The sequence below is a fragment of the Coregonus lavaretus genome, assembly GCF_964263955.1.
Source record: "Coregonus lavaretus genome assembly, chromosome: 7".
NCBI classification, from domain to species: Eukaryota; Metazoa; Chordata; class Actinopteri; order Salmoniformes; family Salmonidae; genus Coregonus; species Coregonus lavaretus.
The window spans coordinates 2,542,539-2,596,255 of NC_139994.1; the positions used below are offsets into that span (position 1 = coordinate 2,542,539).

Consider the following 53,717-nt stretch of genomic DNA (forward strand, 5'->3'; position numbering starts at 1 on the left):
TCCCATAGGGGATTTTAGAAACACTTAAAATAAGGGCTTTGTTTTGTGTAGGGTTACTCTGGCGTGATGTTTTGATAACCATGTAAAATCTCTCTTGGACAAGGTGACTTATCAATATATTCAGCTCTATTTACTCGCAGATTCGGAAATGCTAATTAGCATCAAAGTAGACATCATGCAAGACTAAAATCCCTGCAAAGCTCCTGCACGTCATCTCTAGCTGACACCTTTGCTAACAGGTATTGTGTCAATTTAAAACTTGCACAAGACAGTTCCCAGAATTGTCCATTTTAAAGAAATGTAGCTAATTTATTCATTACTACATTTAGCTAACATTAGATTTGTTAATCCAGAGATTCTTACCTTTGCCTCAAGGTGGCAGTCTCGTTCAGATCATGGCATTTGTAGTTCTTTATGATAGCCACATTAGAAGCTAATTAGCATTTAATTTTGGGTGGGTAAGTACAGGCGTATATATTGATAAAAGTCACCTTGTCCGAGAGAGATTTTACACGGTTATCAAAACGTCACACCAGGGTAAGCCTACACGGAACACAGCCCTTATTTTAAGTCTTCCTAAAAAACCCTATGGGGGGAAAATGTATGGTGGAAAAACGATTGGAACCATTTCCCTGTTTGACCTCTAGGTTTTATGGGTATTATGACTCGTACTACGATACGTTATATAGGGAATAGAGTGGCATTTGAGTCGGAGCTTAAGACTTCTTAATCAGGTTTTTGCCCTCTTCAAGAGTGCAATTAACAGAGATGACTGGTCAACAGTTTCCTAGAACAAATCTGGGATGCAGGAATATGTGAAGTAATTTACATTTAAAAATGACAATTGAGTCCAAGTGGAACTATGTATGATTTATAATTTGGGGGGGGTGCTTTATATTTTTTCTCTTACACACGTGTGTAATGGAAATGTGTTTTTTTTGCATATCCGACTCCCCCTGAGGCAACCGCAGGGATTCGGGTCACTGCCAGGGTCGCCATTGTACAGTGGGCCCCTGGAAATATGGACATTTAGCTGAAGGAATCATCCACATTTTGTAATGACTGCTGAAATGCTTCATATGGCAATAGTAAAGGGACAGGAGTTTTTTTTTTTCCTGACCAAATGACAAGGAGAAACTGTGTGCGTCCCAAATGGCACTGAATGCCCTATATAATGCACTACTTTTGACCAGAGACCTATGGGCCCTGATCAAAAAGTTGTGCACTATATAGGGAATAGGGTGCCATTTGCTCTAGTGGTTCCCGTCAGGTCATAGATTTGAAAAATAATCAAGATGAATTTGAAATGGGACATTTTCTTGTCTTCTGTCCTAGATCCTGTAAATGTGTATATCTGAGACAAAGGTGTCTGAAAAGCCCAAGCCATGCCTTAGTGCTTGGCTTTATCAAATAAATTATGCTATCTAGGCTATAATTGTTTACAATTGCTACATGTTTATAAAGTGTTTTTCATACGTCATAACTGACCAGTCCTGATGTATTCTCTGGTTCTCTCATTTCTCTCTTTCAATGTATTTATTTCCAAAACAAATCTTGTTTATTTTTTGTTTGTTTGCTTACGATAACCCATCTTATACTGTGACTTGACTTTACCGACGGTATGAATGAGTGACGAGAAACTGATACACTTCAACTGAACATGACACACAAACAAGAACACCGAAACAAAACAACACAAATGCATTAACAAATATTAGAAATGTATAAAAATGAAAAAGTTGTCCAGTGGAAACTGTACAAAAAAAATTACTAGAAATAAAATGATGTTGCAACCCTTTGTCTCCTGTTGTTTTTCCATTGCTTGAACACGTTTTTAATGACTAAAAGATACTAAAACGTAAACGTATTTTTGCTGCCGCATGTGTAAGATGTAGAACCGGTGAATGAACGTTTTTGTAGTTCTGAGTCGAGGGTTTGAACTACATAACATTTCCCCTCAAGATTGTCAACCACGCACTTCCGTTGTTCATTACGTATTTCCTGTGTTGGTTGGCAGGAGGAAAAGCAGCAGGCAACACAGAAGTGTATTTATTGAGTTGTATCAAGAAGGTAAATGTCATTTTTATTTTCTAATAAAGTACCTAAAGCTTATTCGAAGTATGTATAATAACTGTGGGATATGTGAGGTGTTGTGTTTCTTTGGTTTGTTCCGTAGTGTAGAGGTAATATAGAACGATAAATGCTAAGTTAGGTAGCTTGCTAACTAACGTTATCTAAACGGGACTAATTTATGTTGAAAGCTACAAAGTGAAACTAGTTATGTATTTGGTTGCTAAGAGAGGTCTTGTTTCACTTGCTAGACCAAGCTAGTGAGTTGACGACTTTCCAAAAATGTCAACTATTCTATTCGCATAGTTAGCTACACGTTAGCCGCGTTGAAATGTCACTTCGTTAGCATACCACATATTTATGCGTTGCTTTGCTGGGTAGCTAGCTAACGTTAGCCTGCTGTCGTTCGCCATTTCAGATATATTTTACGTAAGCATGAGCTATATTAATTTATTTCAACACACTTTCTGGTAAGGTGTACTGTCATGATTACCGGTGACCAACTGACCGATAACTAGGTAACTTATAGCTGACTAAACTCCACTCCTTGGTGAAGGACTTACTTCACCGTAGAGCGGAGTTTAGTCCGCTAGCTAACTTAGAGGTTTAGACTGCAGTGACATCCCCCATTTAACGTTTGGCAGTTTTAAGTTCTTGCTTTTCTCAAGCGGAGGTACGTGTAAAAATCGTCAGCGAACACTTGAATATTCGGATCTGTAATTTACGCCGCAGTTGGACTTTTCCCCCTATACAAACAAAATGCTCGATGAACATTTTGAAGAATATCTGTTACAGGCATTTCATCATGAAGAAACAGGACACAGAAGAGTCGTCCGCGCATGGCAGCGATGCAGCACCTGGCGCTGGAGAGATGGAGGGAAGCAAGGCGGCAAAAGACGTTACGGAGACCAGAAGCCCAAAAGACGTTACGGAGACCAGAAGCCCAAAAGACGTTACGGAGACCAGAAGCCCAAAAGACGTTACGGAGACCAGAAGCCCAAAAGACGTTACGGAGACCAGAAGCCCAAAAGACGTTACGGAGACCAGAAGCCCAAAAGACGTTACGGAGACCAGAAGCCCAAAAGAGGTTACAGAGGCTGGCAGCCCTAAAGAGTCAGAGAAGGACACACCTTCACAAGCTGATGGGGCTGAAAGTGCAGGTAAAGTTAGCGCTATGTGTCATGGGTTGTCACTGATGTGATGGAACTAATGCCACGTTCAAGTGCTAGTCTAGTCGGAACTAGGAAACTCTTACATTTTTCTACGTTCCACCTGCAACTAGCGATGGGAGTTGAAGACGAAGGTAAGTTCCAAGTTGAGAATTAAGTGAAGTATTGCCATGTTTGTAAAAAAAAAAAAAAAAAATGCTGCTGTTGCTTTACATTAGCTAGGGTGTAACGGCTGTATGGAAGCATTCATATATCACCGTTCTGAAGTGTAGCTCCCATATCACCGTTCCGAAGTGTAGCTCCGATATCACCGTTCCGAAGTGTAGCTCCCATATCACCGTTCCGAAGTGTAGCTCCCATATCACCGTTCCGAAGTGTAGCTCCCATATCACCGTTCTGAAGTGTAGCTCCCATATCACCGTTCCGAAGTGTAGCTCCCATATCACCGTTCCGAAGTGTAGCTCCCATATCACCGTTCCGAAGTGTAGCTCCCATATCACCGTTCCGAAGTGTAGCTCCCATATCACAGTTCTGAAGTGTAGCTCCCATATCACCGTTCTGAAGTGTAGCTCCCATATCACCGTTCCGAAGTGTAGCTCCCATATCACCGTTCCGAAGTGTAGCTCCCATATCACCGTTCCGAAGTGTAGCTCCCATATCACCGTTCCGAAGTGTAGCTCCCATATCACCGTTCCGAAGTGTAGCTCCCATATCACCGTTCCGAAGTGTAGCTCCCATATCACCGTTCTGAAGTGTAGCTCCCATATCACCGTTCCGAAGTGTAGCTCCCATATCACCGTTCCGAAGTGTAGCTCCCATATCACCGTTCCGAAGTGTAGCTCCCATATCACCGTTCCGAAGTGTAGCTCCCATATCACAGTTCTGAAGTGTAGCTCCCATATCACCGTTCTGAAGTGTAGCTCCCATATCACCGTTCCGAAGTGTAGCTCCCATATCACCGTTCCGAAGTGTAGCTCCCATATCACCGTTCCGAAGTGTAGCTCCCATATCACCGTTCCGAAGTGTAGCTAGCAGTGCAGCTTTGTGTGTTCTTTCTTTGATTGTTGTTCTTTTAATGTTTTTTATTATAATTCATTTTTGTTCACCTTTGTTGTTGTTACGTACTGCAAAGTCCAATAATTGTTATTGCTGCATTTTGTTTCTCTTTCCCTTCTGTGTCTAGTGGCTGAGACGGTTGCCGTTTCCAACACAGCAGAGTCTGCAGCCCACCTCACCGTCCCAACTGTGGCAGACCCTGCCCCCCTCCCAGTCTCCACTATATTAGACCCTGCCCCCCTCCCAGTCTCCACTATAGCAGACCCTGCCCCCCTCCCAGTCTCCACTATATTAGACCCTGCCCCCCTCCCAGTCTCCACTATATTAGACCCTGCCCCCCTCCCAGTCTCCACTATATTAGACCCTGCCCCCCTCCCAGTCTCCACTATATTAGACCCTGCCCCCCTCCCAGTCTCCACTATATTAGACCCTGCCCCCCTCCCAGTCTCCACTATATTAGACCCTGCCCCCCTCCCAGTCTCCACTATATTAGACCCTGCCCCCCTCCCAGTCTCCACTATATTAGACCCTGCCCCTGTCCCAGTCGCCACCATAGCGGAGGGGGTGTCTTCTCAGTGTGACATGGTTGAGGTGCTGAGCCGCCAGCTGGAGGACATCCTCAACACCTACTGCCTGGAGGACAACGGGGAGGACGGGGTTAACCTGCCCAACGGCCAATCACACGGCCCCATGGTCAACGGCCTGGCCAATGAGAAGGAGCTGGACGTCAAGCCGGAGGAGGTCAAAGTGAATGCCGGCGGAGCGGAGAAAGTGAAGAGTCAAGAGAAGAAGAAGGTGAAGGGGCTGGGTAAGGTTCTGTTGCTCTGTCTGAAATCAACCCTAGGTGCTTGTCGTTGATCTGAAATGATTGGATGGGAGTAGGTCAGTGACCTCCAACCCTGGTCCTGAAGACCAATAGGGAGCTATTACCCATCTATATTGCACACTTAATATCGAGCTGTCATCCATCAGATTATTTTAGTCATACGGGTGGTGGCTAGGGGTTGAGGACTGGACAACTTCCCCTTGTATGTTGCTGGGTCCCTGCTATGATGAGATGGTGTTGCACTGAATGTCTTCCTCCCTGTGTTACGCTGAATATCTTCCACCTCCTGTGTGTTGCAGGTAAAGAGATCACCCTGCTGATGCAGACCCTGAACACTCTGAGTACACCAGAGGAGAAACTGTCAGGCCTCTGTAAGAAGTATGCTGAGCTGGTGAGTAGTAACTCTCATAAACGTTTTGACTCGGGTGTGTGTGTGGCTCAAAGGCTGTTTGGTTTAGTTAATAACTTTGTATTTATTTAATTTGAGCATGCTAGCAGCCCTCTTATTTCTAGCCTCCATCTGTGTATCAGCCAGTAGCAGTTTGTCTCCTCTGTCTGTCTGGTCATCATGCAGGGGAATGGACAGGGCAGATCAACATAGGGTGACCTACAGGGGAATGGACAGGGCAGATCAACATAGGGTGACCTACAGGGGAATGGACAGGGCAGATCAACACAGGGTGACCTACAGGGGAATGGACAGGGCAGATCAACACAGGGTGACCTACAGGGGAATGGACAGGGCAGATCAACATAGGGTGACCTACAGGGGAATGGACAGGGCAGATCAACACAGGGTGACCTACAGGGGAATGGACAGGGCAGATCAACACAGGGTGACCTACAGGGGAATGGACAGGGCAGATCAACACAGGGTGACCTACAGGGGAATGGACAGGGCAGATCAACACAGGGTGACCTACAGGGGAATGGACAGGGCAGATCAACACAGGGTGACCTACAGGGGAATGGACAGGGCAGATCAACACAGGGTGACCTACAGGGGAATGGACAGGGCAGATCAACACAGGGTGACCTACAGGGGAATGGACAGGGCAGATCAACACAGGGTGACCTACAGGGGAATGGACAGGGCAGATCAACACAGGGTGACCTACAGGGGAATGGACAGGGCAGATCAACACAGGGTGACCTACAGGGGAATGGACAGGGCAGATCAACATAGGGGAATGGACAGGGCAGATCAACATAGGGGAATGGACAGGGCAGATCAACATAGGGGAATGGACAGGGCAGATCAACATAGGGGAATGGACAGGGCAGATCAACATAGGGGAATGGACAGGGCAGATCAACATAGGGGAATGGACAGGGCAGATCAACATAGGGGAATGGACAGGGCAGATCAACACAGGGGAATGGACAGGGCAGATCAACACAGGGGAATGGACAGGGCAGATCAACACAGGGGAATGGACAGGGCAGATCAACACAGGGGAATGGACAGGGCAGATCAACACAGGGGAATGGACAGGGCAGATCAACACAGGGGAATGGACAGGGCAGATCAACACAGGGGAATGGACAGGGCAGATCAACACAGGGGAATGGACAGGGCAGATCAACACAGGGGAATGGACAGGGCAGATCAACACAGGGGAATGGACAGGGCAGATCAACACAGGGGAATGGACAGGGCAGATCAACACAGGGGAATGGACAGGGCAGATCAACACAGGGGAATGGACAGGGCAGATCAACACAGGGGAATGGACAGGGCAGATCAACACAGGGGAATGGACAGGGCAGATCAACACAGGGGAATGGACAGGGCAGATCAACACAGGGGAATGGACAGGGCAGATCAACATAGGGTGACCTACAGGGGAATGGACAGGGCAGCTCTGTGTGGGTGGGGGGGGGTGGGTTCCTGGCGCTCTGTCAGAGATGAGCTGTGGTCTCTATCAGCTGACTGGGCCCAGGGAGCGTGACGCTGGCTGATGGAGCGGTGCCGAGGGAGACTGCAGTGTTTGGAATGGGCTAGAGGGGAAACTGCTATACGCTGTCTTTACTGGACAAGGACATGGCTTCCCTTGGCAGCCTGACTTGTTTTCCCGCTAGCCTTCCATCAGTAGACTTATTGGAGCCATTTTAGCAATAGCTTTTCATTTAGGTGTACAGTGATCCCTCGCCACTTCGCGGTTCACTTATCGCGGATTCGCTATTTCGCGGATTTTCATAATGCATTTTTTTTTTTTTGGTGCATTGTGCTCTGCATTCTGATTCGCTAAAAACTCACTCCCGCTTCTTGTATCAAAACATGCTACGAATTGTGCTATCATTTTGTCGTCTCGTGCAGTTATGTGTACGTACATAAAACAGCTTGGCAAATTTACATTAAGTTGGCCAAATTATCTTGTAATTTCGAACATCTCCTAAACCCATAATGTCGACGAAACGGCCTGGACCGACAAAAGCACCTGCGGATGGGCCCAAACGGCGGAAGATGCTACCTATCTCAGATAAAGTTAAACTTCTGGACATGCTAAGGGAAGGTAAATGACAAAGCCACAAAGCGACGATGAAAGAGAAGAGGGAGAAGAGGACACGAGAGATGAGGAGGAAGGACTAACGCTTGGTCGCTTAGCAACCATGGTGCGAATGGCCACTGAACTTAAGCGAGTAGCTGAGGAATGGGACCCTTTGATGAGCCGTTCATTACAGTTCTCCAACGTAATCGATGGTGGCATGTCGGTGTACAAGGATCTTTTTGCAAAGAAGAAAAAAGAGCGACAACAGCTGCCTATCACTATGTTCTTCTCCCGAACAAACACACCTGCACCGCGGGCTTCAGAAGAAGAGAACACTGCAGAGCGCAGTCAGGATGCAGCGGCCCAGTCTGAAGAGCAGTGAAACGGCCTACACGTGAGTCACTGTATTTGTATACATGTAATAGTTGCTAATTGTAAAAAAAAAAAGTTTTCTATTTCGCGGATTTCACTTATCGCGGGTCATTTTCGGAACGTAACCCCCGCGATAAACGAGGGATTACTGTAATTAAACAGCTCTAATAGTATTTTCATTCATTAAAGTCTATTTTCTGTGTGCCTGCGTGCCCGTGTGTGTGTGCGCCTGCATGCCCGTGTGTGTGTGTGTGTGTGTGCGTGTGTGTGTGTGTGTGTGTGCGCCTGCATGCCCGTGTGTGTATGTGTGCGTGTCCTTATGTTTGTGGTGTGCATTCGTCCCCCCTGTGTGTGTGTGTAGCTGGAGGATCAGCGGAACAGTCAGAAGCAAATGCGTGTCCTGCAGAAGAAACAGTCTCAGCTGGTGCAGGAGACGGACCACCTGAGGAATGAACACAGCAAGGCCATCCTGGCGCGCAGCAAACTGGAGTCACTCTGTAGGGAGCTGCAGAGGCACAATCGCACACTCAAGGTAAAGGATGGTGAAGCTGGTGTTTACACTAGGTAAAGGATGGTGAAGCTGGTGTTTACACTAGGTAAAGGATGGTGAAGCTGGTGTTTACACTAGGTAATGGATGGTGAAGCTGGTGTTTACACTAGGTAATGGATGGTGAAGCTGGTGTTTACTCTAGGTAAAGGATGGTGAAGCTGGTGTTTACACTAGGTAATGGATGGTGAAGCTGGTGTTTACACTAGGTAATGGATGGTGAAGCTGGTGTTTACACTAGGTAATGGATGGTGAAGCTGGTGTTTACACTAGGTAATGGATGGTGAAGCTGGTGTTTACAGTAGGTAAAGGATGGTGAAGCTGGTGTTTACACTAGGTAAAGGATGGTGAAGCTGGTGTTTACACTAGGTAAAGGATGGTGAAGCTGGTGTTTACACTAGGTAATGGATGGTGAAGCTGGTGTTTACACTAGGTAATGGATGGTGAAGCTGGTGTTTACTCTAGGTAAAGGATGGTGAAGCTGGTGTTTACACTAGGTAATGGATGGTGAAGCTGGTGTTTACACTAGGTAATGGATGGTGAAGCTGGTGTTTACACTAGGTAATGGATGGTGAAGCTGGTGTTTACACTAGGTAATGGATGGTGAAGCTGGTGTTTACAGTAGGTAAAGGATGGTGAAGCTGGTGTTTACACTAGGTAAAGGATGGTGAAGCTGGTGTTTACACTAGGTAAAGGATGGTGAAGCTGGTGTTTACACTAGGTAAAGGATGGTGAAGCTGGTGTTTACACTAGGTAAAGGATGGTGAAGCTGGTGTTTACAGTAGGTAAAGGATGGTGAAGCTGGTGTTTACACTAGGTAAAGGATGGTGGAGCTGGTGATTACACTAGGTAAAGGATGGTGAAGCTGGTGTTTACACTAGGTAAAGGATGGTGAAGCTGGTGTTTACAGTAGGTAAAGGATGGTGAAGCTGGTGTTTACACTAGGTAAAGGATGGTGAAGCTGGTGTTTACAGTAGGTAAAGGATGGTGAAGCTGGTGTTTACACTAGGTAAAGGATGGTGAAGGTGGTGTTTACTCTAGGTAAAGGAAGGTGAAGCTGGTGTTTACACTAGGTAAAGGATGGTGAAGCTGGTGTTTACTCTAGGTAAAGGATGGTGAAGCTGGTGTTTACAGTAGGTAAAGGATGGTGAAGCTGGTATTAACACTAGGTAAAGGATGGTGAAGCTGGTGTTTACACTAGGTAAAGGATGGTGAAGCTGGTATTTACTCTAGGTAAAGGATGGTGAAGCTGGTGTTTACACTAGGTAAAGGATGGTGAAGGTGGTGTTTACTCTAGGTAAAGGAAGGTGAAGCTGGTGTTTACACTAGGTAAAGGATGGTGAAGCTGGTGTTTACTCTAGGTAAAGGATGGTGAAGCTGGTGTTTACAGTAGGTAAAGGATGGTGAAGCTGGTATTAACACTAGGTAAAGGATGGTGAAGCTGGTGTTTACACTAGGTAAAGGATGGTGAAGCTGGTATTTACTCTAGGTAAAGGATGGTGAAGCTGGTGTTTACTCTAGGTAAAGGATGGTGAAGCTGGTGTTTACAGTAGGTAAAGGATGGTGAAGCTGGTGTTTACTCTAGGTAAAGGATGGTGAAGCTGGTGATTACAGTAGGTAAAGGATGGTGAAGCTGGTGTTTACAGTAGGTAAAGGATGGTGAAGCTGGTGTTTACACTAGGTAAAGGATGGTGAAGCTGGTGTTTACACTAGGTAAAGGATGGTGAAGCTGGTGTTTACACTAGGTAAAGGATGGTGAAGCTGGTGTTTACACTAGGTAAAGGATGGTGAAGCTGGTGTTTACACTAGGTAAAGGATGGTGAAGCTGGTGTTTACTCTAGGTAAAGGATGGTGAAGCTGGTGTTTACTCTAGGTAAAGGATGGTGAAGCTGGTGTTTACTCTAGGTAAAGGATGGTGAAGCTGGTGTTTACTCTAGGTAAAGGATGGTGAAGCTGGTGTTTACTCTAGGTAAAGGATGGTGAAGCTGGTGTTTACACTAGGTAAAGGATGGTGAAGCTGGTGTTTACACTAGGTAAAGGATGGTGAAGCTGGTGTTTACACTAGGTAAAGGATGGTGAAGCTGGTGTTTACAGTAGGTAAAGGATGGTGAAGCTGGTGTTTACACTAGGTAAAGGATGGTGAAGCTGGTGTTTACACTAGGTAAAGGATGGTGAAGCTGGTGTTTACACTAGGTATAGGATGGTGAAGCTGGTGTTTACAGTAGGTAAAGGATGGTGAAGCTGGTGTTTACACTAGGTAAAGGATGGTGAAGCTGGTGTTTACACTAGGTAAAGGATGGTGAAGCTGGTGTTTACACTAGGTAAAGGATGGTGAAGCTGGTGTTTACACTAGGTAAAGGATGGTGAAGCTGGTGTTTACACTAGGTAAAGGATGGTGAAGCTGGTGTTTACACTAGGTAAAGGATGGTGAAGCTGGTGTTTACACTAGGTAAAGGATGGTGAAGCTGGTGTTTACACTAGGTAAAGGATGGTGAAGCTGGTGTTTACTCTAGGTAAAGGATGGTGAAGCTGGTGTTTACTCTAGGTAAAGGATGGTGAAGCTGGTGTTTACTCTAGGTAAAGGATGGTGAAGCTGGTGTTTACAGTAGGTAAAGGGATGGTGAAGCTGGTGTTTACTCTAGGTAAAGGATGGTGAAGCTGGTGTTTACACTAGGTAAAGGATGGTGAAGCTGGTGTTTACTCTAGGTAAAGGATGGTGAAGCTGGTGTTTACAGTAGGTAAAGGATGGTGAAGCTGGTGTTTACAGTAGGTAAAGGATGGTGAAGCTGGTGTTTACAGTAGGTAAAGGATGGTGAAGCTGGTGTTTACACTAGGTAAAGGATGGTGAAGCTGGTGTTTACACTAGGTAAAGGATGGTGAAGCTGGTGTTTACAGTAGGTAAAGGATGGTGAAGCTGGTGTTTACACTAGGTAAAGGATGGTGAAGCTGGTGTTTACACTAGGTAAAGGATGGTGAAGCTGGTGTTTACAGTAGGTAAAGGATGGTGAAGCTGGTGTTTACACTAGGTAAAGGATGGTGAAGCTGGTGTTTACACTAGGTAAAGGATGGTGAAGCTGGTGATTACAGTAGGTAAAGGATGGTGAAGCTGGTGTTTACACTAGGTAAAGGATGGTGAAGCTGGTGTTTACTCTAGGTAAAGGATGGTGAAGCTGGTGTTTACTCTAGGTAAAGGATGGTGAAGCTGGTGTTTACTCTAGGTAAAGGATGGTGAAGCTGGTGGTTACAGTAGGTAAAGGATGGTGAAGCTGGTGTTTACACTAGGTAAAGGATGGTGAAGCTGGTGTTTACAGTAGGTAAAGGATGGTGAAGCTGGTGTTTACTCTAGGTAAAGGATGGTGAAGCTGGTGTTTACACTAGGTAAAGGATGGTGAAGCTGGTGTTTACAGTAGGTAAAGGATGGTGAAGCTGGTGTTTACACTAGGTAAAGGATGGTGAAGCTGGTGTTTACACTAGGTAAAGGATGGTGAAGCTGGTGTTTACACTAGGTAAAGGATGGTGAAGATGGTGTTTACACTAGGTAAAGGATGGTGTAGCTGGTGTTTACACTAGGTAAAGGATGGTGAAGCTGGTGTTTACACTAGGTAAAGGATGGTGAAGCTGGTGTTTACACTAGGTAAAGGATGGTGAAGCTGGTGTTTACACTAGGTAAAGGATGGTGAAGCTGGTGTTTACACTAGGTAAAGGATGGTGAAGCTGGTGTTTACACTAGGTAAAGGATGGTGAAGCTGGTGTTTACACTAGGTAAAGGATGGTGAAGCTGGTTTTTACAGTAGGTAAATGATGGTGAAGCTGGTGTTTACTCTAGGTAAAGGATGGTGAAGCTGGTATTAACACTAGGTAAAGGATGGTGAAGATGGTTTTTACAGTAGGTAAAGGATGGTGAAGCTGGTGTTTACACTAGGTAAAGGATGGTGAAGCTGGTGTTTACACTAGGTAAAGGATGGTGAAGCTGGTATTTACACTAGGTAAAGGATGGTGAAGCTGGTATTTACTGTAGGTGAAGCGGTTGCTCACACTTGTACCTTTTTCACACTGGCTGGGCTAAGGCAAGCTGGGCTGGGCAGCACAGTACACTTTGTCAGCCCTATAATGTGATTCAGTCATCTCAGATTGATGAAGTGAACCGCTTTCAGGAATAAAATGGAGCCATACATTTTAAACTAACTTTAACCTGCTCTTGCAGGACGACGGGATGCAGCGTGCACGTGTGGAGGAGGAGAAGAGGAAGGAGGTGACATCACACTTCCAGGTGAGCCACTAGCGTCATGTGAAGAAGGGATAAATATTAAGTATTTCCTTGATGCCTTGATTTATTGCCTTGATGGTCTGCAGTGAGTGTTGAGAAATCTAGGAAATATTTTGGACATTCACCCAAGGACTAAACACTTCTGTCTACTTCCTGGTTGGTGTCCATTGTGCTGTTGCATCCCAGGTGACTCTGTATGACATCGAGGCCCAGATGGAACAACATAATGAGAGGAATGCCAGTCTGAGGCTGGAGAACTCTGAGCTGGCAGAGAAGCTCAAAAAACTCATCCAACAGTACGAACTACGAGAGGAGGTGTGTGTTTGGAGTGGGGAGAACGGTGTGTGTTTGGAGTGGGGAGAACGGTGTGTGTGTGTGTCTTTGGAGTGGGGAGAACGGTGTGTGTGTGTGTTTGGAGTGGGGAGAACGGTGTGTGTGTGTGTGTGTTTGGAGTGGGGAGAACGGTGTGTGTGTGTGTGTCTTTGGAGTGGGGAGAACGGTGTGTGTGTGTGTGTGTTTGGAGTGGGGAGAACGGTGTGTGTGTTTGGAGTGGGGAGAACGGTGTGTGTGTTTGGAGTGGGGAGAACGGTGTGTGTGTTTGGAGTGGGGAGAACGGTGTGTGTGTGTGTTTGGAGTGGGGAGAACGGTGTGTGTGTGTGTGTGTGTGGGGGGAGAACGGTGTGTGTGTGGAGTGGGGAGAACGGTGTGTGTTCTGTGAGGAGCAGACGGGAGTTCTGCAGCTCTGTGCCAGGACATGGACATTTACTTGCATAACTAAAGCACAGAGAAGGTGTAACTGCAGTAAAGGTCTGACAATGTTCTGGACATGTGAGCGTTAACCCCCTGTCGTCTCTCACAGCACATTGACAAGGTGTTCAAGCACAAGGACCTGCAGCAACAGTTGGTGGACGCTAAGCTTCACCAGGCTCAGGGCCTGCTCATAGAGGCAGAGGACCGCCATCACAGAGAGAAGGACTTTGTGAGTAAGAGTATAATAGTTGTTTGGTAAAACACTAGTCAACATACTCAACTCAATGAGTATATGTATTTATTTATGTAACGTTTTGCAGGATGAAATGTCTTGATGCATCTCGTTTTCACGTGTCCAAATGAAGACAAACAATATTTAGTAATAATATGGCAACTAAAAACTACTGCCACAGCTAATAGAAACTGCTGCCACAGCTAATAAAAACTACTGCCACAGCTAATAAAAACTACTGCCACGGCTAATAAAAACTACTGCCACAGCTAATAAAAACTACTGCCACGGCTAATAAAAACTACTGCCACAGCTAATAAAAACTACTGCCACAGCTAATAAAAGATACTGCCACAGCTAATAAAAGATACTGCCACGGCTAATAAAAGATACTGCCACAGCTAATAAAAGATACTGCCACGGCTAATAAAAACTACTGCCACGGCTAATAAAAACTACTGCCACAGCTAATAAAAACTACTGCCACAGCTAATAAAAACTACTGCCACAGCTAATAAAAACTGCTGCCACGGCTAATAAAAACTACTGCCACGGCTAATAAAAACTACTGCCACGGCTAATAAAAACTACTGCCACAGCTAATAAAAACTACTGCCACAGCTAATAAAAGATACTGCCACAGCTAATAAAAGATACTGCCACGGCTAATAAAAACTACTGCCACAGCTAATAAAAACTGCTGCCACAGCTAACAGAACTAAGTACCTATCTTCACGTGATGATGTTTCTATTAGTTATATGTCAGCTATATGAGAATCAAACCCACAACTCTTAATTTGTCTCATGTTGTCTCGCCAGCCACTGAAGGAAGAGGCAGAGTCTCAGGATGGGTAAGGGTTGGGCTCATTTAGGGCTGACCTCATTTAGTCAACTGGTCGATTGTTTGGTCGATAGACTGTTGGTCGACCGAGATTTCTTTAGTCCAGCACTAGCATATATATATATATATATATATATATATATATATATATATATATATATATATATATATATATATATATATATATATATATATATATATATATATACACAGCTCTGGAAAAAAAATTAAGAGACCACTGCAAATTTTTCTTAAATCAGCATCTCTACATGTATGACAGCCATTCCATTCCAGTGTCTGTTGAATTCCAACACAGGCACACCTCATTCTACTGAATTAGGTACTGATTAGGTGATCACCTGAATCAAATCTTATTTAACGAGGAAAAGTATAAAAACCACTGCTGTGGTCATCACTATCCTCTTGCAATAGGACCAGCTGGATGGCAAAAACAGTGCTAATAGTACCTCAAAAGTAATATTAATTTTTTTAAAAACTATTGATCATGCCAAAAGAGTTGAAAAGGAAAGTTTTGAGTGAGGAAAAGAAGGGTTCAATTCTGGCTTTACTGGCAGAGGGATGCAGTGAGCGTCAGGTTGCTTCCATCCTTAAAATTTCAAAGACGGCGGTTCATAAGAACAAGGTCAAGCAGCAGACATTGGGGACAACAAAGCTACAGACCGGCAGAGGGCAAAAACGACTCTCTACTGACCGGGATGACCGCCAACTCATTCGAATGTCACTCAACAACCGTAGGATGACATCAAGTGACCTACAAAAAGAATGGCAAACGGCAGCTGGGGTGAAGTGCACGGTGAGGACAGCTCGAAACAGGCTCCTAGGGGCAGGGCTGAAGTCGTGCAAAGATAGAAAAAAGCCCTTCATCAATGAGAAGCAAAGAAGAGCCAGGCTGAGGTTTGCAAAAGACCATAAGGATTGGACCGTAGAGGACTGGAGTAAGGTCATCTTCTCTGATGAGTCCAATTTTCAGCTTTGCCCAACACCTGGTCGTCTAATGGTTAGACGGAGACCTGGAGAGGCCTACAAGCCACAGTGTCTCGCACCCACTGTGAAATTTGGTGGAGGATCAGTGATGATCTGGGGGTCCTTCAGCAAGGCTGGAATCGGGCAGATTTGTCTTTGTGAAGGACGTATGAATCAAGCCACATACAAGGTTGTCCTGAAAGAAAACGTGCTTCCTTTTGTTCTGACATTGTTCCCCAAATCTGAGGATTGGTTTTTCCAGCAGGACAATGCGCCATGCCACACAGCCAGGTCAATCAAGGTGTGGATGGAGGACCACCATATCAAGACCCTGTCATGGCCAGCCCAATCTCCAGACCTGAACCCCATTGAAAACTTCTGGAATGTGATCAAGAGGAAGATGGATGGTCACAAGCCATTAAACAAAGCCGAGCTGCTTGAATTTTGCGCCAGGAGTGGCATAAAGTCACCCAACATCAATGTGAAAGACTGGTGGAGAGCATGCCAAGACACATGAAAGCTGTGATTGAAAATCAGGGTTATTCCACCAAATATTGATTTCTGAACTCTTCCTAAATTTAAAACATTAGTATTGTGTTGTTTAAAAATGAACATGAACTTATTTTCTTTGCATTATTCGAGGTCTAACAACACTACATATTTTTTGTTATTTTGACCAGTTTTAAATTACTGCAAATAAATGCTCTAAATTTTACAAAATATATTTGGAATTTGGGAAAAATGTTGTCAGTAGTTTATAGAATAAAACAAAAATGTTAATTTCACCTCACGCAACCACAATAAACAATTTAGGATAAACAATTTCACAAATGTGTCTGTTTTTAATCTTTGCTATACTTTTTTTTTTCTGTTAGACCAGCATCTGGTATTATTTATTTATTTGTTTTGTTTGTTTACAAATTGTCGGAAAATATATTTATAATAATAATAACCCTCCTTTTTCCTTGATCTCCTTATTATTATTATGATGATGATCATAAGTAATGTCATTATCATTAGTAGGTTTAGTATAGCAGCCTTGTATAACCACCATCGAGCTGTAGGCCTATGAGCTCATCCTGTTTAGTCTTAATACCGTAACTTACTTAGGCTTATAGTTCAATACTTTATATAGGCTACTGTATCAATCAATCCTTTATTTGTTCATGTCATCACACAGCATAGCATAGGAGTCGTACGTGATTTTGAAACGCGATCAAGCGTTTTAGTTTTTAAAATAAATAAGGCAACCATTTGAATAATTAGCGTAAACAATAAATAGGCCTAAACTGTTCCATTTCGGAAATTGCATTCATGAATGAATGCGACTGTTTTTAGTCTTTGCGTTTAATAAAGGCTTTACAACAAACAAACAAAAACTTTGCAACAGACTCTCTGGTGCACTTATCATTTATTTTGTGTTTACATTGTTCCAAACGGTTAGAAAATGTATATTGTAATATAACAGCACCTGTTTGGCACAAACAATATGCACGCAGCGCTTCTCCTTACCTTATTTTTCTTGATATCCAGTATTTTCCACAACTAGTCAAATTTGTTCCACACATCGTGACTTCCACCTTCACTTTCTGAGCAACCAGTAAACATTCCCCCCCGTTTTCGAGTGTGTCACTTCCTCTGCATCCGTTTCCTAAACAAATGAGGGATTTCGGTAACACGGCTTCTCAGTCAGAAATGGCTGTAATTATGGTGCAGCTTCATCAACACAGGCAGCGCGATAAACACTGCTGATGTTCATCAACACAGGCAGCGCGATACACACTGCTGATGTTCATCAACACAGGCAGCGCGATAAACACTGCTGATGTTCATCAACACAGGCAGCGCGATAAACACTGCTGATGTTCATCAACACAGGCAGCGCGATACACACTGCTGATGTTCATCAACACAGGCAGCGCGATAAACACTGCTGATGTTCATCAACACAGGCAGCGCGATAAACACTGCTGATGTTCATCAACACAGGCAGCGCGATACACACTGCTGATGTTCATCAACACAGGCAGCGCGATAAACACTGCTGATGTTCATCAACACAGGCAGCGCGATAAACACTGCTGATGTTCATCAACACAGGCAGCGCGATAAACACTGCTGATGTTCATCAACACAGGCAGCGCGATAAACACTGCTGATGTTCATCAACACAGGCAGCGCGATAAACACTGCTGATGTTCATCAACACAGGCAGCGCGATAAACACTGCTGATGTTCATCAACACAGGCAGCGCGATAAACACTGCTGATGTTCATCAACACAGGCAGCGCGATAAACACTGCTGATGTTCATCAACACAGGCAGCGCGATAAACACTGCTGATGTTCATCAACACAGGCAGCGCGATAAACACTGCTGATGTTCATCAACACAGGCAGCGCGATAAACACTGCTGATGTTCATCAACACAGGCAGCGCGATAAACACTGCTGATGTTCATCAACACAGGCAGCGCGATAAACACTGCTGATGTTCTGTTCGCTGCAGCGAGGAGAAGAGGGAGGAGCTTAGTCACTCTTTGCCTTGATGACAGCTTTGCACACTCTTGGCATTTGATTAAAACACATAGGATGTGTCTATGTATGGAAAAATACACGTAAAAAAAAATTAGACCAATCGTTTGGTCAAAGGAGGAAAAAAAATGAAGTCTGGACAGCCCTAGTCTCATGTTTCTCCAGCTGCTGAAGGAAGAGGTGGAGTTTCAGAGGGTGGGTTGGGGTTGTTCTCATGTCAGTCTCATGTTGTCTCTCCAGCTGCTGAAGGAAGAGGTGGAGTTTCAGAGGGTGGGTTGGGGTTGTTCTCATGTCAGTCTCATGTTGTCTCTCCAACTGCTGAAGGAAGAGGTGGAGTTTCAGAGGGTGGGTTGGGGTTGTTCTCATGTCAGTCTCATGTTGTCTCTCCAGCTGCTGAAGGAAGAGGTGGAGTTTCAGAGGGTGGGTTGGGGTTGTTCTCATGTCAGTCTCATGTTGTCTCTCCAGCTGCTGAAGGAAGAGGTGGAGTTTCAGAGGGTGGGTTGGGGTTGTTCTCATGTCAGTCTCATGTTGTCTCTCCAGCTGCTGAAGGAAGAGGTGGAGTTTCAGAGGGTGGGTTGGGGTTGTTCTCATGTCAGTCTCATGTTGTCTCTCCAGCTGCTGAAGGAAGAGGTGGAGTTTCAGAGGGTGGGTTGGGGTTGTTCTCATGTCAGTCTCATGTTGTCTCTCCAGCTGCTGAAGGAAGAGGTGGAGTTTCAGAGGGTGGGTTGGGGTTGTTCTCATGTCAGTCTCATGTTGTCTCTCCAGCTGCTGAAGGAAGAGGTGGAGTTTCAGAGGGTGGGTTGGGGTTGTTCTCATGTCAGTCTCATGTTGTCTCTCCAGCTGCTGAAGGAAGAGGTGGAGTTTCAGAGGGTGGGTTGGGGTTGTTCTCATGTTAGTCTCATGTTGTCTCTCCAGCTGCTGAAGGAAGAGGTGGAGTTTCAGAGGGTGGGTTGGGGTTGTTCTCATGTCAGTCTCATGTTGTCTCTCCAGCTGCTGAAGGAAGAGGTGGAGTTTCAGAGGGTGGGTTGGGGTTGTTCTCATGTCAGTCTCATGTTGTCTCTCCAGCTGCTGAAGGAAGAGGTGGAGTTTCAGAGGGTGGGTTGGGGTTGTTCTCATGTCAGTCTCATGTTGTCTCTCCAGCTGCTGAAGGAAGAGGTGGAGTTTCAGAGGGTGGGTTGGGGTTGTTCTCATGTCAGTCTCATGTTGTCTCTCCAGCTGCTGAAGGAAGAGGTGGAGTTTCAGAGGGTGGGTTGGGGTTGTTCTCATGTCAGTCTCATGTTGTCTCTCCAGCTGCTGAAGGAAGAGGTGGAGTTTCAGAGGGTGGGTTGGGGTTGTTCTCATGTCAGTCTCATGTTGTCTCTCCAGCTGCTGAAGGAAGAGGTGGAGTTTCAGAGGGTGGGTTCGGGTTGTTCTCATGTTAGTCTCATGTTGTCTCTCCAGCTGCTGAAGGAAGAGGTGGAGTTTCAGAGGGTGGGTTGGGGTTGTTCTCATGTCAGTCTCATGTTGTCTCTCCAGCTGCTGAAGGAAGAGGTGGAGTTTCAGAGGGTGGGTTGGGGTTGTTCTCATGTCAGTCTCATGTTGTCTCTCCAGCTGCTGAAGGAAGAGGTGGAGTTTCAGAGGGTGGGTTGGGGTTGTTCTCATGTCAGTCTCATGTTGTCTCTCCAGCTGCTGAAGGAAGCATTAGAGTCTCAGAGGATGAGTGAGCTGATGAAGCAGCAAGAGGTGCATCTCAAACAACAGGTAACTATCTCTCTAGAACTCTTTTAAGACAGAGTGGGTGCTCTATGATAAACCTCTGGACAGAGTGGGTGCTCTATGATAAACCTCTGGACAGAGTGGGTGCTCTATGATAAACCTCTGGACAGAGTGGGTGCTCTATGATAAACCTCTGGACAGAGTGGGTGCTCTATGATAAACCTCTGGACAGAGTGGGTGCTCTATGATAAACCTCTGGACAGAGTGGGTGCTCTATGATAAACCTCTGGACAGAGTGGGTGCTCTATGATAAACCTCAGGACAGAGTGGGTGCTCTATGATAAACCTCTGGACAGAGTGGGTGCTCTATGATAAACCTCTGGACAGAGTGGGTGCTCTATGATAAACCTCTGGACAGAGTGGATGCTCTATGATAAACCTCTGGACAGAGTGGGTGCTCTATGATAAACCTCTGGACAGAGTGGGTGCTCTATGATAAACCTCTGGACAGAGTGGGTGCTCCATGATCGACATCTAGCTATATGATAAACATCCTCACTGTTTCTGCTGAGCTGCAAAAGGTAATATGTGAATTTAATCTCCGCCCTCTTCTGCCTGTCTCCCCACCCAGCTGTCCTTATACACAGAGAAGTTTGAGGAGTTCCAGAGCACTCTTTCAAAGAGCAATGAGGTGTTCACCACCTTCAAACAGGAGATGGAGAAGGTGAGCCTGTGTGTGTGTGTGTGTGTGTTAAGATGTAGGCTGACCCATGTTTGAGTCCGAAGACCTGCCAACCGTCACACAATTTGAGGTGACAGTACGCTGGTATGAAAAACTATCCAAAAAATAGGCTTCTAGTTTGACACATTGTGTTTTTTTTTGACTCAACCGTCTGAAGTTGGAGCTGAGCCAATCAGAGGACTTGGGCGAGGATAAAAAAATCTCCAGCCTGCCGTAGTCGTAGTCGTAGCCGTAGCCGTAGTCGTAGCGTAGCCGTAGTCGTAGCCGTAGCGTAGCCGTAGCGTAGCCGTAGCGTAGCCGTAGCCGTAGCCGTAGCGTAGCCGTAGCGTAGTCGTAGCCGTAGTCGTAGCCGTAGCGTAGTCGTAGCCGTAGTCGTAGCCGTAGCCGTAGGCGTAGCCGTAGCCGTAGCGTAGCCGTAGTCGTAGCGTAGCCGTAGTCGTAGCCGTAGCGTAGTTGTAGCCGTAGCGTAGTTGTAGCCGTAGTCGTAGCCGTAGCGTAGCCGTAGTCGTAGTACTGTTTTTCTCCCTAGAGCTGGATGGCAACTCTCCACTTTCTGTTGATCCCTCTGATGTGTGAGGGGGAAAAGGGGTAGGGAAAATGGAGAACAAACTGTTTGTCAAATACATTTTCCACTATGTGTTAGTTAAGCACATAACACAGGGGTTTGCCAAACTCTGTCCTGGGGCCCCTCCTGGGTGCACATTTTAGTTGTTTTGCCCTGGCACTACACCGCTGATTTGAAATAATCAACTAATCATCAAGCTTTGATTATTTGAATCAGCTGTGTAGTGCTAGGACAAAAAACCAAAACGTGCACCCCTTGGGGTTCCGGGGGACCGAGTTTGGTAAACACTGACATAACCACTATTATTTCATAGTTAGCTCCTTAGCTAAGGCGTCAAAATACGACGGAGGTAGTTAGCTACAGCGTTTAGTCTACTAAGCGAGAACACTTTCTTGCCCGCACGTGCTTTGAGCTCCGCAAAGACGGTGGTGGGCGTGAGTGCGTTGCCGAGCGAAGGAAACGTGCGGTGTTGCGGTACTTCGGTGTGCATCGCTGCGTGGATGGAAACGGACGTGGCAGAGAGCTGTTCCGCTGATACAGACCTTCACAGAAAGTGATGGGACACTGTTAAAAGATGAGCAGGCCTGTGTTTTTTTTTTTTTATGAATCCGTTGTGGATCTGTCCTCTTCATATCGCTGGAGGTCAACAGTAGGCTGCTGATGATGTCATAATAGTCAGTTCACCGATGACAACAAGGCACGTAGAATGAATGGTAGCCTAGTAGTCAGACCTAACCTGATGGATGAGGTAAAGGATGGAGATCTGAATCAAGCTCATATAGGTTTAGTTCAGTTGTTTCATTTTCCAAATAGCCTACAAACAGGAAGCTACACTACTACATTATTACATCCAGTAATTGAATTATTCAGAATTTTATCCCCCAAACAAAATGAAGAGGCCAGTTTAGTGAAAATGTAGATTATCCACATAATGACACCTTTTGGGCTACCAAGTGGCGCAGCGGTCTAAGGCACCGCATCTCAGTGCTTGAGGCGTCACTACAGACCCCCTGGTTCGACTCCAGGCTGTATCACAACCGGCTGTGATTGGGAGTCCCATAGGGCGGCACACACAATTGGCCCAGCGTCGTCCGGGTTTGGCCGGTGTAGGCCGTCATTGTAAATAAGAATTTGTTCTTAACTGACTTGCCTGGTTAAATAAAGGTTTAAATAAATAAATAAAACAATTGCAGGGAAATATCTAAAATGCTCCACTTCATATTCATCATCTCCAGCACCACCCCAACATCCACATACTGAATGGGATAACGGCGCTTTTCTATGTTTTGTAGTAAAAAAAGATCGAGGAAGATGTGTTTCCGATGACATCATCGACCAGTTAGTAGGAAGTTAGGAGGCAATGCCGCCTCATAATTGGTTAAAATCACACGATGCACACCGATGATGTCATTGGGAAGACTTGTCTTCCTCAATCTTTTTTTACTGCAAAACATAGAAAAGCGCCGTTATCCCATTCAGTATGTGGATGTTGGGGTGGTGCTGGAGATGATGAATATGAAGTGGAACATTGTGAAATTTCCCTTTTTAATTAGAATAATCATTAACCCTAAATTTTACCTAGAATAATCTGGACGTTTTATTGAGACCACCTCAATTTCATTTATGATCAAACATAAGACTTCTGTGTTGGCTACATTGTTTGATATAATTTAAGACTCTAGGTTTAAATATATATATCTAATTGTTCCAACTTCCTTAGGGGGAAGTTGACTGACCCCCTCCGGACCTCCCCCCGACCCAACCTTAGACCCCCTCCGGACCTCCCCCCTACCCAACCTTAGACCCCCTCCGGACCTCCCCCCTACCCAACCTTAGACCCCCTCCGGACCTCCCCCCTACCCAACCTTAGACCCCCTCCGGACCTCCCCCCGACCCAACCTTAGACCCCCTCCGGACCTCCCCCCTACCCAACCTTAGACCCCCTCCGGACCTCCCCCCTACCCAACCTTAGACCCCCTCCGGACCTCCCCCCTACCCAACCTTAGACCCCCTCCGGACCTCCCCCCGACCCAACCTTAGACCCCCTCCGGACCTCCCCCCTACCCAACCTTAGACCCCCTCCGGACCTCCCCCCTACCCAACCTTAGACCCCCTCCGGACCTCCCCCCGACCCAACCTTAGACCCCCTCCGGACCTCCCCCCTACCCAACCTTAGACCCCCTCCGGACCTCCCCCCGACCCAACCTTAGACCCCCTCCGGACCTCCCCCCTACCCAACCTTAGACCCCCTCCGGACCTCCCCCCGACCCAACCTTAGACCCCCTCCGGACCTCCCCCCGACCCAACCTTAGACCCCCTCCGGACCTCCCCCCGACCCAACCTTAGACCCCCTCCGGACCTCCCCCCTACCCAACCTTAGGCCCCCTCCGGACCTCCCCCCTACCCAACCTTAGGCCCCCTCCGGACCTCCCCCAGACCCAACCTTAGACCCCCTCCGGACCTCCCCCCTACCCAACCTTAGGCCCCCTCCGGACCTCCCCCCTACCCAACCTTAGGCCCCCTCCGGACCTCCCCCCTACCCAACCTTAGGCCTACACAGAGACTTCATGCCCATAGGGGGCAAGTGGCCAGTCAGATTTGTACTGGTAAAATACCAGTTAGCAATTTTATGAAGTTGGCTTTAGCTTTCCCAGATAGTTATAAGGTTGGGAACCTATCTACCAAGAAGCCATTTCAAGCTATCAATCAAGTTAAGAGTAGCTAGCTTGTCTATAAAATAAGGAAACCGTAACATAAAGGCTCTTAATAGGGCGTTGGGGCCATCACGAGCTAGAACGTCTTCAATGCACCTTGGCGTAGTTTCCACAAGTGTCTGGAACTCTAATGGAGGGATGCGACACCATTCTTCCGCAATAAATTCCATCATTTCGTGTTTTTGTTGGTTGATGGTGGAGAACGCTGTCTCGGGCGCCGTTCCAGAATCTCCAACGAGTGTTTTTTAATTGGGTTGAGATCTAGTGACTGAGACGGCCATGGCATATGGCTTACATATGGTTTTCATGCTCATCAAACCATTCAGTGACCCCTCGTGACCCCTCATTTATTCAAGTGTTTTCATTATTTTGGCAGGTACCTTTATTTTAGCTTTTAGCTGGCATGCCTGCTGTCAAGGTTGGTGGACTTTAGAAAAGCAAGCAATAACTAAATGTCTGAATTAGACTCACATTCCTTTCAGTCTTTAACCAGATTTTAGCAGAGAAGCATAATTTGTTTCTTTGAAAATAAAAACGACACCAGTCAGGAGGATACAGACAGCGCAAGACATATGCTTAGATATGAAAAATATCTTTTTTTTATTTTTTTTATATAGAATTAAGCATACTGATTATGGCTCTAGATTGCAGGAAAAAGCTTTTTCAGATGTATGAAAAATTCAAAATTCTCCAAATTACGGAGCCAGCCATCCTCACGTACAGTGGGGAAAAAAGTATTTAGTCAGCCACCAATTGTGCAAGTTCTCCCACTTAAAAAGATGAGAGAGGCCTGTAATTTTCATCATAGGTACACGTCAACTATGACAGACAAATTGAGAGAAAAAAATTCCAGAAAATCACATTGTATGATTTTTTTATGAATTTATTTGCAAATTATGGTGGAAAATAAGTATTTGGTCACCTACAAACAAGCTAGATTTCTGGCTCTCACAGACCTGTAACTTCTTCTTTAAGAGGCTCCTCTGTCCTCCACTCGTTACCTGTATTAATGGCACCTGTTTGAACTTGTTATCAGTATAAAAGACACCTGTCCACAACCTCAAACACTACAAACTCCACTATGGCCAAGACCAAAGAGCAGTCAAAGGACACCAGAAACAAAATTGTAGACCTGCACCAGGCTGGGAAGACTGAATCTGCAATAGGTAAGCAGCTTGGTTTGAAGAAATCAACTGTGGGAGCAATTATTAGGAAATGGAAGACATACAAGACCACTGATAATCTCCCTCGATCTGGGGCTCCACGCAAGATCTCACCCCGTGGGGTCAAAATGATCACAAGAACGTTGAGCAAAAATCCCAGAACCACACGGGGGGACCTAGTGAATGACCTGCAGAGAGCTGGGACCAAAGTAACAAAGCCTACCATCACTAACACACTACGCCGCCAGGGACTCAAATCCTGCAGTGCAAGACGTGTCCCCCTGCTTAAGCCAGTACATGTCCAGGCCCGTCTGAAGTTTGCTAGAGTGCATTTGGATGATCCAGAAGAGGATTGGGAGAATGTCATATGGTCAGATGAAACCAAAATAGAACTTTTTGGTAAAAACTCAACTCGTCGTGTTTGGAGGACAAAGAATGCTGAGTTGCATCCAAAGAACACCATACCTACTGTGAAGCATGGGGGTGGAAACATCATGCTTTGGGGCTGTTTTCTGCAAAGGGACCAGGACGACTGATCCGTGTAAAGGAAAGAATGAATGGGGCCATGTATAGTGAGATTTTGAGTGAAAACCTCCTTCCATCAGCAAGGGCATTGAAGATGAAACGTGGCTGGGTCTTTCAGCATGACAATGATCCCAAACACACCGCCCGGGCAACGAAGGAGTGGCTTCGTAAGAAGCATTTCAAGGTCCTGGAGTGGCCTAGCCAGTCTCCAGATCTCAACCCCATAGAAAATCTTTGGAGGGAGTTGAAAGTCTGTGTTGCCCAGCGACAGCCCCAAAACATCACTGCTCTAGAGGAGATCGGCATGGAGGAATGGGCCAAAATACCAGCAACAGTGTGTGAAAACCTTGTGAAGACTTACAGAAAACGTTTGACCTGTGTCATTGCTAACAAAGGGTATATAACAAAGTATTGAGAAACGTTTGTTATTGACCAAATACTTTTTTTCCACCATAATTTGCAAATTCATTAAAAATCCTACAATGTGATTTTCTGGATTTTATTTCTTCTCATTTTGTCTGTCATAGTTGATGTGTACCTATGATGAAAATTACAGGCCTCTCTCATCTTTTTAAGTGGGAGAACTTGCACAATTGGTGGCTGACTAAATACTTTTTTTCCCCACTGTACTTTGTGCCCTGATTTGTATATTTAAGCGTATTTCTAGTTCGCTACAGAAGAGCAGTACCAGGTACCCATAAGTCTGAGGCAGACTATGTTGTGGAAAATAATCACTATACTTTATTACATATCAAAATACTTCCAGAGTTTTCGTAGAATCAAGAATGACTTTATTACAATTTCAACAAAGTCTATGCCGGTCTGCAGAGTAGCACACTTTTTCTCTCTCCCTCCCCCAGTATCCCATCCATATCTCCTCTAGTTCAAAACCCCTCCCTCTTCAGTTTCCCGCTCTTTATCGCTCCGCCTACTTCCTTTTGTCTATGATGGCGGCTAAATTCGACTTTCATTTCAGTTGAGAATCAATAGTAATACAATCAATCAATCCCTTATCTTGCAAAAACACTCATGTTTAGTTTAAAACTCTGTTCAACTCCGGCTCTCCCGGGCTTGACCTGAAGACCGATCGTTGGACATGACAGGTCCCTAAATCCTTGAAACATACACAAACCCCCACACACACACAGTGAAATGATCGAATTAAGTTCCTGGCCCAATAACAAAGAACTCTAACTCTATGTTCGTGATTAACCCAGTTTTATCTCATAGTCCACTAAAAAAATCTCCATCTTCTGCCAACATCATTATTAGGCTAAAGAATTTGCCAATGATCTGTGCCGTTGTGGAGGCTGGGGGGGGTGCCCGCTGCCGTGCTGAAGCGGTACTCGTAAAAATGATTCAAAGTTGGCAGGTCTGTCTCCGAGTGTCGTCCGTGGTCATGTGATGTGACCTGTGTGTGTCCTTAGATGACGAAGAAGATCAAGAAGCTGGAGAAGGAGACGACCATGTATCGCTCCAGGTGGGAGAGTAGCAACAAAGCCCTGCTGGTCATGGCTGAGGAGGTAGGTCAAATCAGACCGAACTCACTGAATGGGGCTTTTTATATTGGTGTTAGTGTACATTTTTTGTTGTTGTTGTGAAAAGTGCAAGGTGTCTGTGACTGACTGTGTGTGTGTGTGTGTGCACGTGCACATCTGTATAAATCTTTGTGTGTTCCCTAGAAAACGCTGCAGGACCGTGAGTTTGACGGCCTCCAGGGGAAGGTAGGGAGGCTGGAGAAGCTTTGCCGGGCACTGCAGAACGAACGCAATGAGCTCAGCAAGAAGGTCCAGGGCCTGAGCGCCGGCCCCGAGGACGACAGCCCAGGAGATGAATCCACCTCCCTCCCCCCCATAGACTCCCAGGAGCCCAGCCCAGACCCCGACACCACCACCACCCCTAGCTCCCCCACACCCTGCTGCCACTGCGGCCCAGAGTTGGACACTGAGAACCAGGCCTGTGCAGCCCCCCTCACTGCCCAGGAATGAGACCTCTCGCCTGGGCAACACTGCTCACAGTCTCTCTCCTCTTCACCAACCAACTACCAGCCTGCAAGCCAAGCCACTACTAACGTAGGAGTTAAGAGTGTGGGTCTGTGTCATTCCCTCCGGAATAAGATGAAGTTGTCCCCTAACCACAGATCTAGGATCAGTTTCCCTAACTAAAACCAATAGGGCGGTGCAAGAGAACCTGATCCTGGATCTGCAGTCAAGTAGCGGCTTCTACTTACTCTGGTTCCTCCTGGAGAGTTGGTGGCGGTCAGTCAGGGAACCTTCTTGAAGGTTGTAATCCTGCCTTTTGGTCTTTTCTTCTTTTCCGTTCCTTTTGAGAACTCCAGTACACAATGTTCATGTAAATCGCAAGCTAAAGAGAGGCTTCGTTCTAAATGGCACCCTATTCTCCAAATAGTGCGCTATGTTTGACCAGAGCCCTATTTTGTAGGTGTGTGCTTGTCTCCATTGGTCTCTTTCTTTTGTGTGTGTGTGTGTGAGTCATATAGAGATGCAGATGTAGGACCACAGTTGGACTTCAACCCAGAGCATGTAGGGATCACCTTTCAGTTCAGAGAGCGGTGTGTGTGTGTGTGTATATCTCTAGGTTGGGGATATCTTGAGAAGAGTCACTTTCTTTCATTAATTCCGTTATAGATGTCCTTGTTTATCCTAGAACCAAAGGTCCAGAGAGTGAATGGATTATGTAGATATTCTTTATGAATCATGCCCAATCGGTGGATCCACACAAATTACTCTTAAACCAGGTGTGTGTGTATTCACTAGGAACCAACGGGAAGCAAACAGAGCAAAACAGGGAACTTGTCCAATAAGAAACGTGTTTTCCGTTGCAATATGTTTTGCTACGGTGTGCACTAATGAGTACACCCCAAGAAAAGAGGAAATAGCCTTGTGGTTATGGTTTGTTTCTTTATATCATACGTTGTTGCACAGCAGAGTTTGTAGACTGTATTTGTTTGATATTATCTGAGTTATTTTAACACTTGTGTATCTAACGGAGAAACACCACTATATATATATATATATATATATATATATATATATATAAAAAAAAATCAGTCTATTATTTTCTTAATTGTTAAGTAATTTAGATGTTTTTGTTTTTACCTCCTGGCTGCGTTCGTTTACTAATTTGACATTCGTCATCATTCCCACAATATGCATGTATCCATTCCACACACTCATATTCCTTGTTTTCAATTTCATTCTACAACATTTGATCCAATGGAAATGTTTTACTATTTTTTTCATGCTGGCTTTCCTTGTGATCATGATAATTAATGTTTAAGATGTAAGATTCCATCAACACTGAAACAGATATTGAAATGTGCTGACCAAGGTGGGTGAGAATATGTATCTTAACAAGATTGTTGCATCCCAACTCGGATAGTTTTTTTTCGTTAATCAGGTGCAGTAATAAAATGTTTAAACTGATATTTCTTTGCAACCCCAGCCTCGCTATTTAGTTCTGTGGCAGTTTGATTTGACAAGCACTTAACTGCGAATGTATTATCCCCTCCCTTCCTCGACACACACACTGTCCTGGGGTGTATTCACTAGGAACCAAACGTTAGGAAACAGGATGTAACTGGGAGGGACCTAACTGAATTTATCCAATAGAAACTTGTCTTCCGTTGGTTTGAGAAGGCGTACACCAATGAATACACCCCAGACGTAAAAACTCAGTTGACCCTAACCACAGATCTAGGATCAGATGACTCTAGCCCATTCCTAACCTTGACCATTGGGGAGGTGAAACAACTGACCCTGTATCAGTGATTAGTGGCAATGTCTACCTTCTGTGTAAACCGTGTATTTTCTTTGTACCATGTGGTGTTCCGGTTTGACACGTTTATGATTCTGGTGCCAGTCGGCGTGAGTTCCCCATACTGTTTAAAAAAAAAAAAAAAAAAAAAAAACGGAAAGTTGGAACAAGTTTCTTTTCACCATCAGCGTTATGTCAGAGGAAGAATAGATAAGATTATTTCAATGAAAGTAACTGCATAAAATCAACAAGCAAAAAAAATCTGTAGTGTGTCCATGTTATCACTTGCTTTGTCTTCCATGTTCCAGATTGCAGCATCGGTCAGGGTCCGGGGGCTGCAGTTTGAAGAATGCAATGCTTTATCTTATTTCATTCATTACTACAGTTTATCATAATCACACAGTTTATCGTAATCACAAGACAAACCTTATTTCCTTTGTCTCCTAAAACTGACTCACTGTCTCTTGATCCTCGCTGGTTTTAGAGATTCAGCCGTGTTGATCAAAAACCAAATATTGTGTTTCTCTTGTTTTTGTCCCCCGTTTGTTTTCCTGTACTTTTGTCTTACCCTGTATACTTAATTTCTTGCTCATTAAAATATATACCTGTTATGTGATTTGGTAATGGGTCTTTATTTGTGGCCCCCTATCTAAAGCTGCTGTTTAGCTCTCAGGGATTTTGATTTAGGAGTGAGAAGGATGTAAAATATTTACTGCAATTACTATGAGACATTTCACCATTGACTTTGAAGAACTTTACACTTCACCTGGCTATCACTGTACAACTTTTCCAAAGACCTGTCCTGTGAATATTTATCCTAGTGACCAGCTGAACTCGACAGCAAGAGGCGCACTTTTGTTCAGAGCAAAATGCGCCTTTAGAACGTTTATGAGGTCACTGGTTAACACCGGAAGTACTATCGTTCCTTTTCCGCTTTCGCCCCGGTTCCGAGTAACACGAGTCCTCGTCCTTTCTCGTTTTTTGGGAGAAATAACGATTACAACGGATAAAGCGACTAGAGTAAAGCTTCGGTGATGGTGAGTATATCATATTTAAACTTTCAATTTCAATAGCCACCCATCAAAGTGCTAAACTTAGCAAGGATTGTCTGCACAATGTCAGTGGTTAATGCTAACCAGCTAGCCACCGAGATCACGTTAACTAGTTAGCATAAAAATGTATGACGCATTGATGTCTGTAGAATCATGTGTAAGATGTCTCCCTGGCAAGCGCTTAAATAAGTACTGTGACACCTCTTCGTTGACTATTCGTAACAATGATGACACTAGATACCCACAATGTTGTTTATTGTTCTGCACAATTCTAACTAAAGTGGTCCCATATGTTTGATAACCATGTGCACTGAACAAAAATATAAACGCAACAATGTTCAAATATTTTAATGAGTTACAGTTAATATAAGGAAATCAGTCAATTGAAATAAATTCATTAAGCCCCAATCTATGGAATTCACATGACTGGGCAGGGGCGCAGCCATGGGTGGGCCTTGGAGGGCACAGGCCCACCCACTGGGGAGCCAGGCCCAGCCAATTAGAATGCGTTTTCCCCCACAAAGGGCTTTATTACAGACAGAAATAATCCTCAGCACATGGGACCAACACTTAACATGTTGCGTTTATATTTTTGTTCAGTGTAGTTAGCCAATGAGCCAGTGACTCCCATATGATTATGTTGTAGAAAATGGTCTTTGTCCACAGTCAAAGTATTTCATAGTTTTTGTAGAATTAAGTGAGACTTTATTACGCAAGCAATAGAGCCGAGGTGGTCTGCAGAGCATCTAACTTTCCACCTCTCAGCTCTGTTTATGTAGTCATTTTACATACATTTTAGCTTAATCCCTGCATCTTCGGTTCCTCCACCACTGTCTCCAGTTTTCACCTCTTGACCGCTCTGCCCACTTCCTTAATGGTGGTATCTGCGTCGTCCAGGGTAGGGGAGGGAATGGCCGGCAGGGATGTAGCTCAGTTGATAGAGCATGGCGTTTGCAACACCAGGGTTGTGGGTTCGATTCCCACGGGGGGCCAGTATATAAAAAAAAAAATTAATCACTAACTGTAAGTCGCTCTGGATAAGAGCGTCTGCTAAATGACTAAAATGTAATGTAAAATGTATTCAGGCTAAGCAGGCGGCAAGGAATTGGCTGGGTGTTAACCATTGTTCTTGTGTCCTGCAGAAACCCATCCTGCTACAGGGCCATGAGAGGTCTATCACACAGATCAAATATAACCGAGAGGGAGACCTGATCTTCTCTGTGGCCAAAGACACGGTGAGAAATGATACACGGAAGAATGCCGTGTAATATAGAAACAAGACTTGTGACTCATAGGGCCGGGACCATGCGAATATCGCGATACTCATAAGTGTCGTGGCAAGGAAACAAAGCGGATTTAACTTCTTTAGGAAAACAGTCCTAATGTTGGAAACAAACATGTTGTCATCCAGAGTCACATGTATTTATTTTCCAAGCTGTAACGGACAATATTTTACATACAGCAGTTTTTTTTTTTTTTTTAAAGGACCAAAGAGTTTGCTCTGCTTCGTGTTTTTCATTTTTGCCGTGGGAAAAAAAAAATACTGAAATACTAGTATCATCCCAGCCTTAGTCACTCACCCTCCATTCATTTACATTCCTAATTCACTCCGGTTGTCAGAATGAGGGATTACATCTGACAACTGAATGTAAGTATGTGTCATTTTTTTTGTTCAAAGGTAGCGAACGTGTGGTACTCTGTGAACGGGGAGAGGCTCGGCACTTACAATGGACACACTGGAGCTCTGTGGTGCGTGGACTGTGACTGTATCCTTTACATTAGGCATCTAACAGGGCAATGGACCATTTATAGAATTTGTGTATGTTACATGTACAGTGCATTCGGAAAGTATTCAGACCCCTACACTTTTTCCACATAAAATGGATTAAATTGTTTTTTTCCCCCCTCATCAATCTACACACAATACCCCATAATGACAAAGCAAATGTATTAAAAATAGAAAAAAGAAATACCACGTTTACATAAGTATTCAGACCCTTTACTCAGTACTTTGTTGAAGCACCTTTGGCAGCGATTACAGCCTCAAGTCTTCTTGGGTATGACGCTACAAGCTTGGCACACCTGTATTTGGGGAGATTCTCCCATTCTTCTCTGCAGATCCTCTCAAGCTCTGTCAGGTTGGATGGGGAGCGTCGCTGCACAGCTATTTTCAGGTCTCTCCAGAGATGTTCGATCGAGTTCAAGTCTGGGGTCTGGCTGGGCCACTCAAGGACATTCAGAGACTTGTCCCGATGCCACTCCTGCGTTGTCTTGGCTGTGTGCTTAGGGTCATTGTCCTGTTGGAAGGTGAACCTTCGCCCCAGTCTGAGGGCTCTGGAGCAGATTTTCATCAAGGATCTCTCTGTACTTTGCTCCGTTCATCTTTCCCACGATCCTGCTGCTGAAAAACATCCCCACAGCATGATGCTGCCACCACCACCATGCTTCACCATAGGGATAGTATTGGCCAGGTGATGAGCTGTGCCTGGTTTCCTCCAGATGTGACACTTGGCATTCAGGCCAAAGAGTTCAATCTTGGGTTCATCAGACCAGAGAATCTTGTTTCTCATGGTCTGAGAGTCCTTTAGGTGCCTTTTGGCAAACTCCAAGCGGGCTGTCATGTGCCTTTTACTGAGGAGTGGCTTCCATCTGGCCACTCTACCATAAAGGCCTGATTGGTGGAGTGCTGCAGAGAAGGTTGTCCTTCTGGAAGGTTCTCCCATCTCAACAGAGGAACTCTGGAGCTCTGTCAGAGTGATCATTGGGTTCTTGGACACCTCCCTGACCAAGGCCCTTCTCCCCCGATTGCTCAGTTTGGCCGGGCGGCCAGCTCTAGGAAGAGTCTTGGTGGTTCCAAACTTCTTCCATTTAAGAATGATGGAGGCCACTGTGTTCTTGGGGACCTTCAATGCTGCAGTATTTTTTTAGGTACCGTTCCCCAGATCTGTGCCTCGACACAATCCTGTCTCGGAGCTCTACGGACAATTCCTTCGACCTCATGGCTTGGTTTTTGCTCTGACATGCACTGTCAACTGTGGGACCTTATATAGACCGGTGTGTGCCTTTCCAAATCATGTCTAATCAATTGAATTTACCACAAGTGGACTCCAATCAAGTTGTAGAAATATCTCAAGGTTGATCAATGGAAACAGGATGCACCTGAGCTCAATGTCGAGTCTGATAGCAAAGGGTTTGAATACTTATGTAAATCAGGTATTTCAGTTTTTATTTGCTGGGGAAAAAATCTAAAAACCTATTTTCGCTTTGTCATTATGGGGTATTTTGTGTAGATTGATGAGGGGGGGTAATTTTAATCCATTTTAGAATAAGGCTGTAATGTAACAAAATGTGGAAAAAGTGAAGGGGTCTGAATGCACTGTATGTGATGTTTCTATAGGTGTCATTGAGTGTTTGGTATACAGGGGGTAGGTAATCTGGGGTTAGGATCCTGTGTTGTGGTTACAGGGTTACAGGGGGTAGGTATTCTGGGGTTAGGATCCTGTGTTGGGGTTAAAGGGGGTAGGTATTCTGGGGTTAGGATCCTGTGTTGGGGTTAAAGGGGGTAGGTATTCTGGGGTTAGGATCCTGTGTTGGGGTTAAAGGGGGTAGGTATTCTGGGGTTAGGATCCTGTGTTGGTTACAGGGGGTAGGTAATCTGGGGTTAGGATCCTGTGTTGGTTACAGGGGGTAGGTATTCTGGGGTTAGGATCCTGTGTTGGGGTTACAGGGGGTAGGTATTCTGGGGTTAGGATCCTGTGTTGGGGTTAAAGGGGGTAGGTATTCTGGGGTTAGGATCCTGTGTTGGGGTTACAGGGGGTAGGTATTCTGGGGTTAGGATCCTGTGTTGGGGTTAAAGGGGGTAGGTATTCTGGGGTTAGGATCCTGTGTTGGGGTTAAAGGGGGTAGGTATTCTGGGGTTAGGATCCTGTGTTGGTTACAGGGGGTAGGTAATCTGGGGTTAGGATCCTGTGTTGGTTACAGGGGGTAGGTATTCTGGGGTTAGGATCCTGTGTTGGGGTTAAAGGGGGTAGGTATTCTGGGGTTAGGATCCTGTGTTGGTTACAGGGGGTAGGTATTCTGGGGTTAGGATCCTGTGTTGGGGTTAAAGGGGGTAGGTAATCTGGGGTTAGGATCCTGTGTTGGGGTTACATGGGGTAGGTAATATGGGGTTAGGATCCTGTGTTGGTTACAGGGGGTAGGTAATCTGGGGTTAGGATCCTGTGTTGGTTACAGGGGGTAGGTATTCTGGGGTTAGGATCCTGTGTTGGTTACAGGGGGTAGGTAATCTGGGGTTAGGATCCTGTGTTGGGGTTACAGGGGGTAGGTAATCTGGGGTTAGGATCCTGTGTTGGGGTTACAGGGGGTAGGTAATATGGGGTTAGGATCCTGCTTGCAACCCTAAGGTTATGGGCAACACGAGTTTACAGGGAGTAGGTAATAGGGTTGTGAAGGGTTGTTGTGAGTTTACAGGGGGTAAAGGGGGAGTGTAGGCCGTCATTGTAAATAAGAATTTGTTCTTAACTGACTTGCCTAGTTAATAAAGGGGGTAGGGAATAGGGTTGTCCTTAACCATGCTCTCAGGGGAAGGTAATAGGGTTGTCCTTAACCATGCTCTCAGGGGACACCAAGAATGTGTTGACAGGATCCGCAGACAACAGCTGTAGACTATGGGACTGTGAGACGGGTACGTGTGTGTGTCAGTGTGTGTGTGTCAGTGTGTGTGTGTCAGTGTGTGTGTGTCAGTGTGTGTGTGTCAGTGTGCGTGTGTCAGTGTGCGTGTGTCAGTGTGCGTGTGTCAGTGCGTGTCAGTGTGCGTGTGTCAGTGTGTCTGTGTGAGTGTGTAAGAAAACAAGATGGAGAAGCTAGTTGTCTGTGTGTGTGTGTTTTTATACATAAAGGTGTGTTAGTGCATGAATGTGTGGGACTGAGGATTTGTGAACAACTTCCTGGCATGGAACTGTGTGGTATAACGCCTCCTATCTCTCCCAGGTAAACAGCTAGCCATGTTGAACACCAGTTCAGCTGTGAGGACCTGTGGCTTTGACTTCAGTGGCAACATCATCATGTTCTCTACAGACAAGCAGATGGGCTACCAGTGTTTCCTCAACTACTTCGACCTCCGCGACCCCCAGCAGATCGGTAAGTAGTGTACAAAACATCCCTTAGACAGCCTCTCTCACTCATGGTGGTGTTCCTGTATCTAACCATAACCGTGATCCTCATCTGTTGACCTTTTGACCTTTTTCTGCGGTCCAAATTGCACCCTATTCCCTACAATAGTGCACTACTTTAGATCAGGGCCCATAGGACTGTGGTTAAAAGTAGTGCACTATATAAAGAGCCTTCAAACTCAACTCTGGACATCGACGCCAGTTCCGCTTCATTTTTTTCGTCGTTCCCCTCTAATCAGAGACTGATTTTAGACCTGTGACACCAGGTGGTGTAATTAATTAAACAGGTAGAACAGAAAAGCAGCAGGCTCCGGACCTCGTAGGGTCAGAGTTGAACAGAAAAGCAGCAGGCTCCGGACCTCGTAGGGTCAGAGTTGAACAGAAAAGCAGCAGGCTCCGGACCTCGTAGGGTCAGAGTTTAACAGAAAAGAAGCAGGCTCCGGACCTCGTAGGGTCAGAGTTGAACAGAAAAGCAGCAGGCTCCGGACCTCGTAGGGTCAGAGTTGAACAGAAAAGCAGCAGGCTCCGGACCTCGTAGGGTCAGAGTTGAACATCCCTGCCCTAGATCCTTACCCTGTTGGTTACACAACTGAAGGGACAGGGTGGAAACTGCTGTTTGCAGGTGAAAGTGAACGCAACATTGTGATAACGTTCCCTCACCTTCTAATGGGCTTTCTGGAGCGTCAGCTATATTGTTTATGCCATTCCTTTAGATCAGAATGTATATATCTGGTTTCACAGCCATCACTGTTGTCTGAGGATGTTTCTCCCTCTCACACGCGGTCTCCCTACCTCTCTCCCCCACTACCGCTCTTCTCTCCCCCCCTACCGCTCTTCTCTCCCCCCTACCGCTCTTCTCTCCCCCCTACCGCTCTTCTCTCCCCCACTACCGCTCTTCTCTCCCTACCTCTCTCTCCCCACTACCGCTCTTCTCTCCCCCCCTACCGCTCTTCTCTCCCCCCTACCGCTCTTCTCTCCCCCACTACCGCTCTTCTCTCCCTACCTCTCTTCTCTCCCTACCTCTCTTCTCTCCCTACCTCTCTTCTCTCCCTACCTCTCTCTCCCCCCCCACCGCTCTTCTCTCCCCCCCCACCGCTCTTCTCTCCCCCCCTACCGCTCTTCTCTCCCCCCCTACCGCTCTTCTCTCCCCCCCTACCGCTCTTCTCTCCCCCCCCTACCGCTCTTCTCTCCCCCCCCCCCTACCGCTCTTCTCTCCCCCCCCTACCGCTCTTCTCTCCCCCCCCTACCGCTCTTCTACCTCTGTCCCTCCCTTTAGAGGACAACCAGCCGTACCTGACGGTGCCCTGCCCTGAGTCTAAGATCACCAGTGCTGTGTGGGGGCCTCTGGGAGAGTTTGTTATCGCTGGTCACGAGAACGGAGAGATCAACCAGTTCAGCGCCAAGGTGCCCACCCTGACACACCAGTATTCATATTTCTGGAACACAGAAGGCCGATGAACTGCAGACCTGATATCTATAACATGATTATACCGTCTTTGTTGTTGCAGTCTGGAGAGGTGCTGAAGAAGGTGAAGGAACACAACAAACAGATCAATGACATCCAGACCTCTGTTGATCTGACCATGGTCATCACCGCATCTAAAGACTGCTCCTCTAAGGTTTGGAGGGTTGGAGGGTGGGAAGACGGAGGAAGATGATTGTGCTCTTGCTGACTCCATTGCTGTCCTTGTCAAGCCAAACATGACAATGATAAGACCATGTTTTAACAATGAGTGACAAGAAATTGGCATGATCACACAAACAGAGTGGCACTCAGGCTAGGATGCAGGGGAGTGAGAAACTGTTCGTTTGAACAGTTGGCTGACTATAACAACCGTCTCTGTCTGTCTGTCTACCCCACAGCTGTTTGACTCTACAACTCTAGATCACATCAAGTCCTTCAAGACAGAGAGACCTGTCAACTCTGCTGCCATCTCCCCCATCATGGACCACGTAAGACACCACACTCACTTACCTTTGAGACCCCTATACAGTGCATTCGGAAAGTATTCAGACCCCTTGACTTTTTCCACATTTAGTTACATTACAGCCTTATTCTAAAATGGATTTTAATTAATTTTTTACTCAATCTACACACAATACCCAATAATAACAAAGCGAAAACAGGTTGTAAGATTTTTTTGCAAATTTATAAATAAAATAAAAACAGCAATACCTTATTTAAATAAGTATTCAGACCCTTTGCTATGAGACTTGAAATTGAGCTCAGGTGCATCCTGTTTCCATTGATCATCCTTGAGATGTTTCTACAACTTGATTGGAGTTCACCTGTTGTAAATTCAATTGATTGGACATGATTTGGAAAGACACTTGTCTATATAAGGTCCCACAGTTGACAGTGCATGTCAGAGCAAAAACCAAGCCATGAGGTCGAAGGAATTGTCCGTAGAGCTCCGAGACAGGATTGTGTCGAGGCACAGATCTGGGGAACGGTACCCAAAAAATTCTGCAGCATTGAAGGTCCCCAAGAACACAATGGCCTCCATCATTCTTAAATGGAAGAAGTTTGGTACCACCAAGACTCTTCCTAGAGCTGGCCGCCCGGCCAAACTGAGCAATCGGGGGAGAAGGGCCTTGGTCAGGGAGGTGTCCAAGAACCCAATGATCACTCTGACAGAGCTCCAGAGTTCCTCTGTTGAGATGGGAGAACCTTCCAGAAGGACAACCATCTCTGCAGCACTCCACCAATCAGGCCTTTATGGTAGAGTGGCCAGACGGAAGCCACTCCTCAGTAAAAGGCACATGACAGTCCGCTTTGAGTTTGCCAAAAGACACCTAAAGGACTCTGACCATGAGAAACAAGATTCTCTGGTCTGATGAAACCAAGATTGAACTCTTTGGCCTGAATGCCAAGCATCACGTCTGGAGGAAACCTGGCACCATCCCTACGGTGAAGCATGGTGGTGGCAGAATCATGCTGTGGAGATGTTTTCAGCGGCAGGGACTGGGAGACTAGTCAGGATCAAGGGAAATATGAACGGATCAAAGTACAGAAAGATCCTTGATGAAAACCTGCTCCAGAGCGCTCAGGACCTCAGACTGGGGTGAAGGTTCACCTTCCAACAGGACATCGACCCAAAGCACACAGCCAAGACAACGCAGGAGTGGCTTCGGGACAAGTCTCAATGTCCTTGAGTGGCCCAGCCAGACCCCAGACTTGAACCCGATCGAACATCTCTGGAGAGACCTGAAAATAGCTGTGCAGTGACGCTCCCCATCCAACCTGACAGAGCTTGAGAGGATCTGCAGAGAAGAATGGGAGAAACTCCCCAAATACAGGTGTGCCAAGCTTGTAGCGTCATACCCAAGAAAACTTAAGGCTGTAATTGCTGGAAAAGGTGCTTCAACAAAGTACTGAGTAAAGGGTCTGAATACTTATGGTAATGTCATATTTCCGTTATTTATTTTAAATAAATTTGCACACAAAAAAATCTAACCGGTTTTTGCTTTGTCATTATGTATTGTGTGTAGATTGAGGGGGGAAAAACGATTTTAATTAATTTTAGTATAAGGCTGTAACGTAATAATGTGGAAAACGTCAAGGGGTCTGAATACTTTCCGAATGCACTGTAAGTTTGTTTTAGAAAATTTCTCCGGCACCAGAGCTGACCTTTAACCCCTGTGTGTGTGTTGTAGGTGGTGATGGGAGGAGGTCAAGAGGCCATGGATGTTACCACCACCTCCACCAGGATCGGCAAGTTCGAGGCCAGGTTCTTCCACGCAGCTTACGAAGAGGAGTTTGGCAGGGTCAAGGGTCACTTCGGACCCATCAACTGTGTAGCGTTCCACCCAGACGGCAAGAGGTAAGATCCAAAAGGCACCAAAGAATAGAAGACTACCCGTCTAAGTGTAGCACATGGGATGTGTAAAACTCAGTCCTCCTGGATAGCTAGCGGTTCTGTGGTGCGGCTGGTAAGGCCCTTCGGGAGGACGGTCGCGTGTGTTTGCAAGGCAGAGGTTCTGGGTTTGAGCTGAACCAGGAGGAAGTGGTACTCCAGTAAGCAAGCAGTACAACATCCGTTACAAGATTTTACATTTTAGTCATTTAGCAGACGCTCTTATCCAGAGCGACTTACATGAGCAATTAGGGTTAAGTGCCTTGCTCAAGGGCACATCGACAGATTTTTCACCTAGTCGGCTCGGGGATTAGAACAAGCGACCTTTCGGTTACTGGCACAACGCTCTTAACCACTAAGCCACCTGCCGCCCTACGTGAAGATGGAGATTAGTTGGTGTTTAATACTTAGACCTGAAATCTACATTTTACTTGGTTATCGTTACCTAAATGGTGATCGCTCTCAATGTTTGCAAGTAACAGTTTTGGGGTCAATTTAATTGATTTTGGAACTGAATAATTTAAAATATCCATCTGAACCAGTTGTCCAACGTGTCTCTGTGTAACTGAACCTCTCTCTCCTCTTTAGCTACTCCAGTGGAAGTGAGGACGGCTACACTAGGATCCATCACTTTGACCCCCAATACTTTGACTTCGAGCTGGAGGTGTAAAACGGAAGAGCAGCAGCGAGACTCCCCTCTATCAACATCACGTCATCTATCTTCTCAGCTGATAACAGTAGTAATACCACACAGGCTATACTCAGGAAGACTTCTACAGACTGGGGAAAGGACACCAGGGGGTGCATCTCAAGTCTGCCATAGCGTCCTCTTCTCTTTGTCTTCTGTATCTGTACTGATCTGAGAACTCCGGATAGGGTGATGGGAGGTGGATGACTACCTGGAATCATTTGTCAGTTGTGGATTTAAATGGGTGATTGAGGAAAGGAGGCCACTGAAGACTATTGAGATGCACCCTTAGTGATGGGGTAATTTAGGCCTCAGAATCCAGACATCACTAATAAATAGGCCAACTGGAATGTTTAGATTGCCTTGGCTGACAGTATAGAAACAGTTCCATTTTTTTTTTTGTACCCTTTTGTTTTTACTCCTCTCCACCATTCCAGTGTATTTAAACTGATTCTCTATAAAATAAATGGAATTTGGTTAAAATATTTCATTGCATGGTTTGTCTGTATTATGCACAGTAATCTGGCACAAATTAGTAACTTATTCTGATTAGTTTTGTAGTAAGTTACTACCAAACCCTGAAAATAATGGTCATTAACCAGGACAGGCCTGACAGAAACAGCAAACGTTCCAAATGGCGACAAGGTGGTATATTTTAATTATGCGAGAAATTGCAAATATTGATAATCATATCAACGTAAACTTAATCACTCTGTTGCAGTTTAGGCTACAGATCAAATAAATTAAGCTCACCACCATGTGAGCTTGATGCTGCTGTCAATAAATAGGTCTTATTCTAGAGACGTGGGTCTACGCCATTCGTCCGAAAAAGAAAAACAAAATGGTGCTCTTGTCCATAATAGGAATCTCATTTAGGTAGCCTAAAAAGCATGTGCAAAGACAAGTGGGCATATTGTGATGAAACCAGTTACCTTTTTGGGTGGGGGGAATTTAACCACAAGAGTTGTGTGTACTTATCTTACAGCTTTTTATCCCCAAACGAGTCAATTTAATGGAAATATCTGGTGGGTAAATGCATATTAAGCAGGTTTTATATTTGCGTGGAAAATTGAGGGACTTATCTGAAAGAAGCCTGGAAATCAACCAAATGATTGCCTTTAACATGTTCTTCGAAAAGGATAGATTTAGAACACAAGAATTCAAAGTCAACGAGAATTTATTTTTCTATATAAAAACAAGTTATGCACATTTCACAATTGGAACACCCAACCAAACACCATCTCGTCACCTTACAGTAGAAAATACCAGGGGCTTAAAACGTGATCTGGTTCCCAACGGCGTAGGGTGAAGTTGACTCTACATGCTGATCTTGGGGTCAGTTTTGGATTTTCCTTAATGACGAAGGTTAGGATAGGGGGAGGGGAAGTTTGATCTTGGACTTGTCACCCTGGCTCGTTCCAAACACACCGTATGACAGGGATCATCAACTAGATTCAGCCGCGGGCTGATATTTTCTTGAGCGGATGGTCGGGGGGGCCATTAACAATTATGTAGACTGCAAAATGACCGCAAGAAGCCGAAACAGAATGACTAAAAACAATCATTTCAAACATTGCTTACATGTATGTTGTGGGAATACCTGGTGTTTTTACAGTCTTCTCCAACAATGATTTAAAATAAAATAGCTCTGAACTTGGGGGGGCCAAATTCAGCCCGCCAGTTGGGGTACTCTGCCCTATGACCTAATAAAATACATTTCAACATTTGTTACCTCATTTTAGATTTCTAAAAGTAAAGAAGGATCCAGCATGGAGCATACAGTCATCTGAGAGCAACTAACCCCGGGGGGAAGAGAGGAAAGCACAACATATATTGATCCATGATTCAAAATAAACAGCAGAACAGGGCTGGTGACTTGAACGACTTGTTCAAAGGGGAATGTTAGCAGTGGAAAGTGGATTCCTTTTCAACGCTCCATCTGGAGCGATCCAAGAACTCAGGATAGGTGAAAGCGCTATGACAGGAGTCTTATCAGGGGGATTTTGCTTTCACTTACCAAGTTACCTCAGGTCAGCGAAGAGGGAGGAAATAAGGTTGGGATTCAATCCAAGGCGTGTTACAGAGCAGTGCACTAGACAGCCGACAATGCACATTTCGCTAAAAGGAATTTTGTCCTACAGTAACCGCCTGTAAAATGTCAGCTCAAGCGTAAACGACCTTTAGGTCTGTTAGAGAGCAGCGCACTATAGCGCGACTTGGACTGAATCCCGACCAGTCTTTTTAGACTATTGAAAATGGACCCTACGCTTTCAGAATCTCAGGTGGTGTCGAGGCTCCGTGACAGTAAAACAAAATTAAAAATAGGTGGCAGACATGAGTAACAAATAAAAATAAAAACTTGCATTTCAACACCGACACAGGCTAAAACATTTGACTGTTTGAGGAAATACTAAAAACAGTGTTAGAGAATAATTTACTGTCCATTATCGATTGCACAACTGGAAAGTCATGCATATCTGATGCTTCAACTTCAAGACGTCTTGGTTTCTTCTTTTGGCCTGGTGGTGAAATGAAGAAACATTAGTTGACTGGGATACATAATCCATTCCTAGATCAGTTATATTCCATTTAAAAAAGTAAAATGTGTTGTGGTCACTACTCACCCTGTTGTGTCCATCTTCTCCTCTGGATCCTTCTCCTCTTTCACGTCTGGGGAAAACAGAAAAATGTAGGTGAGGTGTTATGGTCGGGTGTCCGTGGACAGTCACTGAGGTGTTATGGTCGAGTGTCCGTGGCCAGTCACTGAGGTGTTATGTGGAGTGTCCTTGGCCAGTCACTGAGGTGTTATGTGGAGTGTCCCTGGCCAGTCACTGAGGTGTTATGTGGAGTGTCCCTGGCCAGTCACTGAGGTGTTATGTGGAGTGTCCTTGGCCAGTCACTGAGGTGTTATGTGGAGTGTCCTTGGCCAGTCACTGAGGTGTTATGTGGAGTGTCCGTGGCAAGTCACTGAGGTGTTATGTGGAGTGTCCGTGGCCAGTCACTGAGGTGTTATGGTCGAGTGTCCTCGGCCAGTCACTGAGGTGTTATGTGGAGTGTCCCTGGCCAGTCACTGAGGTGTTATGGTCGAGTGTCCGTGGCCAGTCACTGAGGTGTTATGGTCGAGTGTTCGTGGCCAGTCACTGAGGTGTTATGGTCGAGTGTCCCTGGCCAGTCACTGAGGTGTTATGTGGAGTGTCCCTGGCCAGTCACTGAGGTGTTATGTGGAGTGTCCCTGGCCAGTCACTGAGGTGTTATGTGGAGTGTCCCTGGCCAGTCACTGAGGTGTTATGGTCGAGTGTCCCTGGCCAGTCACTGAGGTGTTATGTGGAGTGTCCCTGGCCAGTCACTGAGGTGTTATGTGGAGTGTCCCTGGCCAGTCACTGAGGTGTTATGTGGAGTGTCCCTGGCCAGTCACTGAGGTGTTATGTGGAGTGTCCCTGGCCAGTCACTGAGGTGTTATGGTCGAGTGTCCTTGGCCAGTCACTGAGGTGTTATGTGGAGTGTCCCTGGCCAGTCACTGAGGTGTTATGGTCGAGTGTCCCTGGCCAGTCACTGAGGTGTTATGTGGAGTGTCCCTGGCCAGTCACTGAGGTGTTATGGTCGAGTGTCCTTGGCCAGTCACTGAGGTGTTATGTGGAGTGTCCCTGGCCAGTCACTGAGGTGTTATGGTCGAGTGTCCCTGGCCAGTCACTGAGGTGTTATGTGGAGTGTCCCTGGCCAGTCACTGAGGTGTTATGTGGAGTGTCCCTGGCCAGTCACTGAGGTGTTATGTGGAGTGTCCCTGGCCAGTCACTGAGGTGTTATGGTCGAGTGTCCTTGGCCAGTCATGGGGTAAGTAATTTCCTTTACCCTTCTCCTCTGCTTCCTTCTCCTTCTCCTCAGTCTTCACTCGTTTGGTCTTCTTGTGGTTGGCAGCGTTGCGCCTTCCTCCTCCTCCCTGTCCCTCATCCTCAGAGTCAGAGAACTCCTCTTCACAGGCTATCCTCTTATCATGGGCCCTGACTGAAACACAATACCATCATCACCATCCTCTTATCATGGGCCCTGACTGAAACACAATACCATCATCACCACTATCCTCTTATCATGGGCCCTGACTGAAACACAATACCATCATCACTATCCTCTTATCATGGGCCCTGACTGAAACACAATACCATCATCACTATCCTCTTATCATGGGCCCTGACTGAAACACAATACCATCATCACTATCCTCTTATCATGGGCCCTGACTGAAACACAATACCATCATCACTATCCTCTTATCATGGGCCCTGACTGAAACACAATACCATCATCATCACTATCCTCTTATCATGGGCCCTGACTGAAACACAATACCATCATCACTATCCTCTTATCATGGGCCCTGACTGAAACACAATACCATCATCACTATCCTCTTATCATGGGCCCTGACTGAAACACAATACCATCATCACTATCCTCTTATCATGGGCCCTGACTGAAACACAATACCATCATCACTATCCTCTTATCATGGGCCCTGACTGAAACACAATACCATCATCATCATCACTATCCTCTTATCATGGGCCCTGACTACACAGGAAAACTCACCCAGTTCAGTAAGAGATTCATAACAGTGGTGTGAGAGAGTATGTGACAGTACTCTGGGAGGAGCTAGTGTGTGACAGTACTCTGGGAGGAGCTAGTGTGTGACAGTACTCTGGGAGGAGCTAGTGTGTGACAGTACTCTGGGAGGAGCTAGTGTGTGACAGTACTCTGGGAGGAGCTAGTGTGTGACAGTACTCTGGGAGGAGCTAGTGTGTGACAGTACTCTGGGAGGAGCTAGTGTGTGACAGTACTCTGGGAGGAGCTAGTGTGTGACAGTACTCTGGGAGGAGCTAGTGTGTGACAGTACTCTGGGAGGAGCTAGTGTGTGACAGTACTCTGGGAGGAGCTAGTGTGTGACAGTACTCTGGGAGGAGCTAGTGTGTGACAGTACTCTGGGAGGAGCTAGTGTGTGTGTCCTTACTGGAGATTCGTTTGTCAGGGTCCTCGTCCTCTTCATCGCCAGAGTCCGGGTGTGGAGCGTCTTCTGGGATGGGCTGCATCTGGACCCCCGGGGCGTGGGGCAGCATGCGCAGGTTCTCAAACAACCTCTGTCTGGGGAGGGAGAGAGAGCGACGCTTAGTGTGTGTGCTTGTCAAGGTTTGAGTTGGTTAAAAAAATATATATATATATATATATATATATATATATATATATATATATATATATATATATATATATATATATATATATATATATATATATATATATATATATATATATATATATATGCTGAGAATTAAAACTGGCGCCACCAAAAATGCTTTTTAGCCTATTCATTGATGGAAATACCAGTCGATTGAAATACATTTGACCAGTCACGCTCATCGGTCTATAGGTTCATTTGCATATTTTCATGGAATTAAAAATTGGCAGGTGTGTATGTGTTAGTCGTTGTGTTCATCACAGCTTACGGATACAGAGCTACGAGTGGAAAAATTCTGCTGTTACAGCTTCTCAAACAGCTGATTCGTTGCTGCTGGAGTGAACCCCAATCATTGTGTAACAATTCTAAATGCAAATCGCATGTTAACAACAGTTGACGGACACGATAAAAAAAAAAAAAAAGAGCTACTATTTTTCATTCTCAACTGGTAATTGAAGCGCTTCCCATTGGCCGTTCAAGTGCATATAGGTGGGCTTCAGCGAATCACAGCACCGTGAAATCAGCTGGAGGCAGTACGCATTTTCAAAGCACAAAATAGTTTGAAACCTAAATGTTTTTCTTCATATGTGGCACGTCTTACCTTGCGTCAAAGTAAAATTTACGTGGAAGCAATTATTTTATAAAGACTTCCATATGCCATTGAATCCAGTAGCCTATTTCTCTCATGTTCTAAATGGTTTCAACTTTTCTTTCATTGTCCGGTAGCCAAAGGCGCAACTCTAGTCACATGAAACCCTCTCGCATGTGCAGTGTGCTTCTGACAACAGTGTTTTCCCGCTAGTTGCAATATGGAACAAACATTCGCACGTAACCTACTGCCCTGTTGCTGAGCTTATAGTGTGAAGAAATAACAGTTTATCAACATTAAGCTAAACGTTCTGATCAGTTGCATCAGACTCATTGCTTTAAAAAGTGTTTTGTTCATGTAGCCGAGGCCTGCTGGTTGGATGATTTATCGTCCCACAACTGTCCCAGAGTCTGTTTGGAATAGGCCACTTCTTTCTCACACAGAACGACAAGCTGACCAATAGAGTAGGTCAACTTTACTATGGGGGATGGTAGCTGGACATAGGCTAGTGATCGTCTTGTTGCCTGAGGAAAAGTCGCCTGAATGTGGACAGTTATTCTAACGTCTTCAAAATGAGCATCGGAATTCAGAAAAGGACGTAAAAGCCGTCGCATCCTGTCAAGATGAAGAACCATCATCTAAAAATGTGATTTCTGTCATTCTGAGAACAGTGGGTGGACGCCCTAATCAGATGACGCACCCAATGCATATGGGTCCGGTACATTTCTCCCATGTCCATTCAAATGCTTATGGTCAAATATCCGGCACCACATTCTCCTAACAGAAACCCTGGTGTGTGTGTGTGTGTGTGAGAGAGCACGTGCCTGTCTGTGTAACTTACTTGATCTTCTCCAGGTAATCATTGGTGTTCTGGTTGGTCATGTTAGACGGGCTGATGTGGAGCTTGAAGTCAGGGCCAAAGTACTCAAAGTAATCATTGTATGGCAGCTCTGATAGGACAAGAGAGAGTCATCATTATCAAGTCAAACTTGAAGCAGAGAGACTAACAGAATGAGGTCGTACTCTAATGTTGATTACGGTAGAACTAGATGTGTGTGTGTGTGTGTACCGTTAGGTATGATGCTGTGTGTGTGTGTGTACCGTTAGGTATGATGCTGTGTGTGTGTGTGTACCGTTAGGTATGATGCTGTGTGTGGGTGTGTGTGTACCGTTAGGTATGATGCTGTGTGTGTGTGTACCGTTAGGTATGATGCTGTGTGTGTGTGTGTGTGTGTGTGTACCGTTAGGTATGATGCTGTGTGTGTGTGTACAGTTAGGTATGATGCTGTGTGTGGGTGTGTGTGTGTGTGTGTGTACCGTTAGGTATGATGCTGTGTGTGTGTGTGTGTGTGTACCGTTAGGTATGATGCTGTGTGTGTGTGTGTGTGTGTGTGTGTACCGTTAGGTATGATGCTGTGTGTGTGTGTACAGTTAGGTATGATGCTGTGTGTGTGTGTACAGTTAGGTATGATGCTGTGTGTGGGTGTGTGTGTGTGTGTGTGTGTGTGTGTACCGTTAGGTATGATGCTGTGGGTGTGTGTGTGTGTGTGTGTACCGTTAGGTATGATGCTGTGTGTGTGTGTGTGTGTGTGTACCGTTAGGTATGATGCTGTGTGTGTGTACCGTTAGGTATGATGCTGTGTGTGGGTGTGTGTGTGTGTGTGTACCGTTAGGTATGATGCTGTGTGTGTGTGTGTGTGTGTGTGTGTACCGTTAGGTATGATGCAGTCCAGAGCCACGGCGGTCTCGTAGGTCCAGCAGCGGGCCACGTTACGGATGGTGTAACCTCCTCCTCCCAACATCAGCAGAGGCAGGTTGAAACTCTTCATGTACTCCACACACTTAGCATGGCCTGAAACGCACGTCAAGGTTTCAACATTCAAAAACTTTATTCTCCATTCTTGTGGAATGGAAATGTGTCGTCACACTTAGTAAACAGACAGAACACCAAAAAGTAAGCTTAAATTACAGAATAATAAAGAAGCCCACACATGAATACGACCAACACAGGAACAGCAGCACCATTCATGAGTAAAATGCTTTACGCTACAGTTATTCCATTATTTTTGCTGTATCCCACCTGAAAACCCAAACTGTTGAGTAAATGTGTGTCCAGAATAATTAACGTGTGTGTGTGTGTACCGTTAGGTATGATGCTGTGTGTGTGTGTGTGTGTACCGTTAGGTATGATGCTGTGTGTGTGTGTGTGTACCGTTAGGTATGATGCTGTGTGTGTGTGTGTGTGTGTGTGTGTGTTACCTTTGATGGTGACGTTGAAGCAGCCCAGTCGGTCTCCTGAGAGAGAGTCCGCTCCACACTGCAACACCACTGCACTGGGCTGGAACATCTCCATCACTTTAGCCATCACCTAGTACACACACAAAATAAAAGAGAAATTGATAAGCGACACACAAAGGTATGCAAGGTACCAAAACATTGAATGACTTGCAGCAGCAGACTTACAGGTTTGAAGATGGCTTCATAAGACTCATCATCGATGCCGTCTCTAAGAGGGTAGTTTACAGCATAGTACTTCCCCTTTCCTGCTCCAATGTCCTAAAAACAAACACGTTATTGTACATGCTGGAATACAGAAATGACTCAAATATAGGTAGACAATCCAACACTCTGAAGGGGGAGTGTAATCATACACACAGGAACACACTGAAATGTACGTTGCTTACTTCTGACTATTTAGATCCCCCCCCCCCCACCACCACCACACTCACCCTCAGGTCTCCAGTGCCAGGGAAGTATTCTCCATACTTGTGGAAGGAGACAGTCATGACCCGGTCTGTGGTGAAGAACGCCTCTTCCACTCCGTCTCCATGGTGAATGTCGATGTCTATGTACAACACCCTCTGATGGTACCTGATTGGACGGACAACTCGTTACATACAATATCTAGATGATATTCATATTACCTGATAGGAAAGACAATACAATTAAAAACGCACTCATATCTAGGTTTCTCATCAGAGCCTGGGGACTATTCATTTCAACAAGAAACACACCGTGACTAGCCAAGGACACGTCAACATTACGAGGAGGAGGAGAAAGACGCAGACAAGACGACGGCGTGGGTGAGTGATACACACTGGGCTCTTACTTCAGCAGCTCCAGGATGGCGAGGACTATGTCGTTGACGTAGCAGAACCCAGAGGCCTCGGACTTCTTGGCGTGATGGAGTCCTCCGGCCCAGTTGATGGCGATGTCCGTCTGCTGCTTGTTCAGCTTCACTGCCCCCGCTACACACAGGACAGAGACGGCCAATACCGTGAGAGAGAGAGGACAGACGGCCAATACCGTGAGAGAGAGAGGACAGAGACGGCCAATACCGTGAGAGAGAGAGGACAGAGACGGCCAATACCGTGAGAGAGAGAGGACAGAGACGGCCAATACCGTGAGAGAGAGGACAGAGACGGCCAATGGGGAGTAAGAGAGAAGTAGATAGACAAGAGAAGTCAGTAAAGCAGACAGAAAGACTAAACTGTGAGAAAAGAGAAACAGGAGATGAAGACTCACCGACAGAGCCTCCTGTTGAGAGCTGACAGAATTCAAACAAGCCGTCAAACACTGGGCAGTCCTCTCCTACATTGACTGTTGGAGAACAGCAAGGATAGAAGACATTCATTTGAGATGTGTGATTGAGGCCTGCAGATTTGTTTCAATGCATAAAGCAGTACCTACACAACAGATGTGAGTGTGGAGTATAGTCTAAAGTCAGCTCAACATTAGACAATATGAAAACACGGCAAACAAGTTATTAAAACGTATGGCAAACAAGTTATTAAAACGTATGGGGGAAAAAACTTGGTATGGTGACCTATCCCTTTAAAAAATACACAGAGCGCCCCACCTAAGCAATGCTAGGGGAAACACTGTCTGCTACTCACATCTCTGCATCTGCTTGCTGTGTTCTGACATGTTGTCTGGCCGGATGGAACGCAGGAACTTGATGTAGTCGTCACTGTGGTACTTGGTCATCTCCTCTCCACTGGCCTTGTGAGGTCTCTGGGGACAGAGGAAAGCAAAGGGCAGGTCTGAAAAGGCACTTTAAAAAAGGCACAATATGTAGAAAACACTCCACCATTACCTGGTTGCTAAAATGGTCACCTCATTTCAGTTCATATATTTTCAATAACCAAAAATATACAGGGAGGTCAGAAAACTCTTGTAGTCCACAACAATCCATCTTGACTTTTATAAGTCTATCGGACTTCGGGACAACTCAACTATACAGAATGTTACTTCGGACCTGTAGCGTAGAGCAGTGTGTTGAAGAATAAGGAGTCGACTCGTATCAGCTTCAGTTCTATACAATATATCTATATCATGTTCTGAAGTATTGTGCCATCGTCTGTAGACCCATCTCCTGGCCACGTTCTGAAAAGTTACGCTGAGGCTTATTTTAAGCTTGGGATTATTTTTGATGCTTGAATGTGTGTGCATCGCTCTAACAGGACGTTTGTAAAAAAATAAAAAAAATACAATTGAGTGTATAAACCCCCTGTAACTGTTGTACTTACATATATCTCCATCTTCCTGTACAGTCCATAGTTGAGCAGGAGGTTGTGGGTCATACGGATCCTGTGGGGTTTCATGGGATGACCCTGACCATAGTAATAATTACCCACGTCGCCTGGGGAGAGGAAATAAAAGAGGTTTAGACAAACTACTGAGACAACAAACCACATTTCCTTCCCCTAGTCCAGAGGTAGGGTAGCTCTGGTCTTTACATTTTGGCCATTTAGCTGTAGGCCCTTATCCAGAGCGACTTACAGGAGCAATTAGGGTTAAGTGCCTTGCACAAGGGCACCGACAGGCTTTTAACCTAGTCGGCTCTGGGATTCGAACCAGCGACCTTTCGATTACTGTCCCAACGCTCTTAACCGCTAGGCTACCTGTCGCTTTGAGTGCAGGCTTTTGTTCCAGGCCAGCACTATCACGCCTGAATCACGCATGCAGCCTGGTAACTACACAGCACGAAACACAACTAAACTATAATAGTAATGAAATGGTCAGCCTCTGCAAAGAGATCTGAATCTCCATGGAAGACACCGCGAGTTACTGGCTCAAACCCCCCCACCGCCGCACAATTCGCTACTTCCCCACAAAGTTGACTATCCAACACCGCTAGCTACATGATAACCCCACTTTACTAAACAAATGGTGTAGCTTAATATCAGTTCGTGATTCAAAGACACTCATACTAACCATTATCTAGCTAGCTAACGTTAGCTAGTTTAGCAAGCTATACACTTGGTTATAAGCTTACTAGCTAGCTAGCGAGCTAATGACGTTAGCTAGCTAGCATAGTTGCCGCAAATTAAAAGCATAAACTTGTTAGCTAGATATCGGCAATTCAGCTGATTGCAACATTGAAAAATAATAAAAAAACGACCATCTCAAGTTGCTCTGGCTAGCTAACCAAACGTCTTCTTCCTAACCAGGTAGATAGCTAGCTAACAACTAACTCAGCTAGCAAGCTAACCACTCGGTAGCTACAGTAGCCGGCTAGCAGCTAACTTCTTTCAAGGTGGAACAAAAACAGCCTTTTATCGAGCACCAAATCCTCGTCGACGCAACAAATAATACCGCGGACAACACTGAGCTACATTACATAAAATCTTACCGTCATAATAATAGCAAACTTTCTTCTTTGTTCCTCCAGCAGACGACAGCGCCATTTTCTCCAATTAGCGCCGCACCGTTCTTTGTGCCGGAGCTGGGTAATATGCGCTATCGTCTCGTCCAATCACCGAAGCCTGCTCCGCTCGAAGGCGTTGTTGCGAAGGATGTACTCTCTCTGTCTGCACGGTTCACTGGTCTGTAAAGCCAGTTATGTGCCGCTAACAAGCCCTCCCCCCCAACAATATGTTCAATAGATACATCCTCATATAAATTCCTCACATTGCTGCATGATGAACACCAAGTTTTCCACCTACACTGCAAGACTAACGATCTTGCGCACTGATCTCGCACATAATAGACACATTCCTGTACAATGATCTTGCACAATATTTTTTTTCACATTAGCTGTACATTGAAGTACACAGGCAAAGGGTTAATGATGATGGTGCTGATGATGATGATGATGGCCTACTACAGTAGTCTTCATACAACATTATGAATGGTCACTAGCCCATGTCACAGTCACTAGCCCATTCAAGCTTAACATCCTTATCATTTATCGCCCTCCAGGTTCCCTTGGAGAGTTCATAAATGAGCTTGACGCCTTGATAAGTTCCTTTCCTGAGGATGGCTCACCCCTCACAGTTCTGGGTGACATTAACCTCCCTACGTCTACCTTTGACTCATTTCTCTCTGCCTCCTTCTTTCCACTCCTCTCCTCTTTTGGCCTCACCCTCTCACCGTCTCCCCCTACTCACAAGGCAGGTAATACGCTTGACCTCATCTTTACTAGATGCTGTTCTTCTACTAATCTCACTGCAACTCCCCTCCAAGTCTCCGACCACTACTTTGTATCCTTTTCTCTCTCGCTCTCCTCCAACACTACTCACTCTGCCCCTACTCAGATGGTAATGCGCCGTCGCGACCTTCGCTCTCTCTCTCCCGCTACTCTCTCCTCTTCCATCCTATCATCTCTTCCCTCTGCTCAATCCTCCTCCCTCCAATCTCCTGATTCTGCCTCCTCAACCCTCCTCTCCTCCGTTTCTGCATCTTTTGACTCTCTATGTTCCCTATCCTCCCGGCCGGCTCGGTCCTCCACTCCTGCTCCGTGGCTTGACGACTCATTGCAAGCTCACAGAACAGGGCTCCGGGCAGCCGAGCGGAAATGGAGGAAAACTAGACTCCCTGCCGACCTGTCATCTTTTCACTCCCTCCTCTCTACATTTGCTGCTAAAGCCACTTTCTACCACTCTAAATTTCAAGCCTCTGCCTCTAACCCTAGGAAGCTCTTTGCCACCTTCTCCTCCCTGCTGAATCCTCCTCCTCCCCCCCCCCCCTCCCTCTCTGTGGATGACTTCGTCAACCATTTTGAAAAGAAGGTTGACGACATCCGATCCTCATTTATTAAGTCAAATGACACCGCTGGTCCTGCTCACACTGCCCTACCCTATGCTTTGACTTCTTTCTCCCCTCTCTCTCCAGATGAAATCTTGCGACTTGTGACGGCCGGCCGCCCAACAACCTGCCCGCTTGACCCTATCCCCTCCTCTCTTCTCCAGACCATTTCCGGAGACCTTCTCCCTTGCCTCACCTCGCTCATCAACTCATCCTTGACCACTGGCTATGTTCCTTCTGTCTTCAAGAGAGCGAGAGTTGCACCCCTTCTCAAAAAACCTACACTCGATCCCTCCGATGTCAACAACTACAGACCAGTATCCCTTCTTTATTTTCTCTCCAAAACTCTTGAGCGTGCCGTCTTTAGCCAACTCTCTTGTTATCTCTCTCAGAATGACCTTCTTGATCTAAACCAGTCAGGTTTCAAGACTGGTCTATCAACTGAGACTGCTCTTCTCTGTGTCACGGAGGCTCTCCGCACTGCTAAAGCTAACTCTCTCTCCTCTGCTCTCATCCTTCTATACCTATCTGCTGCCTTTGATACTGTGAACCATCAGATCCTCCTCTCCACCCTCTCCGAGTTGGGCATCTCCGGCGTGGCTCACTCCTGGATTGCGTCCTACCTCACAGGTCGCTCCTACCAGGTGGCGTGGCGAGAATCTGTCTCCGCACCACGTGCTCTCACCACTGGCTCAGTTCTAGGCCCTCTCCTATTCTCTCTATACACCAAGTCACTTGGCTCTGTCATATCCTCACATGGTCTCTCCTATCATTGCTACGCAGAT

General features: G+C 45.7%; 3 protein-coding genes across 4 annotated transcripts; 2 read left to right on the top strand and 1 right to left on the bottom strand.

The window, feature by feature from the left end:
• The first annotated feature begins 1,999 nt into the window (after positions 1-1,999).
• On the top strand, positions 2,000-28,565 carry LOC311132221 (alpha-taxilin-like). Its single transcript, XM_084165446.1, has 12 exons — positions 2,000-2,070; positions 2,866-3,230; positions 4,423-5,103; positions 5,421-5,512; positions 8,347-8,517; positions 12,737-12,802; positions 12,986-13,114; positions 13,659-13,778; positions 19,807-19,881; positions 20,468-20,560; positions 26,973-27,068; positions 27,228-28,565. The coding sequence occupies exons 2-12, from the start codon at positions 2,876-2,878 to the stop codon at positions 27,531-27,533; spliced, it is 2,184 nt and encodes a 727-aa protein (XP_084021572.1). The 5' UTR covers positions 2,000-2,070; positions 2,866-2,875; the 3' UTR covers positions 27,534-28,565.
• Positions 28,566-30,234: 1,669 nt separating this feature from the next.
• LOC311133003 (eukaryotic translation initiation factor 3 subunit I-like) lies at positions 30,235-40,575 on the top strand. Its single transcript, XM_084166421.1, has 10 exons — positions 30,235-30,359; positions 31,517-31,609; positions 32,053-32,140; positions 34,993-35,058; positions 35,364-35,513; positions 36,822-36,949; positions 37,054-37,164; positions 37,409-37,498; positions 39,203-39,369; positions 39,991-40,575. Exons 1-10 carry the CDS (start codon positions 30,357-30,359, stop codon positions 40,070-40,072), a joined length of 978 nt encoding a protein of 325 aa, XP_084022547.1. The 5' UTR covers positions 30,235-30,356; the 3' UTR covers positions 40,073-40,575.
• A 674-nt stretch (positions 40,576-41,249) lies between these two features.
• LOC311131719 (putative histone deacetylase 1-B) lies at positions 41,250-51,720 on the bottom strand. Of its 2 annotated transcripts, XM_084164825.1 has the most exons (14): positions 51,539-51,720; positions 50,433-50,545; positions 49,800-49,917; positions 49,429-49,503; positions 49,013-49,151; positions 48,633-48,774; positions 48,367-48,459; positions 48,163-48,271; positions 47,615-47,755; positions 46,745-46,853; positions 45,093-45,223; positions 43,940-44,092; positions 42,715-42,760; positions 41,250-42,609 (listed from the first exon to the last, which is right to left on the bottom strand). In XM_084164825.1, the coding sequence occupies exons 1-14, from the start codon at positions 51,591-51,593 to the stop codon at positions 42,582-42,584; spliced, it is 1,452 nt and encodes a 483-aa protein (XP_084020951.1). In that variant the 5' UTR covers positions 51,594-51,720; the 3' UTR covers positions 41,250-42,581. The 2 variants fall into 2 exon arrangements, with proteins under 2 accessions (XP_084020951.1, XP_084020952.1); XM_084164826.1 differs by lacking the exons at positions 41,250-42,609; positions 42,715-42,760; positions 43,940-44,092 and adding an exon at positions 44,099-44,656 and having other exon boundaries at positions 51,539-51,694.
• Positions 51,721-53,717: the final 1,997 nt, after the last annotated feature.

Excerpts from the sequence above, each read along its gene's own strand:
- LOC311132221 (XM_084165446.1), top strand. The coding sequence starts at position 2,876 with ATGAAGAAACAGGACACAGAAGAGTCGTCCGCGCATGGCAGCGATGCA. Across the intron at positions 13,779-19,806 it reads ATCACAGAGAGAAGGACTTT|CTGCTGAAGGAAGCATTAGA; the intron begins GTGAGTAAGAGT and ends TTGTCTCTCCAG. Across the intron at positions 19,882-20,467 it reads AGGTGCATCTCAAACAACAG|CTGTCCTTATACACAGAGAA; the intron begins GTAACTATCTCT and ends CTCCCCACCCAG.
- LOC311133003 (XM_084166421.1), top strand. Across the intron at positions 32,141-34,992 it reads GTGGTGCGTGGACTGTGACT|GGGACACCAAGAATGTGTTG; the intron begins GTATCCTTTACA and ends CCATGCTCTCAG. Across the intron at positions 35,059-35,363 it reads ACTATGGGACTGTGAGACGG|GTAAACAGCTAGCCATGTTG; the intron begins GTACGTGTGTGT and ends TATCTCTCCCAG.
- LOC311131719 (XM_084164825.1), bottom strand. The coding sequence starts at position 51,593 with ATGGCGCTGTCGTCTGCTGGAGGAACAAAGAAGAAAGTTTGCTATTAT. Across the intron at positions 49,918-50,432 it reads ACAGGAAGATGGAGATATAT|AGACCTCACAAGGCCAGTGG; the intron begins GTAAGTACAACA and ends CTCTGTCCCCAG. Across the intron at positions 48,775-49,012 it reads GCCATCCTGGAGCTGCTGAA|GTACCATCAGAGGGTGTTGT; the intron begins GTAAGAGCCCAG and ends CCGTCCAATCAG.